Source organism: Drosophila hydei, unplaced genomic scaffold (genome assembly GCF_003285905.1).
Source record: "Drosophila hydei strain 15085-1641.00,03,60 unplaced genomic scaffold, DhydRS2 tig00008135-arrow-pilon, whole genome shotgun sequence".
NCBI lineage: Eukaryota > Metazoa > Arthropoda > Insecta > Diptera > Drosophilidae > Drosophila > Drosophila hydei.
The window spans coordinates 2,564,367-2,625,314 of NW_022045844.1; the positions used below are offsets into that span (position 1 = coordinate 2,564,367).

Sequence of the window (60,948 nt, forward strand, 5' to 3'; positions counted from 1 at the left end):
ACTTGGCTAGTAACGACTCCCTCGTTGCTATTGATACAAATATATAAATATATATATATAAGTTCTGTTTAAACAACGTTACATGCATTTGTGCAGCTGCAATATACCCGTATGTTCAACCAATCTCCTTTTATTATGTGAAAAAGTTCGAATGTGACATATGATTTTTGTTGTCGTTTGTCAAAAAACTGCATAAAAAGTGCGTTCGTGTGTGTGTGTTGATATATGGTTATTCGTTTGTTTGTGAGTGGCCATTTAATTGGTCAAAATGATTGCCAAATGAATGGCTTGTAATATTGGTAACATATTTGCCAAGCAAATTGCAAGTGAACGAGTGGGCAAGCAGCGGCACAGAGGAGAACATGGTCAACAGCCACAGCAAAAGCAAAGAGTGCAGCAACAATAAATTGTTCATTGATTGGCTGACATTTTGTCAGCAATATATATATAAATATATATATATATATATATGCATATATATGTGTGTGTGTTTGTGAGCCAGGTCAATAAGTAGTCATACGTAAACTACGTTCAAGTTTTGGCCTTTCCATTACGTTAATGCCGAACTAAAAGGACAAAGTTACATTTCGGGCCAAGTCAATAAAAAGCCACTCAAATGTCTGCGATTAGGGCCTACACATAAATTGATTTTATGCAAAACTTTTCTATCAACCAACTAAGAGCAGCCAACGAGCCAGCCAGCCAATCGCAGCATGTGGAGCGTGCGTTTGCACAAAGTTGAGATTAGTCGCATTGACAGGCCCAACAATGGCAACAAAATTTGTTTTAATTAATTGTCATTGTTGTTGGCAGCGAAAAATTGTCAAGGAATGCAAATCATATCAAAGTTTGCAGATCATCTTAAGAGCGCGCAAGTCACGACCCCAAAAACTTTCCACTTAGGCAGCCCAGGCAAAGCGGCAAAAAAAAGCATCAGCAAAGTTTCATTGAAAATCCGTAAAACCGTTAAGCCCAACGGTGGGTGTGGCGAATAGGCGGGGGACGCGTCGTTTGGTTTTGCAACATATGACAAGAAATGACTCGAACGCTTTATAAACAGCTTAACATGCCATGGCCAGCCAGGCAAGCGGCAAAAACAGCAGCAGGAGCAGCAGCAGACCAGGCTTAACTGCCATCCTGGCCATGTCCTGCTCGCCTCTCGCACACACATAAGGCGCTTACACTGTGGCAGATTGATTTGTGGTCGAGTTCATGCCAAATTTAACTTTAATAGTTTTTACTGGATTTACTTTTAATTAATTTTTGCGACAAGCTGGAACTGAGCGCTGAGCTACCAAGCAACAACCAGAGCAGAGCAGACCGGAGCGTAGCAGTTGGTTCATTTGTAGCCAACTGTGGCAGTGGCAGTGCCACTCGCTGCGTTTATCGTGGCGCGTAAAGCGCAATTAATTTCTTGTCTGCCTGTAGCAGGAGTAGCAGCAGAAGCTTTCTAGGACCAGCCACGCCTGATACCCAGCCGCCATTAATTATGAGATAAAGCACTAAAATGTATCAAGTTGTTGCGCAACTGTTTTGCGACAAAGTTGCTGCCACAATTTACTGCGAAATGCTTACACACACACACACACACACATATATATATATATATATATAGATATATATGAGCATATATTTTGTTTATTTGTTTTGTTTTATGATTTTTGTATTTCTTACTCTGGCTATCTTTGAATTAGTTTAATGTTCTTCTCAACATTGTTTGCTTGCAGAAAATCAACTTGGACGAGCCTTCGACACACATACATTGTGGTAAGTAGTTGGTTGCAGCTGCATAATGTTGCACAATCTAATTAAATGCGGAAATATTGCCCGGTGCAGCAGCAGCAGACAAAATCAAAATGTCGTTAACATGCTTTCCCTGAGTGTGTGTGTGTGTGTGTGTATGAGAGAGAGCTAGTGTGTGGGGTCTACACACAATCAAATAGACATTGGTGGCGCTCAATCGATGCAAGTTGCAACATTGAATTGCAGATTCTCTGCTTAAACTTCGACTATTTGAAATGCACTGCACAGAGTGGCAAAGCGTCTAGAGTTTTAAGCCGAACTGCCGAGCTGTAACAACAACAACTTCAACAAGCGCAACATGAACAACTGCTAAATCCGTAAGTCAGGCACAAAAGTATTCAAAAAGAAGTGCAGCTGAAAAAGTTCACATTTCAAGATGCCATTTTCTTGACTTTTGCAACTTGGCTTTCAGTTTGCACGGCCGTTGCCGCAAATGTATGCAACACCGCAGCCATCACCACCGCCGCCAACAACAGCTGCACCACCAGCAGCACAACATTATGTGTATCTGTGTGTGTGTGTGTGGGCGTGGCTGTGCAAATGAATCCTCTGCTGGCAAAGAAGCTTGTCGTATTTTTTGCAAGTCTTAAGATGTCTGCCAAAAAAAAAATAAATAAATATGAGAGCAATTAAACATGAGTACGAGCATAATCTTAAAAAATGGCAAATACAGAAATGAAGCTTTTGGATTTCTTACTTAAATAATTGTCTTTTATAATGCAGCAATGAAGTGGCGTGAGATTTTCTTTTTCAACTTCGGAGCTATGGCAACAAGGAGCTTTTAAAGCTTTGCTATAAAAGCAAGTTAAGCAACTGAGCTTTGCTTGCGTGAAAGTAACTTCATAAAGGAGCTTTGAAAGCTTCAGTTTTAAAACAAGTTGACTGACTAGCCTGCAAATGCTAATAAGGACTCAGTTCACTTTAAAAAGACGCCACTCTACTAAGAGCTTCAAAAGCACATTATAACTATGAAAGTTTTCAAGTTTGTGGAAATCACATGTCAGCTTAAAGTGCCTGAAAGTTCATTGAAAGTGCATGACAGCTTTAAAAAACTTTTAAGCAGACTTAATTACACTTGAAGCTTTTTAAGTGAAGCAACTGGCTCTAGAAAATTTCCTTTTTCATATGAGCTTAAGCCTAAGCTTAGTCAATGAAAAAATCACTTCCAAGTATCAGACCTCACAATGCTGAGTATCTTGAAGTCTGTCAGAGTTCGCCAGACTTGTTTATTTTTTTTTTTGCAAGTATGGCGCCAGCTGCAAAGACAACAACGCCGTCGAAGTGACTGGCAACGGCCGACCGAGAAACGTTGTCGGAGTTAAACAACTTACTTAGGCAATGTGCTGTTGACGGGCTGACGGGTCAGAGAACGGGGGGCAGTGCAGAGGCAACGACGGGTTAGAGTCTCCCTGGCTGGCAGTCAGGAAATTGTTGCATTTGGGCTTTTGTATGTTGTGCAAAAGTCAGCAGAAATCTACTTGACTTGACTTTTGCTTGCCACAGAAAAAGAAAAAAAAAAACAAAAAAAAAGCAGCGCAAAAAAGGCACAAAAATTGAGGCCAAAATGTAACGAGACGTTAGACGTCGACGACGCTCCACAACAGCAACAACGTAGACGACGAAGAGCTCCCATTCCGCTGCTGTGGCCACCAGCACGTATTTGTTTTAATAAAAGTTTTGCGCAAAAACTTAATAAAATGTTGCCAGCCAAAAAGGAAGCTGGGCATGTAGACATGTTCTGGATGTGTTGTGCCTATCCCTGCGCCTGTTTCTTTGCATATTTAGCCACAGCCCGAGACAAGCTGAAAGTTATGTTGCCTATGCACAAAAGGAAGTTGTTTTATATAACGCTTGAGCTGGTTAAAAGAATGTCTTTCAATTAAAATGATTCTCTCTGTGTGTGAGTGTGTGTGTGTGTGTGTGGGTCCGTTGTTATTCAGATATTAGTGCACACTTGCAACGTGTTTAACAGATTTAATACAACACTAATGAATGGATCCAATTGCCACTTTGGCAGCTTCAGTTTTCGGCTTCGACTTTGGCATTGGCTGTGGCTTTGGCTTTGGTTTTGGCTTTGGCTTTGGCTTTGGCAATTTGTGGCCAGCAACCAGAGGCAGCCTGTTAATTGGAAAGTTTCTATGCAATTATAAAACTTTTTTCATTATTTTGTGGCATTTTTCAGCTTGTGATGCTGATGCTGATGCTGCATCCGTTGATATATTTTGTAGCTCTGTGCGCTAGCAATTTTTCGGCAAAGGCAAATGTTTTTTGCCACAGGTAGCTCGAGCTAAGAGACAACAACTGTAACCGAGACGGACCCAACTCATGTGTGACCAAAGTTAAAATGGAAATGAGAATGGAAATGAAAATGCATAGCTAGAAATAACAGCAGCAACAAAAAATGACAATGTCACAACCAGAAATAACGTCAGGCAGGCCGGGGGCCCACATGTCGTATGAGTGCTTCTGTTGTTGTGGTGCTTGCCGGCAACGCAAAATTAATTTCATTTTGTGCAGTGCAACAAAAGGCAAGTGACAATTGCAAACTGCAAAAGCGTTTAACATGAATTTCATTAAATGCGTCGACCAATTGCCAGCAGCAACAATTAAAGCAGTAGTAGCAGCAGCAGCATTTAAAGAGAGACAGTCCCTTTGCTGCCCCTCTCTGTCTATGTCTCTGTGTCTTGTTCTCTGTGGCTGTCTCTAGGCGAGCAAAAGCCAAATGAATAGCTAAGAGGTCCCACTTGGCCATTTAGGTGCACAATTGATGTGGTTTGATTTTGTTATGGTCATGGCAACTACATAAACACAAATGCCAAGCATCGACGTCAACGCTGCTGCTGGCAATAACAACACTAAAAGCAATTCCCCAGTTGGCTGCCACAGGCTCAGCGCCGGCTCCAGTGCCAAATGAAACGAATGAATAAATGAAGGCGGGCCACTAACACACTCTCAGACACACACATACGAAGCGGCGCAGCTGTGGCAGCATGTGCACATAATAGCTGCTAAGCAACTGTCCGCTGTCTCTTGCTCGGGGTCGGGGTGCTTGGCGCTCTTCTGTCTGCCTGCCTGGCTTTTTGAACGTTTGAGTGCTTTGCCAATACCTGTCCCCAGTTGGCGGACAATTGTGTATGGCATGTGCCTTGATTTAAATGATACTGAAATTGATTTGATTTAAGCGCAAATTATAATATTCCAGTGCCTTTAGTGCCATTCAGCGGAACTTGTTTGGCCTGTCCGGCAAGACACTTGTGGCAAGTGCTCGAGTGCCATAGAGTGAGCGCAACTTTCAAATGGCAGTTCAATGGAGCGCAACGGAAGTCCGACGGCGCCCCATGCCAAGGCAAACATATATATATATATATAGAATAAAAGAAAATTGAGATCAATTTCGAACGGAAGCCTTTTTATTTGATAGACGTCGCTGCTAGCTCGTGGCAGCTTCTGTATTTATTTGCACTTTGGCAAATATAATAAATAACTTTTTTCCCCAGCTACTTTTCGTATTTGGACAGCGCTTTAAACTTTGCCTCCACTGCCAATTCGATGGCAGCTCAATAGAGAAATCAAATAGAGAAAAGTCTGCACGAAAAAGTGTTGCCTACTTTTTTGGGCACGGCAAGGGAGCCAGCTGGGCCACAATCAATTCAATTTGCGGCAAATGTCATGTCACAGCCACAATCTCATATGTCTGTAATTATAATTTATAAACATTTAATGCCGCCTTTGTCCCGAATCAATCGAATACATACATACGCACACCGACTATACACGTTTTTCTGTGTAACTTGTCAAGGCTCATCTATTGATAGATAATCTTTTTTGTGCAACGGCCATGGCATGCCATTAATTATGTGGAGCGACACACACACACACACACAGCCAAATCTTAACCGCCCCGCCCACACCAGAGTGTGGGTCTTTCGGTCACTTTTTTTTTTTGACACCGCATTTTCATTAAATGGATTTCAATTATAACGAAGGGCGCTGGCCAGAAATATATTACATTAAAATTTATGAAAGCGGTTGAAACGACAGCGCCTCGTACAGTAGCTACACGCTACACACAATACGTGCATAAATATGAAAAATGTTGTAGGGAATTTTGTGTTCAAAAAAGAGAAACTGAATTCATTAAAAGTAAAAATTCAGCAAGAGAGGAAAATCACTTGGCAAACAGGCCAGCAGCAGCAGCAGTAAAAACCCTTTGATATTTAATGCCATCATCGCTGGCAGCATCCCCCCATTACATCTTTCACCCCTTCTTAACCTCGCGTTGGCCCCTGTCGCAGTTTATTTGGCAACTTAATCGCCCGACTGGCCGCCATTTCATTGAAATTTTTGGCTGCTCGCGACGCGACGCGACGTTTTATTAAATTTCATCACAGCAGTTGCTTTCATTGTTGTACGCAGAGCGGGTGGCGGGGGTGGCTTTGTTTTTTTTTATTTCGCCCTATTTTAATGCCGCCATGGGCGATAATAATGCCAGAAATACGTCAAATATTAAGCGGGCTTTGGCTTATGCAGCGAATAGCAACCTTCACTTCAGATGACTTCAAGCTAAGCCTTGTTTTAGATCAGAACTTATTTCGCATTTTAATATTTAAATTCAGGTTTTTGTGTTTAGAGTAAAGTTTTATTTCAATGGGATCATAATTAGCGCAAGTTTAAGCGGTTTTTAAGCATCATTTTTCTTCTTTTTTTACAGCCATAAAATGTTTATTTAACATTTAAAAAGTATTCGCTGGTGGGCACGTTTATGGGCCGTTAAAAAAGGTCAACGCTGGCGCCGAGCTGAGTAAACAGACCAAACAAAGTGCCCCAAGTTTATTTAAAACAAGCAAGAATGTTTTTAAATGGGGAGTATGCGACCAGAAGATACCCAGAGGGGGCGGAAGAGCCCATGTAAATTTCAAATCTCTAGCAGGTCTCCCCACCAACTCAGTTCGTAACAATTACTGAGCATATATATTGATAGACTCGCCCCCGCTTGCCTGTTACATAAATGTCAACAGAAACATGATACCCGTTTTACCCATTCTCAATGCGGCCAGGGTATAAAAACTCATTTTTAACAGGCGACGTGACCCTTGGGTCTAAGCCCACATCAAACCCGGAAATGCGAGACGCAAAACGCCGGCTGAAGAACTCAACAAATGCTCAATTAAATTAATGAACATTTTGAGAGACGGTCAAATAAAAATGGCATAATTAATGGATGCGCTTGTAGTATATATATATATATACGTCTCGATACGAGTATAGCGCTGCACGATGCTGTTGCATGCAAAGCAATTTTCGTGACAAAACTTGCAAATAGCTAGTGTACATTGCCAAGCCACGCCCCTGCGTACGCTGACTGTTTAACTGAAAATTATTTTAATTTTTCACCAAAGCGAAAAGCGGAAATTCCAATTAAAACGCATCAGCCACTGAAAACGCATCCGCATCAGACAAGAGGCGATAGCCATAGAGATAACGATGCTGCTACTTTATATGTATATATAGAGAGAGAGAGAGACATATATACATTTTGTGACTGATTTTTCATTTATTTGCGCAAATTAAAACAAAAAAAAGGGGGAAGAGACGCGAAATGTCTGCACAGGCAGCGTAAAATAAATAAACTGTGAAATAAACTGAGCCCCAGCGAGCCCACCCAAAGGAATACAAAAAGTACAATAATGTGCATATGTAAATAACGTTGTCAATGTAATTGGATACGCGCACATATAGTGCGCCATAGCGAGTATTTACCGTAAACACAAACGTCTGCATGGGACCGGGGCTGGGGCAGTGGCTCAGCTCCAGCATATTTCTGATAAATTCGATAGCCAGTAGGAAAATGACATTACAATTTCTTATTATGCAGCTGTCACAGGCGTTTCATTTGCATCTCGAACAAACGCACAGATTTCAATTAAATGCCATTTAAATTGAATTATGAGAATACGTTATCAAAAGCTGACGTTGAACTTATCTTTCAATATGTATTTATAAATGCCACACACGCAAAGCCTGCGTAATTAATAAGCCAGCGAAGAGCTTGATTTGAAACTAACAAGAATGAAAACAGGAAAGAAATAAGGAGAGCTTAACTAGAGCAAGTCGAATTTACTGTACCCTTCCAGGAAAGTGAATTTTAAAGAATGGCTGCTAAGAATATGATATAAATATAAAATATAAAATTAATTATAATATGAAAATAAAATTTAATATGAATATAAAAATTAGAATTATAATATAGTAAGCTCTAGATAGCTGAAATCTTAAAGAAAACTTCAATTTCAAAATATTTCCCTCACTAAAACATAGTGAAATTAAATATTATTGTGAAAATGTCTATCAGAAGTCGAACAAAGTTTCATTAGAATACCATTCAAATCGAGTGAATATTTTACATATAAAGTCAACTCACTTTGAAATCAAGTAGACAATCGCACGTCTCTGCCGATGAATGATTCATTACCTGATGCAAGCTGTCATGCATAAATATATTTTAGTTATCAAATTTCAACCTTGTTACAGGCGCTTTCATTCAAACTATTGAGTTAATTCCTGTCGATGCGCTTGAATTTATGATGATTGGCAACAGTTGCAACATCTTTTTGATTCGCCAAACGTAATTATGAATGCTGCGCACGTGCCACACCATGGGGCAAGTCATTTGTGCTAGACAACAGAGCTGAGCTAGCACTCGAATAATAACTGCAATTATGATATGTATTGCTAAATGTGAATGTGATCCAAGTGCAATCCAAGTGAATGAAGCTCATGGCAGGCGAAATTTATATTTTGCTGATTTACCAAAGACAAATGTAATTCAATTACAGACAGCTGCAGCACGCAGAGCTTAGAGCTGGCTGTTAACTGGTTGCGAGGTAGAGGGACTACCCCTATTCAATCCGATTGCACACAGCAAAACGTGTTTCAAATTGCCAATTATTTGTTGTCTTTGCGAAATGAAGCTCGCAGCAAATAGGAAAAACAATAGCTGCAATAATAATACGATTTCAAGAGCATAAACAAACAAATTTTATTTTCATAAAATAAAAATAAATAAAACTTTGATTAAAACGTTGAATCAGATGGCAATCAAAACAGCTTTGATAAACCTATATCAATTGCAAATTTATGTAGATTTTCCCTATGATGAAATTTATATAAAAAAACGTTTGATGTATGCTTAAAACAACAATGTTGCCTTCATCTGTCTGTTATTTATCAGTTTATAATAATATTATGTGCTTTATAAATGCTTTTTATGTGTCGAGAGGGCAGACAGTCAGCAAATATGTTGATGTTTGTATGCCCTATAATTATAGAGTTGGCATAGCATATAATATTAAATATTCTATATCACATATATCAATTCAAATCGTATCATACAAATATATTATATCATATAAAATCATATATCATATCATATTATATTATATATGTCATATCATATCATATCATATATGTCACATAATATGATATCATATCATATATATTATTTCATATCATATCACATCCTATTCATGACATATCGTTTTCCAGGCAAAGTTTTCACTTTATTTAAGATATCCAGGTTATCTAGGATATGTGTTCCATCCTTATATATACTTAGTTCCTCTATCTCCTACATCCCATTTATGTGCCAAAAGAGCATTTTCCATTCGCCTTGCCATTTACAGCTTTTCTCCTGTTTGCCTCTCTTATTTTTTGTTTTTCCTAAAATAAACATTGATTTTTGTGCCTCTCAAAATGTTTAATCAGTTTGTGTTTGGCTGCCATAAAAAACTAATCTACAACGGCCTCAAAATAAAAGCCATAAATTTTAGCAAAACCAGAAAAGCGAACAGAATCGGTTGCTGCATAAAAAATGGCTTGAACAGGCATCCCCTGGCCCGGCTGTCCAGCTGGATTTGATGGCCGGCGGATATGATACAGATTTGTATGCAAAGAGCGGAAAATTTAGAATGGGCTGGAAAAAAAAAACAGATGAAACAAGGGCAGTTAGCTAAGGCAGGTGAAGCAGGTGGGTGCAAGCTACAGCCATGCTATTTTTAGTAATTGCTTTAGTACTCGAGGGAGTGAGCGAAATGGAGCTGGAGTTGGAGAACGAATTGCAAACTGCAATCAACATGCAAAAGCCAAATGCAGGCGATACACTACAAAAAATTAATGATATATTTGTTCTCGAATGGCCAAGTATTATATGATTTAGTGAGTTGTTGTTGTTATAGTTATTATAGTTGTTGTTGTTATTTTAACCGCTTGTCACACGTGTTAGCATTGATTCTATTTGCCATTGGCATTATATTTGATTTCTAATTAAAACGCATTGTGCAGCTGGCAAATGCAATATTATTTTTTATTTCGTTTTTTTTTTCCGGCACTTTCATTTAATTAAATGCAAATAACAAATGTGCAAAAATCACATAAATTCTAGTCCAAGGTGCGAGTAACAATTTATATTAAATAAATGAATGCCCAGGCAGTTGTACAACTGACGGTATGGGCGCTGTCAGTGGTGCGAGTGTGGGTGTGGGTGTGGGTGGGCGCTGGTGGTGCAGGTTCGCGGCCACTGTGACCATTATTTATGAACGCAATCATTCATATGATATTTTGCGGTTGCGCTTGCATTTATCAAAAAATGTTTTATAACACTTGCTTAACAGAGCAAGCCAAAAGTTTTCGCCAGTGTGTGTGTGTGTGTCTAAAAGTTTAAAGCCCTAGAGAGTTGTTACATTAATAATGTATATAAATAATCCTTTAAATTTGTAGTTCTGCATCTAATAAAAACTGAAACTTCGCACTTATATTTCTAGAAAAACGAATCGAATTTCCATCTCATATAAAATAGTCTTAGCCCTAGTCTACGCCTTAATTTGAACACATTTAATTTCAGTGATTAATGTTCTTCACTCATATTTATTATCGTTTTGACAGCTGTTCAAGCTGTCAGCTTTTAAATGCGTTCCAGGCGCGCGTTACCCAAAAAGAAAAGCCCCAAACATCAACAGCAAACTCATTAAAATCATAAAATGCATTTATGACAGTCTTGTTTGTGCACAGGCAATAAGGATATGTGGCTACATGTGTGTGTGTGTGTGTATGTGTGTGTGTGCTTGGGCGTTGCTTAAAAGTGTCAAAATCAAAACCAAAGGCGCAGACAAAGTTGGCAGGCTGTGCGCTCGAGTTGCTGCGTGTATCCCTGCTGCAGCCTGCCAGCCGAAGCTTGTCCTGCGGCCGCCGTCTTCGTGTTGTTACACAATTATGCATGCAACAGCTCAAGTTTTGCTGCTGCTACTGCTGCTGTTGTTGTAATTATACGAGCTGCCAACAACAGTAGCCTGACTATGGCACAACACGATTAATCTTGGCAATACAGCTGCGCCTATGTGTGTGAAAGTTTTAGACACTGGCAAGCAACGCGCTTAAAGCAGATTCCATTCCCTGTCCAATATATATATATATATAAATATATATACAATATATATACTGCGACTGGCACTTCAATCACGCTCATTCGTTATGCATTTGACAAATTGAAAATGCGCACAAAGTAAGTGCGAAGCAACCACCAAGCCGAAAGAACATGAACAGAAAGAGGAAAATGAGTACGAAAAGGACGTGCTGTTTGCTTGCCAAACAAGCGCCATCAGCGCATCCTTAAACACATAATTTCCAGTTGCCAATTCGTGGTACAGCACTATCTCTATACCTACTGATTTCTTTCTGCTGTTGCTGCTGCTGCTGCTGCGGTCTGCTGCAGCGTCTTTCCACGTCTTCTTACTTATTATTGCTTACACATTTTGCTGGCTGACCACGTTCTGAGCGCAGTACGCTGGCTACACCATTTATCATGCACTCGACAATTTTTCACTGCATAACTCAGGGCGCCACGTACGACGTGCGACGAAGGGTGCTTGCCACACAGCCTTAGCGACTGCATCTTCTTGTTCTCTACTTTATTAAAGCACAGAATAGAGCTGGACTTTATCCGCAATCAGTGGCGCCTGGACAGCTTCACACAAACACACATGGCCACTGTTTCGATAGCCTTTGATTAATGCAACAACAAGTGACCCGGGGCTTGGATAGACACTACTTGCAATTTCGATTTCGAGGTTGAACCTCTAACTGACCCTAGCAGCGCATAGTTGACTTTCATTTAGCTGAGGCAACGAGGCAACGACTAGAACGTTGATGCCATCTGACGTTGACTCGCAAATCAAACGGAATCGAAACGTGCGGGTCCCGCATTTCCATTCAAGTCCCAATTTTCAATGGCATTTTCCATTGCGATTTCCATTCCGATTACCATTTCGCATTCATTCTTCATCATTTGCTTAGCATGTCACTCAGCACATTTGGCATGCGCTCGTCTATTTAGCTGATTGTCTGCCAGGCAGGCAGGCAACCAGGCAGGCAGTTACTCCTGCCACTGCTGCCCGAGCTGCCAGCATCGCATGTCAAAGAAGTCCTTTAGCTGTTGCTGTCGCGCTCGTGTGTGCTCAGCATTTTTGTTGACATATTCATTGGCAAATGCAATAATGTTAGATTTAAATGCTTGACAGCGTTTAGTGCGTCTACGTGGCCTCGACGCGACGGTTGTCACACACCCAGCCAAACAGCCAGCCGCCCGCTTCGCCACGGAAATTGGAAAACCTCGCCACGCTTCCTTTAAAGCTAGTTCGATTTCGAAGCTCTGCTTTTTTTTATTGCTGCTCGCTCGATTTTTCAACGTCGTGAGTTGACAAAAGTTGTGTAAATTATTTTGCCAGCGCTGGCAGCGTGTCGCCTTCAGCTTTTGACACACTTTGATGTCAGTTGCATGCAACCAACTAATTTCCAAGCAGCCAATGCAAGCCTCAAGTCGCTCCTCAATTGATGAATGACAGGCGGCAGGAACTAGTCGAGTAATGCGGGCAAAGCGCTTCAAAATGCCTTAAGCTCAGTGCCCTTCGAGTGGCGCTGGATCTGCAGGAGTAGCATCGTCATCATCATCATCATTATCATCATCATTATCATTATCATTATCATCTTCATCCTGTTTGTTACGAGTATTACTATTATTATTATTTTCAGTTTAATGAAAAGTGCAATTTGTGCCCCGCACTAGCCCGCTCCTTAAACGTCGCTTCACTTCAATTCAAAAGCAAATGTGCAACTCTCTCTCTTCCTCTCGCCTTCGCTCTTCCTCTTTGCTGGCAAAGACGAAGACAGCTAAGGCGAGCGCCCCGCAACTGTTCACTGCAGCCACTTTACAATCTTATCGATTTTTGTTTGGCTTTTAGTGACCCGCCTCCAGTCTTTGGCTTTGGCTTTGGCTTTGCCTTTGCCTTTGAGTCGGGTCCTTTTTTTCATCGCCCAGCTTTATGCATTTGGTGGCAGCCACTTTGATGACATTATTGAGTGGCCGCCCAACCATTGCTCCGGCTTTATCCGTGTGCTGCATAATGGTATTACGCTTTTAGCTGGTCTCGCTTTCTTGCCCAGCTCTCGCAACTCCATCAATTTCAAACTGCTTTTTACAATAAATTAAATCAATCGATCAAGCCGCCACGCTGACCGAACAAAAACTGTGTCAATCAATTAGTTTTGCCTTGCACAGACACACACACACACACAGCCATATTGAAAGGACCTCTCACACTCTGGCAATAATTTTAATGAAATACAAATATAAATGAAGCAGCGGCCAAACAATGACAGCTCAAACGGCGCTCATCAATCGCCAGAAACTTTTATCAAATCAGCTGATCGAAATTATTTCCGGCACTCGCCTGATTAGCTGCCCCATCATCATTTTCCGAACATTTCCAGGACATCTTTGCGGCTGGCCACGTGCACGCCATCTCAAGTAGTTCAACAAAATCCATTGCAAATGCAAAATAAATAAGCCAGCGACATAGCTAAAGGGAACAGCTAGCAGCTACCCTATAGCCACTGCATATGCTACCGACACACTCTCTAGTCGCGCATACCCTATGGCTCCAGCAAAAAATATTATAAAATACACAAGCAGCCGCAAAAACGGAAGAAAAAATGTCTAAAACGAATGACAAATTTTAATGTCAATAGCCAAAGACGTGCGCTGGGCGTGTCCATAGATATACTAGATATAAGAGGCTAAGGCTGAGACTGATGCTGATGATGTCCTGGCCATTCGCTTCAGTATCTCTGCGCCGACTTTCATGTTCATTTTAATTTGTCTGAATGTCGTTGCAGAACGCACAAACGATTTGTTTTGCTCGGCATCGTGTATTGGTTTTTCGGCAGCTCTCGCTCAATGTGTGTGTGCGTGTGTGGTGAGGGTTTATTTGTATTAATGAAATAGACATTTTGGGGTCATGCTAAAGTGATTTTTCAACGTCCTGTCCGGGACAGCAGCAGCAGCAGCAGCCAGTCGAACCAGGCGCTTGGCTCTATCTTATGTCTCACGTTTCATGTTCCTTATCTGCGCCATTTCGCCTAGTTTTTTCTTTTTTTTTTTTGTTTTGTTTTATTTTGTTTGTCGCCGTGTTTATTTTGGCTTTGTCTTGGCTTTTGTCGCTTGTTTTCTGTTTTTCCTATTTTTCCAGTTTTTGCTGCTGCTGCTGCTGCTGCCAAACGAATCCTTTCCGTGCCGCAACAATGGCCAACTTTTTGTAGTGGATGCTGCTGCTGCAGCTTTCGTGGCCTTTCAGCGACACTCGCAGCAAAGTGAAACTAATGGCAGTTAGTTTTGTTAAGTCGATAAAACTGTCAGTGATATGGCAGATTGTGTGGCAGCTGGCGGGTCCTTTTTGCCGCAAGCGCGCTACAGCGCTTTTTGTCACCTACTGTGGGCGAAATGGATTTGCAGGCGTTCTACATTCCACTTTTTGAGTTGGGTTAAAAAAGTTAAATGAAGTTGCCACAGGCATTAAATTTCCGCCATTATCAGGCAGCCCAGGACAGCCAGCCAGCCAGCTAGCTCGAATGCAAATGAAGCTGGCTGCAAAAGTGTTGCATTTGTCGCTGCATGCCACCAAAGCGTTGCACATAGCACATAGTGCAGACGTGGGCGTGGGCGTGGCTGCTGGGCATACTTGGGCCAAAAGTGAGTGACATTTTATGTACATTTTCTTGGCTCGGGTGCCAAGCTGCAGCCGTGTTTTATGCTCTCAAATATGCACATTCGCACATTTCTCATAGGCCGGGGCAAAGGGTGTGTGTGTGTGTGAGTGTGTGTGCTAATGGGCGCCAGCTATAATGTTGACTTATTTCGCTGCACTTTTTCTCTACAAATGACTTGCCATGTCTTCATCAACATCATCAACGCCAGCAGCGGCAGCAACTCAGCTGAGCTTTCAGCTTATTACTTTGTGTGCAGCACTCGACGTTTGGATGAAGCGCATTCATTGTGTACATTGTACAAAAGCTCGACTAGTCCATATTTCACCAAGGTAGCTGAATTAATTATCACATATCACAGCTGGCTCACGTATCCTAAATCAAAGCATTTAACGCCCCTAATCCGCTTAATGCAAAGGGTTCTCTACTCCACACACACACACACTCACACAACAGTTTGTTGGGGTTTCTGTGCAAGTGCACTTGGAGAACAGGAGTTGGGCAGAGACAGAGCTGAAGGGCTGAGTGTGCAGCGTATTTAGCAAATTAAAATGAAAATCCTTGGCCCAAGCGACCGCAGCACAAAAAAAAAAAAAAGAAAAAGAAAGAAGAAATAAACACCTCACGTCACACACAGTGTAAAAGGGAGAGGGAGAGAATGAGAATGAGAGACAAAGACAGAGATGAGGGACAGCTCGTTTTAAGTCCCAGCGCGGATAACGAACTAGCGGAACGTAGCTAGCCCAGGACATGGCGGCAGGTCGCTGTGATTGGCAGCAGCCATCAAGCAAGTTAATTGCCCACAATTTAGAGAAGTGAACGTTGTGAAGTGGACACCCAGTGCCACCCACCACTCTGCATCAAACTATACACACACACACACACACCACTTGCCGTTCACTTCCGTCGCGCAAGCAAAGCTCATCAATCGAATTGAAGTCGGTCGCAACGTAGTGTCCCCTCGACGCTGCCAGTCGCCAGCTAAATCTCGACCATTTGTGACGCTATTAGTGAGACGGGTCAGTCCGAGGGTCGGTTCGCCTGCCAGCCAGCCTGCCTGCGACGCTTCTCTATTTGTATATGGCTATGTTTGAGGCCATTATCGTGTATGGTGCGTTATTAACTTTTGCTGCCTGTCAACATTGAAAATTATATGCTAGCCAACCGCAAACGAACCTCAGCCCACCCACAAACACACACACCCATTGTGTGTGTGTGTGTGCTATTTTTCATGCTTTGCTTGTGCCTCGCATTCATTACGTGAGTTGCGTTGGCGACGAGCACAAGGATTCACATCCTTGTGCCCCACCACTAGCCATTAGCGCAGCAGGCGAAACACATTTAATTTTGTTGTTGTTGCTGCTGCTGCTGCTCTCTTCTCTAAGCCTTACTCCTGCTCCACACGCTTTTGAGGCATATAAATCAAGTATTTTTTACAAATTGTTGTCATCATGTTGACATTTGCGACATCTTTATCGGCATCGAAATTCGGCCCAGATCCATGCAAAATAGACCCCAAAGATATGTGCGTGGGTCTTGTTAATGTAATTGGTGTGCGAAAGAGGGAGCAGCTACAAAGTTGAAGAGGGACAGCGACACTAAGCTTAAGTTGGATACTCCCAACTTCTCATTGCCAAAGAGCAACTGTAACTCTTGCTAAGTGGACGCGAATCAAATATATTGCAAAGAAATACCACCAAAGCGACCTAACCTCCGATTGCCGGTCAACAAATCTCAGACGTCGCTAACTTTTGTAAGAAATTCAAGACTTCCGGGCGGTGTTAGCGACTGTGACGGGGCTTTTAGCTTTTCCTGATGCCCAAATTAAAACCTGAACACGAAACAAAGCGAAACAGAAGAGAAAACAATAACAATAACAGCGTGAAACTAAAGCCAAAAAGGAAACGGGGCGAGCTGTAAATGAAAAATTACATTTTCTTTTTATTTATGTATTTGCATTTGCCATAAAACTCAACGCAGCAACATCATCAGCAGCGTTGAGTAGAAGAAACAACATCATGAACGTCGACGTTGCCCAAATGACTTCCGTTTCCGCTTAAGATGCAGCCACGCACACACACACACACACACATATATACACATACATATATATATGTATACAGAACATCAGCATGCAGTACGCGTCATTTGTTTGGCTGGCTTGTTGTTGCCCATTACCATCTGCGTCTACACATTTGCTGTCCATTTTGACAGCGAAAAATTGCATCGAGTATAATGTAAATCGTGTCATTTGTCAAGGCCAGCTGTTTCCCAGCTGCCAGCACCACAACAACAACAACAAAATAATAAAAACAAGCACAGCCTAATGACAATCGGCATGTCTTGACAATCATATGAAAGTGTGTGTCATGCACTGAGAGAAAAACAGGGAAGCTATTAATTTTAGTGTGAAATTCTTAAGTTGTAGAGCCAAAGGTTAAGTAAGGCAAACTAATTAAGACTAGAAATAATTTAATCAGCGAAAATATATGCATTAAGTTTTCTTTGGAAAAATACATGTTTAAGAATTACATTTTCCAACTGTATATAAATATAATTATAAAAAATGCACTTAACAAGTTGCCCAATTCAAGCAACAGCTGCCTCTTTTTGCTCAGTGTATGAACAGAGCTAAATATACGCTTAAGCACATTGCTCATAAGCCCATGCACTCGAGTAGATTTAATGAGTCTTTTGGCAAAAGTAATTTGAAAATATTCGGGCACTTCGCCTGTGACTAAGTCTGAGCCGGCGCGTGAATAATTCAATAAACTAACTTTCATGAAGATTAATTAAATATTTCTGTCTAATTTGACGCAATTTATGCAATGCGTCGGACAAGGAGCAGCAGCTCCTTCGCAGCACAGAAAAATGAACAAAGTTTGAGCTTTAGCTATCTGCAATTCTATGTGTGTGTCTTAGTGTCTGTGTGTGCCACGCTGAGCTGCTAAAACTTTTATTAATTACAAAAGATACACATAAATATTAGTTGCGCAGCAGTTGGGTAGCGAAAGTAGCTGCCACCGCACTCGTTTATTTGCGAGAAAGCCACTCGACGAGTTACTAACTTAGTTTCTTATGTTTCCTGCTTGGTTTTTCCAGTGTCCGGATAAAGTTGACGAGCTCTGGGGACCACAAACAACAGCAGCAACAAAAATCGCTGCAGATGGAGCCGAGCTACGATATTCGCTAGATGGTATACGGTTTGCGGTTTACAGCTTACGTTCTAAGGTAAGTTGGACGGACTGGGCAAAGAGACGGGAAATAATGCAAGTTAATGCGCTTGTGTACACGGACATAATGTATAATTAATTTGGCTCGACATGCACATTTGCCAGCGGCCACCTGTTGAGCCAGCTCTCACCTGTGCTGCCCCGCCTCGCACCGCCCCAGTTCAACCTAGCAACTCATTGAAAAGTGGCATAACGAGCACTCATGCAACGGCTTAAAAGTGCTTACAAATTGCTACATGGCAATGTCTGTGTTGCAGTCGAGATGTGCGTGTGTGTGGATTGGGTATGGGTTGGGTATGCAGCTGGGCTGCTGCTTTCATCAACACTTCAGCAGCAGCGGCAGCAGTTGAAAAAGAGCTGCAAACTGAAACTGCAATTGAAGCGCTTTTCACTACAGACAGACAACCTGGACACAAAGTACAAAAAACAGGTTAACAGGTATACCTATCAGCTATGCTCAACTAGAAGATACCCTGCAACTAGCTACAAGCTGGCATTACAAGTTAATTGTCTATTAGGAATGCATTTCCTTTTACTTTTGAGCTTAATATTATTGGAATAAAAAGAAAATCGATATTTATCGATATTTTAGAAATGTTCATGAAACAGAATTTATTTATAGTGCTTGTGTCTCTAGGTTTAAATATATATTATATATTTCAAAACTCTAGCTTATAAGGTTTAGAGTTAGTTAAAGAGTAGTGCAAAGTATATTTATTAAAAAACGATATTTATCGATGTTATAGAAATTTTCATGAAACAGAATTTATTTATAATGCTGGGTTCTCTAAGAGTAAATATATGTTATATATTTCAAGCCTGTAGCGTATATGGTTTAGAGTCAGGCAAACAGTAAATAAAATAAATAAATATTAAAAATCGATATTTATCGGTATTACGCAACTAGTAAAAGATATGTATAATAAGCTTTTACTGTAACAATATATTATATGTTTGCAAGTTTCCAGCTTTTATAGTTTATAGAGATTCATGAAGTGCAAAGTCTGACTGGAATCGAAGTTTATTACTTTGTGAGTGCGCACATGCTTCGCCTTTGTCTGTTACATACATTTGCATAATAACATGATACCCCTTTTAGTCATTTTCAATGGGCTCAGAAATGAAGCAAGTAGAAGAGCAAGGCTTTTTAATGAGTCAAGTGGCCAACACGTCGTACTCACTCGCCGTATACGCGCGTGTGTGTGTATGTGTCGACGTGTGTAATGACGCGCATTTGGTACGCTTTTATGCCAGCGTATTCGTACGAAATAAACCGTTTGCTTTTGAAGTTCGTTTCTGGGCGCCATGCCAACGTTTTTTCAGTTGCCAGTTTGCATTTGTTTTTATAATTGCATGCCGCTCTTAATGAGCCAAGCGCCATGCAATTTGTACAGCGCCCTCACACACACACAAGCACAGAGAGAGAGGGAGGGAGAGAGCGAGTGAACGACTCACTATAGCGCAAATCAGCCTTTCAAACAACTTTTGCCGCCACTTGAAGTTGAAGTTGAGGTTTGGGTTTTTGAGGTTGGTTAGTTTAGCCCCGTTTGCTGAAACAGCTGCCAAAAAGCGTTGCAGGAAAAGTTAAGCTATGGCCAAATGGATTTGCTCGTAAGCGAAAATAAAACCACGCAACGAAACGAAATGAGTAAATTGCGGTTTCAAGTTCTCGCAACTGTACATTGCCACACACAGTCGTGCCTCGTGCCACATCCGCCAGCCACACAGCCCCCGCCGACTGTTGCCCAGGCGATGCGTTACTCTTTACCAATTTTTTGCAATTTGCCCCCAAAAACCACTTTGGTTGTTAAAAATTTTTAACACATGCTGCATACTTTTAGGGGTAAAGCGGTTGTTGCTGCTGCTGCTGCTGCTGTTGCTGTTGCTATTGCTGTAGTCGTTTCTGCTTGGATACGTGGCTTAAACATTTGATTGACTTTTGCGCACGGACACAATAACAGCGCGCGAAAATCATTTTTGATTTTAATGCCAGAACCAACAGAAATGGCTGCCACACACAGACATAGCACATAGGCCACACACTCAACAACAATTTTGCAATTGCTTTAAAGCGCTTTGTATAAAATATTGCGCATACGCCCCGCTGTGCACACACACCGAGAGGAGGAGAGGAGCAGAAAGCCCTCGACACAAAACGTATAAATGTATAATTGAAAACAAATTTTACTGCATGTAATTGAGAGTGTTTGTGCGAGTGGGTGGGTGGGTGTTTGTGTCTGTGAGTGTGTGGGTCTGTCTTGATATCGATAACAAACGCCACAAATTGAATTTAAATCATATTACATACACATACGACTACAGCCAAGGCGCATACAAACAAGGCATTTGGCCTGCTTGTTTGTCGTTGCTTGGCTAAGGACTGTGCTGGGCTGGGCTGCCTTGGCTTGGCTTGGCTCGTTTGGGCGCCATGTTCGCTTGTTTTATTTATGGAGCCAGCAACAGCAACGGCAGCAACAACAATAATAATAACAACAGCCCCAGACGGCAAAGCAGTAGCAACAACAGCAACAAATCGAGCAACGCCTTCGCTTCTGCTCTACATGGCAAAAAGGGTTTCACTCATTTGTCAAAGCGAAGGAAATATCTTTAAATATGTTAATAAAGCTAATTTTAAATTGCAATTTTATTTACATTTAATTTGAATTTATTCCTAGTTGAATTAAATTCATTTACCAAAGAGTTTTAAATGCAATTTTCATCTTCAATCAAGAGTTTATATCGAGAGACAATCGAAATGAAAATATCTCTGATAAGTAAATTATTGTTATATATATTTTTTTTAAATATTCTTTTTATTACATTTTTTTTTAAATATTTCAAATAAAATGCAAAATAAATTCCAATTTAACAGAACTTCTGGGCCAACATTTAATGCTAATAAATAGTCAATTTTTTTCTGGTTTCGAGTTAATTTCCTCGAGTAGTGCATTCAACTAGTCTCCATAGGAATTGAGTGGCATTGCCGTTGCTTGAGCTGCCTTGTTTTGAGATTTCCGTTTTATGCATTCAGTGCACACGTTTGCCAGAGACAAGCGAGCCAATCTGTTGGCAGGCTGGCTATGCCTCCTGCCACAGCAGCAACAGCAGTGCCGCCTGCCACCCAGCTCTTAATTGTCTGTGCCGTGCTGTGGCATGCAATAAATTTATGCATTGCATTTGAATTTTGGTACTATTTGGAGGCTAGGCACTGCACTTGCCCGGGTCAGAGGCCTATCGGTAGCTGCTACTGCTCTCTGGCTATTAAAGTCATAAATAAATGTTTGATAAGCAGTCAAAATATGCTTTGTGCCATATATACATCTATTTTTTAATTTCATTCTACAGTAGAAAACGGGCATATTGGATTTATGCCAATGTCTATTTTGGTGATTTGTAATTCGGAATAAATTTGAGGCATGGGAATGGATTTTCTAAATATTTAGAGCATTATTCAGTCGGTTTGCTCGACTGATTTGCTTTTTCATATCATTTTCCAACAGAACTTGCATTAGCACTGGCATGGGCAAGTTTTAAACCCATTAAAGTATAAATCCTGGCTAATTAACAACAAGATAATTGCTTTTAAACTTCTGTCAAAGCATTGAAAACCAAATAATAATAGTAGCCCGTTGAAATTGGCTTTGGGCTTGAGAAATTAATATGAAAAATGTTCCATGAAAGCAAATACAAATATTTTTCATACGTTATCTGGAATCAATATATTTTTTTCGCAGAAAAATATCATCATAAATCTCCCTTATTAAAAGCTGCAGCTGCAGGGCAGTCAACAAAATCTTGATAACAGCCAGACGAATGGAATGAAACCCTAACAATATTTTCTTGTTTTTTCCACAATTTAAAATATCTTAAAGTCAGCATGCATAGTAAATAAAATAAGGAATGAAGGACTTCGAGAAGAGCACATACGAGAGGAGATAAGTAAAAAAGCGAAGAGGAGAGAAACAAAGAAAAGGGAGCAGCAGAGCAGCGAAGAGAAGAAAAATTTAAGGAAAATATGGGATGAAAAGAAGTACTAGGAAGCGTAGAGAAGAGCATAGAGATGAGAAGAAGAGTGAAGATAAGCGAAAAGAGAAGACATATATATTAAACGAACTCATGTTCTTTGAAGCGAAATATTTTTTTCTATGAAAAAACTTATTTTCGCTTTGAAGCTATATTCACAATTTCTGCAATATATATCTTATATACTATAAAATCATTATCATCACTATTTTATGATTCGTCTTCCACGAATTTATATTCGCATTCAAGCACGGCTCGCTACGTTCAAGAGAGCATAAAAGCCTTGGCATAGTTACCCTATCCTTTCTACTGCACACTAAACTACTTTTAGTTACATATTTGCCCCTAAAGACATTTTGTTAAATATGCAGAAGATATATTTGTTTTTTACACACACATACGCACACACACATAACGAAAGTTCGCTTTTCTGGGCACTCAATAAATGAAATTCAAGTTATGCTGAACTCTGTCTCAAAATGAAATTGACAGGCCCCAGAAATCCATTTGGTGTATAAATAAGCATCGAAAAACTTATGGCTAAAGCCGATTCGGACGCAGCCTGGCAAAAGACCTTTCCGGCAGCTGCAGTGTGTGTGTGTGTGTGAGTGAGTGTGTCTATGAGTATCCTGCTCTATGTTCTGGCAGCCGCTACGTGTTGGACGCAACTGGAACGTGAACGTGTCGAACGTGCGTGCACGGCCAGGACACAGACTTGAAGGTCTTAGTCTCGGACTTGCATTTGATATTGACGTTAAAAATGCTACTGCTGCAGAGCTGCAAAAATGGTACGACAAATAAGAAGATTGTAACGGCAATCGTAAGCAATGAAGCGAGTTATTTCTCACATAGACTGTTGGAGGCGGGCGTATGGGGCGTGGCACACCTACTACATCATGTCTGGAGCATTGTTGCTGTTGCTGCTGCTGCTGCTGTTGTACGCGCAGCACGATTTTGCAAATAAATACAAATAACTTTGATTTTCCAACAGTTGCCCCAGTGGGAACAGAGGGAAGGCAGCCAACAAACTGCATACACATACACACACCTATACATGCATACATACATACAAAGAGAAGGCGGCATGTGACGTTCAGCAGAAGAAGCATTCAAATTAAACTTTATTTTCCTGCCTGACATTTTCCGTTGCATACCTTAGGGCGTCACGGGCTGAAATTGCAGATTGCAGGCTTGATCACATTGAGGCTTGCAAATGAACACGATTCTGGGCAAAAAGAGGGTGCTGTATATATAGGCAAACCAGACAAACACACGAACGTGCTGTGCATGCAATAAAGCAGCTTTTTTGTGGGATTTCTTGCTCTGATAGCAGCAACTAACGTCACACAATATGCTACAACAATTTGAGCATGGCCAACAACCATTGGGCTGAGTCAATACCAAGGACCAATGCACAATACAGTTTACACTTGTACACCATGTCGCCCTCAAGGATTTAAAGGCAGCAACAACGGCCAACAGCCAACAGCAGCAACAACTACAAATTATATACATTTTGCAGTTTCAACCACAAGACAGACAACGGCGTCGGCTTTAAGCATGCGCACAACAGATCCATCAAAAACTTATCTTTCATTACAGGGTATATTCACGGGCAAGTGTTTATTGCTGTTTGCCTTCAGCTTTGCTTGTAATGTGAAAATAATCCAGGCGCACAAAATCAAAGTATTAGCGAAAAGTTGAGCAACAGTAGCTGCTCGCACTTCCTGCTCAGGCAACCGCACAACCAAGCCAACTTTGCACGTGTGTATGCGTGTGTGTGTGTGAGGGTGTGTGGCTTTATTCATGCCCAACTATTTGCACTAAAGTTGCGAGTCCTTTGTAGGGTTGTTTCTGGGGAGTTCGAATTGTATTTTTATGAGCAACCAGGGAAAAAATATCGACTGAGGGCGGCATGAATTAAGTTACGCCACTTAATGATGTTGCTTAGCAAATTGAAGCAACTAAACGCAAACATAATTGAAACAATTTTCTCATTATAATGATGATGATGATGAAGGCGAAACCAAAGGCAGTGGCAAAGGCAAAGGCAAAGGCAAAGGCCATAAACGTAACCAGGTAGTAGCTAGAAAAGTTGGGCGTTCAGCAGGTGCGCCTGACGCAAATTGTTTGGCTTTGTCTGAGACCCTGACAAGGCAGCGGGTAAACAATGCCGGCTGTTGCCACACCCATGCTCTTGTCAAGCAAATATGCGTCTCTCTCTCTCTCTCCCACTTTCTTTGTGTGTGCGAATAAGATGAAGTGCCTGGGCCACGGGCCGCACCGACGGAAGTCAGCGCCAAAGTTAAGCGCGCGCGCGTTTCTTTGCGAATATTGCAAATAAAATGCACGAAATGAAAAAGTCAGAGAGTGAAGCTTAGCAAATTCTAGATGCAGCCCACTAAGGTGACTGGGCGTGGCTCTGCGGACCGTTCACAGGAAGCGCACTCAGGCTGGCTGGCAGGCAGGTTACGTAGGCGGCGCGGAAGTTGTAACAAGTTAATGGCAGTTTTCAACAAGCAGCCGACAACTGTCAGCCTCTCAAGTGCGCCAGGTGCAGCCGCCGCAGCAGCAGCAGCAGCGCCAACAGCAACAACAACTTCATTTTGCTACCGCCTAAAGTGTATTGAAGTTGACACTCAAGTAGCTGGCCAAGTAGCTGTTAACGTGGCCTAATAAAGTTGCTCTCTCAGATTAAATTTACCAAGCAGCGACACTACACGCGGCGTATGCGTGTTGTCTATGAGAAACCCAACGGCTGCTGTCGTTTTTTTCTTTGGGGCGGGGTGGGCGCTACGCCTTTTGTCTTGGCAAACAGACAACGGCAACGATAATGTCAAGAACAACAAAGGCTTCTTTTGTACATATATATACTCCTAGATATATATATATATATATATAGATATTGTTATTGTATTTATGCTGTGGGCTCCCATTAGCAGCTCAATTTACACAGTCAAGTCGACACTTTGGCCAGCTTTTGCGTGGCAATACACAATATTTGCCATTTGTTTTTGGCTTATAGCTAGAGCTCCCTTCTCTATAAATATATATATATATATATCCGTTGCTAAAAGCTGCCCGAGTTCAAGTGGTTCGCCTAATGGACCAACAACTGCAATTCGATATGCTCCCAACTGAATGCGAGAAGGGGACTTCCTCTGCACACGCTTCACACATTTGTCCGAGAGAAAGGAAAACAAAACACAAAAGGCAAAAACCACCGAAAAACCAAATCAAAATTGCTTTCGACGATCTCTGATTATCCGATATATCGCCGGATATAGCGCGCAAATGAGAAACAAGTTTGCGTTTTGCAAATTAATAACAACAGCTGAGTACAGACAATATCCTTTGTAGCTAGAGCTGCCAGCTAGAGAGATGCCCAGACACAACATAAATGAGTGGGTGTGCGTGTGTGGCTGTTAGGCTAATGCCTGCAGGTTGACGTACGTGCTGCGGCATTTTTATTAGGCTCGAGCCTTTTTTACGAGCAGACGCCTTTCAATGTTGTTGCTAGAAAACGAGCAACTGGCTCTTTATGATCTGGCTTCCTGGCAGAGTGAGACTCCTGCGTCGCAAAGTTTGCTTTCATTGGCCATAAAAATAACAGCGCAAGTTACATTTTTAATACTCTTTAAGAGGAGCAAAGGGGTGCACAGGTTTATTGACTTCAAACGAATGCAAATGCAAATGTGTGCGTAACTCTGTCTGTTTAGCTTTGATAAAGAATTTAATTAGAACTTTTGCAAATTGAATGAACATCCAATAGAACATATGCATGGGTCTATTCTATCAAAATCATATTAGTTGTGAGCGATATATAGGAAAATTTTAGACTTGCTTTCACTAGATGAATCGTATAGTAAAAAAATTTTAATACATATAATTTAATATAATTAATACATGTAATTATAAATATTAAATTATATATGAATATAATATTAAATATTCATTTACAACTCTTTAAATAATATACCTATTTGAAAAAAAATAATACAAATACTTATATATATATATGTATAAAAATCCTTAATCGTGTTTCGTGTTTGTGTCACGTCGCTTTCATCTAGTAATTAAATAAAATCAACCAGCTCAAGCTCTCACTCAACTCCAACTCCCACGCACACAGGCAACTCGAGCTTAAACTAATGCCATGTCACATGTGATTTCTTTGCCTAACCCATTTAAAAATCTAAAAAAAAGTCAAACAAACAATTTTCTTGTTGAGTCTTTCATTTCAAAATAAACATCTGCCCACGTTCCACTCACGTTCTGCACATCCTGTCAGCGAGGATTACCTTTTGTTTTATTTAATTAGTGTGGAATTCAATGGGACTCGCTTCGCAGTTGCTTTCCAAACTCCATCCACACACACTCACACACGCACGTATTATTGTTATTAGTGTGTAGAGGCGTTTTATTGGCCGCTCCGTGACTGAAAAATGTCGCTCAATTAAAATGGAAACACTTAAAATTCAACACTTAATTCCGTGCGTAAAATTAATGCCGAGCACCTAATTAAATTATGTTAATTACTTTTGCAAGTCTATTAACAACGGGCAAGCAGAAGGTGTGGGAAACGCAGAGTGATAGGCACGTAGAGCCTCGATACTCCCTTGACAGAGCCTTTGTTGTTGCTGTTGTTCCCGTGGGGTTTTGGTTTTGGCTTTGAATTCGGCTTGAAATGGCAAACATCAAATAACTTTCAATCAATTCCAATTAACCAACGTCCATAAAAGCAGCTCCCAAACAGATCCACAAAATGCACATAAGAATGTCAGGACAATTTAAATTAAAATTTAATGGCAAAGCGGGACAGCAGAGCAGACAGACACACAGGATACGGCAAAAGCACGAAACCCAAGTTTGATGTTCTTATCAAAAGGCAACCCTTGCCAAAGGATGGGGTGTGGGGTTGGAGAGCTGAAAACGAGTCGAAGGAGCGCTGCTGAACAGCTAAGGATATATTGTAATAACAGTAGCCTGACACGCAACGGACAACGACACGGGCCATGGACACACGCACATCAACACACACAGAGAGAGAGAGAGAGAGAGAGAGAGGAGCATCGTCAAGTCGTGCTTGGCTGGAATGCAGTTTTACAGTTAGCAACAATGGGCAGCGCAACGTTTTGCAGCCACAATAAAAGACACAAGACACAGGCCACAGGACAGACAGCGCAAGCGAAATAAAAACCGCAGACACGCCAACTCCGAGTCCTGCCAGGATACAAGTGTCCATTCAGCGCACCCACACTACCATAACATCCCTCCCTTGTTGTGGCAAGGACATATGCGCTGGCAAGTTCATTTTGCACTTGCAGTGCAAAAATTTAATCAAGAAGTGCAGCGCGAGAGGCGACTGCGGCCCCACCATTCAAAACCACCAAACCACGAAGCCACCGCCCACCCACTATCACAATCAACCAAGCGCCACCATCCTCCACCCGCCAAGTCCCTAAAGTTGTCTTGGCCAGCCCCTTGCGTGTAATGCGAGATTCGTTCAACATTTACAATGATTTTGTGATTCTTCCGACACTTTATGGCCAGCCAAGCTGACAGCCAGCGGCGCGAACTCCCGCCTGACCCCCTGACCCGCGACCCTCAAGGATCTTCTATACTTCTACACGCGCTGGTAAGTTGTGTTTTCTATTTTTTTTTGTTTTTTTTTATGCGATCCAAGCATAATGGACTGAAAGACTTTAAGCAAGCAGCTGACTGAATGGGGGACAAGCCAGGACGAACCTCAATGGTGTATTAAGTTCCAGCGTAAAGGGGTTTTCCTTTTGATTTTGCTTTCCTTTTCATTTTTTTTTTTTGGGAAATGTTGAAAATGTTACAGCTGACGCCATGTGATATGGCCAAAACAAATCGAGCAGCTGGCCAGGTTTCCCAGCGACTAAAAGCTTTTAAGTGTATATACAAATATTTTTGGTTAATTCGATTTTTAGCTATGATTGTCCAAACGCAATTCTTGTTGATTTTTTAAATACTCAAGGGTTGCATCTGGGCATCGCGGCTCGAAATGAGAATCCAACACAAAACCAAAGAAAAAGTCACCCCGTGTAGCCAATTAAATATGCCGGCTAATTATAAATTATTTCAATTTTGGCTTATTAAATTCCGCTAATTAACAATTATTGTGCAGCTCTCAAGTTGCTTTAAATAAACAAAAGTCCATTAATTGAATGCCTAACAGCTTGTTGTACATTTTTAAATAGATTTTCATCAAAGCAGCAGCAGCAGCAGCAGCATAATTTATAAATTTACAAGCAAAAGTGTGAGCTCCATAATTGGCTGATGTTTCCTAACTGTATAATACTCTATTATCTAGTTATTCTTTAGAAAAGTCAACTTCTCAAAATGTGTGAGAGACAAGCAATTAAATTATGATAAATATGGATTTAAACCCTTTTTATGATTAAGGGAAAATTATGAACATTTCAAGCTGACGAATGAATGAAGAGTTATGAATCGACTCAGCTATGAATTGTGATTGGAAATATATAGAAAATTTAACATATAATATATATACGTTCTTCTGTCTGTTACATATACTTCAACAAAAACAAGATGCCCTCTCTTAAAAAATGCAGGGCATAAAAACTCATTGCCTAGACAACCATCATTCTTCAGTCTGCTTCGCTATCTTACTCAAAGTTTTATACAAATGAATTCAGGAAATATGTATTTAAATGGAAACAGATTTGCTGATAGAATTTAAATAATAATTTGTATAAAATAAAGTGTAAAAATAAAATGGAAATGGATAATGTGATAAAAGTTAATAATAAACTAAGTTATTTGTTTAAGTAATATTAATATTTAATAATTAAGACAATTTAAGATGTAAATAATTAAAATATGATTTAAATTTTCAATGTAAAGCAGAAATCTGAGACTCCACAAAGTAGATTTATAAAAGATCAACTGGGAATTTATATATCATAATAAGAATAGCTGTGGAACAACAATGTATATGCATAATAAGTACCTCGAAGTTAATCGTAAATAGAAAACTCTAAGCTAAAGAGTAGAAAAGGTAGTTTGTAAATGAATTTAAATCGAATAGTTGTTCAAGATATCAACTTAGAATGCTTATATATATATAATATATATATATACTGAAAATTATAAATATACATTAAGTAAAATATTTAAAACGAAAAACATTTGAATACTCAATTTTGTGTACTAAAATTTACCTAAAAATTCAATAAATTATTTTCAACTGCATTTCACTTTTCACTTATTTAAGAGTTGCAAAAAGCAAAAAAAAACACGATAATAATTAATTTTGTACTGAATTCCGAAAGCAGGTGCATAATTGAGTGTAAAGCAGGTGCTAATTAGCAAGTGGTAAGTAATATCTATTATAGAGTAAAAGTTCGCCTTGACTAGGGTTTGGGGGACGGGCGCAGCTTCTGTTCTGTTGTGTTATGCCCCAAGGGATTGCGCAGAGCTCGAACAGCTCTTGAAGTAAGAAACTTTTAGTTTGGCTTTTAAGAAGCGAAAACAAAAACAAATGTTTACAATATTTCACATGTACTTAGTTGTGCGCAACTTAAGAATGGGCAAAGTTAAATGTATTATTTGATTATGCGAGTTTATGTATAAAACAATAGCAGCAAATGGAAAACTTTTTGCATAGAAAAGCTATTTTGCAGCAAATATTTGCCTGAGCATATTTATTCGCCAACCACTTTTGCCGAATTATGACTGCCCTCAAAAAGCCACCTTGCAGCTGACTGTGCGTGTCTGTGTGTGCCTGTGTGTGTGTATGTGTATATGTTTTTATTTTCTCACAAACTATGGCTGTAAGTTGCCATGACAGCCATGCCACATTATACAACAAGTGCTCGAAATAATAAAGTTAACAGCACTTTAATAGTTAGCTCAGAACGCTCCAGACCCGGTGGCAAGTGGGAGTCGCCCACAAAAGATTGGACTTGGGATACGAATCGAAATTATAGAGTGGAGTATGAGTGCTATAAGAGAGACAGAGAAACAGGCAGCGGCAACAGCAACGGCAACGGCAAGGGCAACGGCAACGGCAACATGTTGCCCGGCAACGGACATAAATGAGAGGGGCTTATCCTATCGAGCAGCAAAACTTGAGCAATAAAATTGCTTTTATACTTGGCTATACGAGTCTCTCTCTCAAATATTCCTGGCATGCTCAATGGCAAAGCCAACCAGCAACAGCAACAGCAGCAACAGCGTCGAGAGTCAGATAAATTTCTCCACTTTGATTTTGCGCTTAATAAAAGTCAAATTTAAATTCGGCTGACTACGCACAGCCTCTTACTCCTGCCGCCAGCATGTGTGGAGCTTCTGCTGCTCCTGCTGCTGTAACAATGGTCGAAGCAGCAGGAGCAATTTTTATTGCTAGCCGATGACACGACTTCGTAGCTAGGAACACAGCTTAGGAATGTAATAAACTCGGTACGGACTTTTATGGCGTATACATAAAAGGAAATCAGAGAAGATGTAAGCAGCCAGCTACTCCAGCTATTCCAGCTGCCAAGTCAAAGAGTGGCCGCTGCACTCAAACAGGATTGAGGCGGGTAGTCCAAGTTAACGAGCCCTCTAGTGAGGCTAGTAGGGCGTATGCTTAATATCAGCACGAGTTGGCGCAAAAAGCAACCTCAAAGCGCTTATATAAATATTGTCGGGGGTCGAGCGGAGCTCGGGGCCGGACGCCCGCTCGCCAAGAGCACCAAGCGGAAAGTTGTGCATAATTCAATTAACTAGAAACATGCAAATGAAAACTTTGCAGGCGACAAGGCCGCGGGCAGCAAAAGTGCAACCAAAATCCAAAGAGAGTGGCGGGAGGAGAGAAGCAAAGGAGAGCAGAGAGGAGGGCAGAGTTCTCAGTTCTGCTGCTGCTGCTTTTAATGCTGCGTACAAATTGGACAACTCTCCAATGGAATTGCGTAAAAATATTTCTAATTATTTCAGAGCAGCGCAAAGCGCCTGGCAACGAGCTCCTTGCTCCTGCTTCCGCTGTTGCTCCCAGCTGGCTGCGCCCAGCCACTTCTGTGTCAGGTCTTCGTGCTGCTCTGCTCTACTCCTCGTCGGTCTCCTTCTCTGCGATACTGCTTAGTCAACTATGCGTGTATATCAGAAATATGAAATGCAATAACGTAATGAGTAATTGCGCAAAAAGTAATAAAAGGACACGGCGCACAGTTACGCAAAAAGCAGCATGCAATCTGTTACGGATAACAAGGATACACGGCGCCGCCAGCAGCAATTATGGATGCGGTGGATGCGGGCGAAACAAAAGTTGTCAACGACAGGCAAACAGGCAAACTGGCAACCGGCAACGGCAACAACTTAAACAAAGGCCAGCCTGGGGGTCAGCGCGGGCGTACGTGCAACGTGGTCACAAAAAAAAAAGAAGTAAAGTTGAAGCTCAGCTCACGAGTTACTGCCGCGTGACTCCAATTGAGCGTCGCTGCGCTCTGCCGCAGCTAGTTGGCTTGGACAAGCCAGGCCACTGGACCCTGGGCTGGGTGGCCCATTCAAGAGGACATTTGGTGATGTGTGTGCGCCGCGTGCCTTGCTACCAAAAACGATATTAATTTCCCAAAGGTGCCGTTCACAGCCAGCGAAAATCTCGCAGCTTCAGCAGCAGCAACAACAAGAACAACAAATAATAAAAATACGCTCACACAGAAATTAAAAACTTTCAATAGCAACAATTTTCATTTAAAAATTCAACGCCAGGCGCTGGGACCGCGACAATGCGGCCCCCAAAACGGAGGGCGAGCTTTGGGCGTGGCGCACTGTTGCTGTTGCTGATGGCCATTGAAGCGGCAAACAAAAGTGACAAACAGATTTATTAAAACTGTAAATCCGCATTGTTCGAGTAGTTTGTCTAACAGCAAACAACAAAATGCAATAAAAACACTTTGAAAACAATTTGTAAGCGACTGTTAGTTGCCCTGTAATAGTACGTAAGCTGAAAACCGTGTGCTTACCTTTTAATTTGAGTAAAATTCTTATTTTTAGCACTTCACTATTTTATGATATCACTTGTTGCTGTAGCGCAGCCAACTTCATGCTGATCGCAGCGTTGCCAAACAGAAATAATAGTCTTCCTAATATCAAATTGGATTTATGGCAACATGTACTATGCTGCTGTATATTTATTTTCTAATAAGAATTGAAACTAGTCTTTGGCTAAGCTAAGCACATTTCTTGCAACTGATCGCCGTATCACCAACTTGACGAACAATTTTCTAATTTATTTTCTTCACTTAAAAAATGAGAAGTTAACTTCCAAGCACTTGTTGCAGTTGCGTTGCCAACTTCAAGCTGATCGCAGCGTTGACAGGATTAAAAAAGTTAAGGTATTCCTAATTTCATTTAATGGCAGCTATAATTAATTTCATTTAATACTTGTCAAAATAAATACATTGTGCTTAAAAAATCAATAGCCTCTGTAGTGTCCACGCTGGACGAGGTATGTTCCAAAAGTTGTTAGCCGCTTTAGGGGGCGTGTTGCAATTAAAACTATTTTGACTAAAACAATATCGAAGCTGTTGCTATCGCTATCGTAGTTTTAGTTGTTGTTGGCAGTGCTGCTACATGTTGATGGCTGCCAACATTTCATTAGAGCGCCAACGGGGTTTTGTGCCCCGAGGTCAAACCACAGCATGCAACGCCAACTGGGGCAGACAGGCAAGAGAGACAAGGCAAAAGCTGATTACTTGCAGCATTGGCTGACAGGACATGGCAGGCGGAAGGCCAGGACTTGGACTTGGGCGCTGTTTCGCGCTTGATTCGCTGGCATGGTTGCCATTTGCCGTTTGCCGTTTGTTGTTTATTTTGCGAGCGTTGCGAAATTGCAAAGCATGTCCTTTTGCTAGTAGGAGGGACAGCGGCACAAACACACACACACACACACACAGAGAGATACGACTATGCAATAAGGACGAGGTTAGCTGCACAGCAACAGCTGCTGGCAGCAGGAGCTTTCAGCAAAAAGCTTGCACTTTAATATTTCGCTGTTGCTGCTGCTGCTGCTACTACTGCTGTTGTTGGTCATAAGAAATGCAAATTTATTGCTTAACTGAACGAAAATCAGTACTGGAAACTCTCTTAACATGGCTTCAATTTAGAATACAACTCCTGCATGCCATAGCCCGCGGGCGTTGGTTCCATTAACAAACTAGTCAGCCCGGATCTAGGCTCACTGGCAAAACGATCCCGGCACTGACTTGCTGGCGGCATTTTGCCCAACTTCAACTCAGACAATAGCTTCTCTGTCTCAAGCACATCCAGATCCTCATAGAGATCATCATTGACAGCTATTACGGGCTCATTAACACAGGCACCCATGCCTGAGGAAGCGTTCAAGGAGAACTGCATGTCATCCGAAGTCTCGTCGTCCTTTAGTTTCAACATGTTCTCACAGGTGAGCATTATCTCCTCACAGCCACGCAGTCGACAGGGCGTAGTCAGGCAAATCTTCAAGCTTAACTTGCCAGTGGGACGCAGATTGAACATGGTATAGAAATTGGCTACCTCCCACACGATAAACGGCTCCAGCTTGAGCATCTCGGCCACGGTCTGTATTGCAGTGATGGGCAGCCAGCCATGTTGCCGCTGAGCCAAGTCGAGCAGGGGCAGCAGAGCTGCACGCCTCTCCGCCTCCGGGTAGGAGCACATCAAAAATTCTGCCTGTTTTTTGTTCTCCTCATCGAACTCAAATTTAAGCTTCTCGTAGATATTGCAAGCATCCAGCTTGAAACGCGGCTCCGAGGCGCACAAAGCGCGGCTTGGCAACGCCTGCAGCACAAGGCGCGGCAGCTGATACAAGCGCAACAAATTGGCAAACATCTTGAGCTAGTTATGAATGTATATATTGTCTATATATATATATATCTCTCTCTCTCTCTGGCACTCTCTATCTCTCTCCCGCTATTTATATATAAGTATATTTATGTATGTGTGCTTGCTAGGTATTTATGGATTGTCAACTGGGGAGAAGAAGGCAAGCCAACTGCCTGACTGTAAGAGCACACAAGCTGCAGCGCCTGCCTAGCCTCTAGTTTTGTATTTCAATTTGATATTGAAATTGTCGGCGTCCCTATTATGTTCATCGCCTTAGCGCGCGCGCTCGCTCGCTTGTGTGAGGTTGCAATCAAATTAGCAATAGAATATGTGAGTGGCATGCACTGTCATGGCAACAATCGTCATTTGATGCGTCTGACGGCAATAACTAACTCAAACAATATGTCAATCAGTGCCCGATCGGGTGCCCCAACGTGCTGAAAATTGCTTAAATTGTTCAAATTGCATGCCCCGCCTAATTGGCAATATAGAGAGCGAGTCCCAAACAAGTGATGGAGCACACAGGAGCCGCAGCCTCCTTCGACAGGCAGCGGGAGCGCCCGTTGTCGAGCAGTCAATCACTTTGATGGGCCGCCATTGTTATCAACACCTGTCCGGGCTCTTACACCTGAACCATTTGCCACATTCCTGCATTTTTAGAGCTATTAAGAGGCGACTTTGCCTCTGCTACCACTTCGTTCATCTCCCCCTCTCCCCCTCTTTACAATGTCTCGTAAAATGTGTAATTCAGCAAAGTGTCTAATAAAAGTTTGCCATAAGCGATAATCAATAATGGCCGCTCAAAATGCCATTGATTACAGATCACATGCTCTCGAAACGCTATTAACCGAAAACAATTGAAAACATCCCACGCACAGCCCATTGAACAGAGTCTGCCAATTAACTTTACGCAAGTGTTTCTAGTTTCAGTTACAATTACAGAATATCAGAGATGCAGCTATATATGATATATATATATATATATAAATATGTATAGATGGATTCGTATTATTATTAAATGAGCTTACATAAGCCTATAATATATATTTTATAATAAAACACGCCGATTTGATATGACTTTTATAGCTAGGCTTTCTTATATAAGAGCTGAAAGTATGGCGAATGCGTGTTACGTTGATGAGGTTTTTGATTATTGATATTTTGTGGCGCCGTGTCCTTATGCCAATATATCAAAAAAAAAAAAAATGCAGCAAGGAATCTGTACCATAAATAGAAGCAGCTTATGAAAGGACAAAGATACGCAATGATTGAGGAGATAAAGATGGCAGCTATGAAGGAACTGAACTAAATGAGAAGATTGCTCGCAGTAATATCTGATGTAATCTAATGATTGCAATATGAAATCAGCTAAATTTTAATAAAATACAATTTATAGTAATTAAGTCTAAACTGGCTTACGAGCCCACTCACTAGCTCAGAGCTGACACCTGAATTAAAGCCATGCTATATGATGTAGAGCCGTACTCAACAGATGAAAAATAAATGAATTTGCATTTTTTATTCAAATATTATTATAAAAAATTACGTGAAATTAGTCGCAAATTGCTTGTAATACCTGACTCAAGGTGTTTACAGCTGCAGCATTTTTTATTCGCAAACAAAGTACATAAATACCTGCGGCTTTATTTTATAGGCTCTCAGACATTTTACTTTACGTGTTATAAATTTCACAAGCAAAAGGAATTTTTAACGCCAATGTCACGGCTTTGCTTTGAAGTTATTTTTGTAGAGAAATTTAAATTTACGAGCCAAATAACATTTGGAGATATTGAAAAAATCAACAGACGCAGCCTGAGCTCGTTGAAATATTATTTTAACAGCTTTTAGGAATCGACACTGACAATTAAACATTTTAATTCCTGGCATATTTATAGCACTCAGAGACTAATCTCTTGATTTATTGAGAGGCTGGATGAAAACTTTTACATGCTCGAACTCAAACATAACTGAAAACTAAAGCTAAGAGTAAAACCCCTTATGCTTATGTGTGGCAGAGGGTTAGATATAGAATGGACTAGGCGTGGCGGTTGGAGCTACTCGAACTGCTCCCAAAATTGTGCTGACCTCGTAGGCAGCCAACTGCAACTACAATTGCCCACTAAGCACTTTCCAAAGACTTTTTTGCATGTCGCCCTCGGAGCACCAAATTCGCTTTCGCCTTGCCACCAAATGTTGTAAGTTCTCGCTGTTGTTGTTGTTGCTGCAAACAAGTTAGACAGCAATTTGGTGTGCTCAAAACATAATTAAGTGCTACACAAGTTGTTAAATGCAGCAAGTACGTAAATTTGTCATAACAGAAGCCGTTGATGATGTACTAAGCGGCCATAAATTTTACTTTTATAAGAAAACTGCGAAACAGAACAAACGAAGCAAGAAAACTGAAAACGAGGCAAAAACACACAAAAAAAAAAAAACATTTTATGTAAAGAACAAACTAGAAATCAAGAGCAAGTGAAATGAAATGAAATGAAATGTTGAACCAACAAGCTCAACAAGTAGCCAAAAGCTGACTGATTGACTGACTGACGGATGGACTCGGCTGACTCGAGTCGACTAGCTGGGCCAACCGAGCCGTTGATGTGGCCAGTGGCCAAAGCGAAATGTCAGTGGAAGTTCGCAAGTCGAGCGCAAAAGTTGGAAATTAAATCAAACATAAAACTGAGCACAAGAAAATATTCGTTCGTGCCACGTTCTGGCGTCCTGGTGTCCTCATGTCCTGCTGGTGGTCGAAAATGAGAGAACGACATGCCGCAAGTGTTGCAAAACTTTCTTATATACTATTTGTTGATTTTACAAAACTGCGTTGGGGCACGCACCCAGCCAGAGATCGACAGGCGTGATGGATTAGCAAAGTTTCAGTTTAACGGCGAACAGCAGCCAGCAAAGGTCGCCGACAATGGCAGCAGTGGCCCAGTCCCAGCCCCAGATACCCTGCATGTTTTTAATTTTGCAAAAATCTATGAAACTTTATACGCGCAACTGATGCAGCCAGCAGCTGAGCAGCAGGAGGAGAAGCCCGAAGTGCAGTTGCGTCAGGGTCGTGGGCTGCGGCGAACACAAGCGCAGCTGTTATGGATGCCAGAGAGCCAGGCAACATCTACGACACCGAAGCCCTTTCACGTGCTGCAGCAACTGCAGCTGGAGCTGGATGAGCAGCTCAAGCACAGCACCACAGCGAAGCCATTTAGCGTGCTGGAGCAGTTGACGCTGGAGCAGCTGAAGCTCTTGCAACAGAAACGGCCAAATAGCAGTTTTAGCATATTGCAGCAGCTGCAACTGGAGCAGGAGAAGCAGCTGAACAAAACCAGCACAGTGCAGCCATTCAATGTGTTCGAGCAGCTGGACCAGGACCTGCAGGAGCATGAGAAGCACGAGCACACGGAGCCGGTCAGTTCCTTTGAGATCGTTCAGCTCTCCACGCCAGAGCCGCTGGAGCAGCACAAGAGCAGCGATAAGGCGCCAGTGGAGTCATCTCGCGCCGGGGATAGCCAAAAGCGGAAACGCAAACGAATTCGGCGTCGTCGCAAGCGAATTCGCCGTCGACGCAAGCGGAAGCGTCGTCGTGGCAAGAAGAAGCGCAAGAAGAAGCGCAACAAGAAGAAAAAGAAGAAGAATAAGAAGGAAAAGAAGAAGAAGAGGCGCAACAAGAAGAAACCCACTTACGAACATCAACCGCTGGGCCAGCCGGCGCATCTCGTCTATGCAAATCCCACCAAGCAGCCGTACCACTCCCATCACCACGATCCCTACCCACATGGGCAACAGCCACAGCCGGCAGTTGGGTCAACCACCATACTGCAAGTGGTCACCACCAAACGTCCGGCGACGACTAAAGCGCCCTTTAGCAAAATCAAATATCTGCTGCGCCACAATACCTTGTTCAAGAGGAAGAAGAAGGAGTGGTTCAGCCATGTGGGTCACGTTCTGTATCCGTTCATCAAATTCGTGGCATTCTTCACCGTTCTGAATCCTTTTACACTGGGCGTCTTTCTCTTCACCTTGATCTCACCTTTCGTCTTCGGCTTCTTGGGCTTTCTTCTACTGAGTGTCCTGGTGAAGCCGTTCCTGCACATCGTCTTTGGCATCAAGGCCAATGTGGAAAGCATCGATCGTAAGCGCTATCTGGCCAACAAGCGCGCTGAGCAGCTCAAGCTCAATCTGCGTCCAGTCACCATACATAAGCACTACTACCAGCAGAAGCCGCTACACTCGACACCGCCGCGTCACCATCCGCCGCTCGTGAATTGGCGACGTCAAGGCCCACAGCCCGAGCAGCGTCATCGGAATCCTCTACAATCTGCCGAGCGTCGCTACAATCCCTTGCTACCCTCGGTACGCGCAGCTCTGGCTCGCGATGATCTGCATTTTTAGTTCGTAAGCACGATTTGTAAATAAACTTTTATAACCTAGCAAATCCCCAATTTTCATATTTCTGGCCGATGTAAGCAGCTCAAGCTTCATCAGTCAAAATTACAGTTTCCGAAGGCGATGATTGTCGTGTCATCGAAGTTGGAAAAATGTTAGCAATCGTGCAACATCTTCTAGAAATGCTGCGCATCCACTACAATGCGCTGGGTGCCAGCTGCTTGATCTGCATGTCTCTGGTTGGGGTTCTGGACTACAGTCACGGTGTGCATGGCTGCGATCTGTACTGTTGGCAGCAGCAGCTGGATCGAGTGGAGGATAAGCCCATGGCGCTTATGCTTCTCATTGCAGGCTTTAAGCTGAGTCTGATTCTGGCTTTGACGCTCTTCAGCTACACACAAACTCGACCTGCGCTGGAGCAGTCGATTGGGTATGTGAAGCGACGCTATCGTCGCTTCATTGTGATGCGGCTGCTGGCTGCCCATCATCAGTTCGTGCACGGCGACGATCAGCTTCAGAGCCGGCACTCGGAGCTGATGCTCGCCATTCAGCTGTTTCGCTCCGATGCACGCAAGCTCTACGAGCGCACAGCGGAACATCTCCGACAGAGCGTACACCAGATGCTCCACGTGGAGGAGCAGCTGGAACAGGAGCTGTTGCAGAAGGGCTACGACAAATACACATGCGTTAATCAGTTACGGGACGTAGATATCTATCGGTTGGTATTGGCTCTGCCATTTTCAAAGCTGTAAGTCAATAAAGTGTGGTACTAACGGGATTCGAGACCGAAGGAGTGCGTGGGTGCGGCTGTTGGGGCAGGGCGTCGAGTGTGCTAACCACAACAACAACAAACAGGCAACAAAATTGTTTAGCTCGCCAATTTAGGCAACTTTTTAATTAGGTTTTGCTTGTTGCCAATACCCTGTAAAGTGTTGTGGTTAATGCGGTATATTGACGGGCTGAGTAATCTGTGCTAAACAATGGAGAATTTACTGCGCAAGAGCTAGCGAAGAGGCCTAAAAATACTAACAGAAGTACTAAATGCCGAAGTAGTGCTTACTTTTGCATTGAGCACACTTCGTAGCCTTTACCATTTAAGCTGTACATTGATCATCAATCTGTCAATCAATCATCAATCAGCGTGGTAATCCATAAAACACATACATTACCTAAATGTGAAGTCAGTTAGTGAGTTAATCAGTCAAAATTATATAGTCAGTCAGTCAGTCACCCAATCAATCAGTAACACAGTCAGAGAGTCAATCAATTTGCCAGTCTGAGTCTATGAGTCACTCAAAATTAGTCTAAGTTAATCTGCCAATCAGTTAGTCTAATATTCAGTCAAAGTCAATCAGTCAGTAAGGGGAAGGCAGTCGGAGAGTAAGTCAATCAGGCAGTCGAAGTCTGCTAGCCAGCTCCTATCAGTTTGACAGAATCTGTATGTAAGTCAGTCTGTCAGTCAATCAGAGTCTAACAATCTGGCAATCACAGAGTCAGACAATCTGTCAACTAGAGTCAGAATCAGTGAGTCAGAGTCAATCAGTCAGTCGGAGTCATTTAGTCACAGTCTATCAGTCAGTTAAAATTGTTCTGTAAGTCAGCCAATCAGTTAGAGTGTAATATTCAGTCAGAGTCAATCAGAGTGTCAGTCAATCTGCCAGCTAGAGTCAGAGCAAGTGAGTCAAACGGCCAAATCAATTCAAGTCAGTTACAGTGTCAACCAGTTCGTCAGTCAGTCTCAGCTCTATCAGTAAATCAAAGTATAATATTCAGTCAAAGTCAATCAAGCAATCAATCAGGGCAACCCTTCATACTACATATTCAAATTACATACAACTTCTTAGCCAACCAGCAGCACTTGTCAGCAATTATTACAGGGTATCTCATTGGAATGTCTTTGCTATTGAAGTTGTTGTGGTTGCTGCTCGCATGGCTCGTGTTAATTTTAACCATTTTTGGTTTCATGTAAATTTTAAAGCCTCGCACAGCAACCTCTAACAGCTGCCACATAATTTCGGCCAGCGCAGCCAACAAGTTTTTAGCCACGTCTAGAAGAGAAGAGGACGCGCCTCGGGTGCTGGCCAATTAAGTTGTTCGCTGAAAATCATTTCAATTTACGCCCGATCATTGTTGCTGCTTTTCCACTTCTGTTGCTGGGTGCGAGCCAATATCAATTGAGCCTTGCAATTTGCTGGCGGATTGTTGGCCATAATGGAATTGCCTTGGGAACTCGCTCGAAAACAAGTCGCATGCCATAGAAATACGAGAGCGAAAGAAATGCCGAGCTGAGCGAGTAATAATAAATAAAATTGTAGTCAATTCATAAGGATTTTGCCCACGTCGGGGCGTGGCAAGGAGGCAAAGAGGCAAAGAGGCGCAGAGCAAGGAGTCTGGCGACAGGCAAAATGCAAACAACATTCATTCATATTTGCCAAAGAGACGAGCAGCCAGCTTCACACCGACGCCCATTGCCACACCCACTGCAACAGCAAAAGGGCAGAAGGAGCTGGAGGAGCAGCGCTCACAATGTGCGTATAAATAACGGATTTCCTGTTATAAAATATTTGTAACGACATTTTATGTATATGCCGATTTATCCATACCATTGTGCAGCAGTCATAAGTGTATCATAAAACACCCACCCGGCCAGACTCTCTGCTCGCTGTGGTGTCACACTCCATCATCTGTATGTAGAGCAGAGTAGTGGGGTATATGTCTAGTCTATGGATACATATCGATGTCGATGTCGATGCCGATGCCGATGCCGATGCCGATGCTGTTGCAAACGTCTTTTGCATTTGCAGCTGTCAACGTAGCAACAAATTTCATTCGGTTTAATGTGTAAAACTCTGCGTAGAATCGGTTCACATTGATGCGCCATGCGAGCTGCACTGTCAATTTCATAAATCACACAGACATACAAGATTATACAATATATATATATATATATATATATGGAGTGTCTATAGAGTGTTAATCTCTAGCAACTGCAACCTGACACTCAAATTGTTGCACGATGCATAAATGCCTTAAATGCCATAAAAACTGAGCAAAGCTTAGCGTTGCACTCACTACACTGGCTCATAGCATCAAAGAGGGCATATTGGTTTTGTTTTTATACACAGGTCAGCTAAGTTAAACAGAGTATGTTGATTTTTAATAATCTCTCTCTCTCTAGTCTGCAGGTGTGTAAAGCCTAAAATATTTGGCTTGTGATTATTTTAAGCAATGGGCTTAGGACAAGCGGCCCAAACTATATGCTATGCACACACACATACACACTCACATATCCATACACACACAAACAGACAGACAGACACACAGACAGACAGACGGAGACATTGCATATCAAAGAACATAAAGGCGTTGAAGCACAGCAAATTCAATTCAACTACTGTTGCTTAGCCTTTGTTGCTGTTGTTGTTGTTTGATAAAAGGTCGAAAAGAGGCGTGGCTGAAGTGTAGTGAACTGAAGTGGCATGGGCCGACAGCAAAGCGGGGCCCAAAAACCCAAATAATATTAATATGCAAATTGAGTTTTTTAGTTGAGTGATCTAAGCGGATAACTGTGGCCCAACAAGACAAGGCAGACAGGACGGGAGCTTGGGGCTGAGGTATAGGGGACAGCAATGAGCCTTGAATGGACACGTAACCCCTAGAGATCGAGTCAGCTCAGCGCAGCTCAGCTCAGCAGCCCGTCCAAGCACTTTACTTTATTGATTGCCCCGCCAAAGGATGAGCCTGGACAGCAGCAGGAGCAGGAGCAGGAGCAGCTATAGCTGGAGTAGGAGCTCTGTCAATGGCAGCGAATAATGCGAGCATATCGCATATTTCGATTCGAAATGCGACTTGTGAATCAATTGAAATCATATTTTATTAAACGTTTACGGGGCCATTTCCCACAGCCGCCACGGGGCAAACAATGCCGGCAAATACATATACTTCAGCCTCGGGGGCCACTGAGGCACAAATCAATGTTTCTAGCTACGTGTGTGTACATATATATAACATAAATCGGATCAAAATCAAGCAGCGAGCAGCGAGCAGAGGGCAGAGGGAGCGGCTACTAGCCGCCAGGCGGGACACCATACAAAAATATTTACAAGAAGAAGTTTGCGCTGCATAAAATGTAAACCAGCTCGAGGCAGAGCATAAACACATAAAAAGAAGAAGAAGAACTTGTAGAATTGTCAGAGGGTAGGCAGGGTGCGTGGGGTCTCGTTCAAGTTATGAAATTTGCTTTTCTGCATGAAATAAATTTCCAAAGAAATTGAAAATGAAAAGCGCAGCGCGCAGATTGAAAGCAAACTCCGGCGACGAGGCTGAGGGACAAAGAGTCGTGCGAAATGTGTAGAAATGGCACGATTCAAATTTCACAGCCGGAACCCGGCGCAGCCAGCGGGGGGGAGGCGTGGCACAGTCTATACGAGTTGGCAAAAAAACAAGCGGCAAGAATTTGCCTCAGATGTCACGCAACTACTGTAAGTTGTCGCCGAGGCTTTAGCTATTGCCTGACATCGGAGCCGAGTTTTTCGACAACGATTGCAAAAGCTGTCGCAGTTCAAAGCAAACACCGCCAGCAATTGATTTATAATTACGAACCGGGTACGGAAGTGAGCCGCTGCCAAAGCCATTTTACGATTTGCTCAATTAGCTCTGACATGAAACTGAAACCCAGCAGCGTTTTAGCAAAGCCGCATGACAGTTGGCTCTCTCTCTCCCTCTCTCTGTAATCTAGCTCTCTTTCTTACTCTTTCTGCTCTACTCGCTGCTCAATTTCCGCTTGACATGCTGTTCGCTGGGCAATTTCTTTGCATTTCGTTCTGTTTTTTATGTTTTCTTTCAAGTTTGCCTTCCACCTGTGGCGCACAACGTTGCGTATGCGTAACTTGCCTTTGTCGCAGCATAATTTGCTGGTCTCCATCGCCTCACACCACTATCTCGCTTTCTTAATGCCACGCCCACAGAAAAAGCACAGAAAACAAAAAACTTTGGCGTGTGTTTTGCTAAACATATGCAAATTAGAATATTTGCATGTGGCAGGATAACAGAGCCGCCGGCTGCGTACCACAGATTCCACTCACTGGACGTGGCACACGTATGCGGCATAACAAATCGTATGCCCATAATGTGAATATGTATTTGTGTGTGTGAGTGTGTGTATGTGTGTGTGTGTGTGTGTGTGTGTGCATGAAAACATTTTCAGGCACTGTCTGTCTAGACAATATTTGAAGCCAATTTGTAGTTGCATTTAGATGGAGTCTAAGCCAAAAGACTTTAAATGTTTATATAACAATAATTTTGAATAATATTAAGGAAAAGCATAACGAATTTCATTAAATGTTATTAAAGTTAACACGTTAAACTGTTAGGAAATATATTTGAAATATTATTAAGGACGAAATTTTATTAGTGAATAAAATATATTTTGAAATAATTTTAAGCAAAAAATTTAGTTGTATGTAAATATATATATATATATATATATATAAATGAATATTACTTAAAATAATATGTTATCTTATTATTTTAGAGCATTTAAAAAAAGAAAAGAGAATCTATTAAAAAAAATATGCCTAAATATTTTATTTTTTAAAATTTAGAAAAATATGATTATATATTTTTTTAAGAAAGAATTTTATAAAAGCAAAAATAAAAATGAAGCAAAACTTTAATTGTATATAAAAAAATATAAAGCAATATTTCTAATGAAGGCTATAACTTTAGTTTTAAATTTTTTAATAAACAACATATACCAAATATTATTAAATATAATTAAAGCCAAGAAACTGACGCATCAATATGAGCCATAAAATATACAATAATATATATAGAACTATAGTAAAAGTTTTTTATGTTTATTTTATTAGTTTAGGCGCATTAATGGCTTCTTTAATTATAAACTTTAGTTGAGAATAGTTTGTATCGGAAGCAGCATTTCCTAAGGCAGCTGCTTTTATGTCGAAACTTTGTTTTCTTTCTTTAAAAGCAAAGAGGGCGCGATTGTAGTTGAAGGGCTAAGCTTTAAGCTGCTGAATAATTAATTTCCTTGGCTCAGACAACAACAGACGCGAGCTCTTATCGAAGAGGCATTGAAAGGGAATCGAATAGTCTTGCACATGTTACTCTAATCCTGATGTCAGCTCCCCGGCTACGTGCACCTTGAAGACCCACTCGTAGGCGGTTCGCCTTGAGCATGTCCGTTATTTTGTTTACAAGAAAACATAAATCTCGACGAATTGAATGGACTGGAATGGGCGGAAGCATCCTGTTCAACGGTATGGGCATGTCTGTGTGCGGTCGAAAGGATTGCCAAACGGTTGCCGTGTGAAATGAAACATATCATCACTTTCGAGAGCCCACACCAAACGTGTGCGGGATACCGGATGCCCTATGCCTATGCCCGACCGAGGAGCACGTCCCTCACTCTCTCTATGTATATATATTTACAAAAAAAGGACTACATGGAGCTACTTTTTTGGGGGGAATTGAGAGTGTGGGGCGGCAGCTTTGGTTTGTACGCGTCAACTGTGAAATCCTTTTTGACATGCCACGGGCCAGCAAAAGGGGCTTTGACTACGTCTGTCCTCTGCAAAGTGGCCATAAAAAATGGGGCAGCTGGAGTATGAGCTGGCTGGCCTTTAGATGGAGCAATCCAATTATAAAGAATTTTAAACTATGTACCATGAAGAGGACACTTAAAGCGCACACAAGAACCAGGTTATTAGCGCATTAGTATGTGTGTGAGTGGGTGTCTGTAGGTATGTGTGTGTGTCTCTCTGTGTGTTGGAGCAAGTTATTAAAAAGGAGCAAAGTTGTGAAGGGTCACATCAGTCAAGGGCTAACACAGCTGGGCGCTGTGTATTATTCGCTTCGTTTTTTGCGGGTCGAAAGTTGAAGAAAAAATATATAGCAACAATCCATAAAGTAAATGTTGCATTTAAACAAACAAAACAGACGGAGAGATAGAGACAGAGACAGAGACAGATAATGGGAGAAACTGACTGACAGTCGGAGCTGTGACAAACACTGACAGTGACAACTGGCGCTGGCCTGGAATGGAAGCGATCGGAACGAGTAGCAGCAGCTCGTTGATGATGATGCTGCTGCTGCTGCTGACGCCCTTCTCCCAGCTGCTGCCAGCGAAAAAAAAAAATTGACATAAGCGGATATGTTACACAGCGCCTTTGCCACTGTCGTGTGGCAGTGGAGTAGTGGGAGGCGTGGCATGTTATAGGCAGGCTCTGCTGCAAGCAACGACAGAGCAGATAAATTAATGCGATTTTTCATGCTACATGTTTGAGTTTGATTTATGCAATTATAGCTCGCACTCACTCTCGCCCTCTCTTGCTTCCTCTTTATCTCTCACTCCCTGCCTACTCTGTGGCCTGATATACAACTTTTGTCAAACATGTCTAAGAGCAGTCATTTTTTATATTTTGATATAAAACGGAAATGCTTACCATGTTTCCGGTTTGTTACCTACGCGCACACACGCACACACACAATTATAGTAAACCCAGCTATTTGGCTGTTCAGCTTGAAATACTCTACCCCAAAACACAAAGAGCCGCTGCTGCGCGACATGCAGTTGCGACTGCAATGCGAGCATTTGTAAAAGTCAACTGAAAATGTTAAAAAAAATTATAAAAAATATTTATCACAAGGAATTATATTATAGAATATATATATGAAATTAACTTAGCTATAATACTTCACTTTCAAAGCAAAGTGCAAGCACGCAGAAGTAAAAGAGCTATAGTTAATGAAGCAACAGAAGCTTATTACAGTTAAAATATAAAATCTGATTTAAAGTAAATTTATATAATATATAGTAAAATAGAAAATAGTTTATACACTCATAAAGATAGTTTTAAAACTAATGAAAATAAATATATTTAAGTATGAATGTAGTTAAAAACAAGTTGACAAAGCATGAAGCGAAAAAGTAAGATTATGAAATTTAAGTTTACATTTTGATAAAGTTATATAAATTTTTATTGTATATAAAGATCTAGGGAATAACAATGTTTGTACGTCGAAATTGTTTCACTGTTGACCTGAAACTCGACTGAAATTTTAATCCTTTTTAGAAACACTTTTCAAACTATTTTTCAAATAAACTTTGTCGATAATAAATAAAAGTTTGAGGATATAAAATTATGAGTAAAAGGCAAATGCATATTTAAGTTAATAATTTTGGCTTAAAACTGACTATTGTATCTCAATAAAGTCAAGTTAACTAAATGATGAGTCCATCTCAAGAATGAACTGTGAAGAAAATGCTGCTGATCTCTCAAACTCAGCTCAGCAGTTGATGAAATACTTATAAAAGCTGTGAAGTCATTAGAATTATGAAGATGTATGTTAATTCATGTATACATATATATATAAAGCAATATATAAATCAATATATATGTATATTTATAAAAAGAAAAACTAGAATAATTAAAACAGCAGTTAGTGTTAGTTTTCGAGCTTATTTCTAGACAGTTTCCATTAGTTTAGAATTTTGCTACTCGCATCATGGCCACTTGAGATCGACAAGTCAAACTCTTCAGCAGAATATCAAGCTTTAGATTTTAATTGCCTTTTTGCTGTGGCAACAGAGCCACAGAGTTTAGTTGCCCCTAGCGAAGAGTAGTAAATGCCCAGCAGCTGGCACAGCAGCAACAAGAGGATCAATATGGAGCGGTAAGACTCAACTTGAATTGGCAGCCACGTTAATTTGTCATGGCATTTGGCTGTGGTCAACACACTCACACATATACACACATATACAGACACACATAGCATATTACACAACAAGTGATTTTCTTTTTTGCTCGGCCAGTGCGCAAATCAGAGTCGTTGTATGCGTGCTCGTACCTGTAATCTGGACAACAAATCCGATTAAATGCAAATGCTGCTATAGGGGCCACACACTCTCTCTGTGTCTGTGTGTGTGCGGCAGCAAGTGGCATGCAGCTTAGTTGCGTAAGTTATCAGCAACGGTATTGAAGACCAACGCAGCAACATCAGCAGCAGCAGCAGCATCGGCGGTTGCTTTGCAGCATCTAATTTGAAGACGACACCTGGACAGGTGTGTGGCAACTGCAGCAATGCGCATTTGGCGGCTTCTAATTATTATTTCAATAGCTAAGCTTCAGGCACTTTGCATTTGCATAGGGTTTTGCCTGGCACTCATATGCTCGAGCGGCAATAGATAAGCTGCATGGCTTGAATTCGCTGCCCGAATAGTTGCCATAAAAACCCATTTTAGCCATTAACGAAATGGACAGTAACAAGCGTGCAATTGGCGCGCCGTCGAAACCCCGTCGAAAATTAAAATAGAAGCGAAAGACGAGATGAGTAAAACGAATTTGAAATACTCTACTAATTATAGTTGTTAAGTGTTGTTTAGTATTGTAGTAGTAGTGGTAATAGTAGTAATATTTAGTAGTAGTAGTAAGTGTAATAGTAGTAGAAATTGTAGTAGTACTAATAGTATGAGTAGTCGTAGCAATAGTATTAATAGATTGAGTAGTAGAATTTGTAGTAATATAAATTGACTATTTAGTTAAGTATGGCAATGCTAATACTTACGCACAGATTGCTTGGGATAGCTTAAAGATATGTGGAGTTTTTGGTAGTTAAGTTGTCATACAGTCAAATAGATAGCTTGGGTATCAACCTAAGACTTGGCTATTCAATAGAAAATCGCGAAAATAAAAATAAATTGTCTAAAAATTAATTTTTCTTACGACTCTATTTTTATGCTTATGCTTAAAGTTATATCATATAGCTAAAAATATTTCAATATATATTTATTTAAATACACGAAGATGTTTCCTATTGGCCTGCATAAACGGACATTTGACATGGCCAGAAAGCTTAAACGCAACTTTGCATATGCATCCATATTAGATATTACTATATATAATATTTAAGCATTAAACATTTTCCAATGTTATGGAATAGCCTCTAGAAGGATATGTAAAAATCCAAGGAAATTACAGCTATATTTTCTATGCCAATGAAGTTTCTGAGAAAACGCACAGATGGAAAGCGGCTATATCCATATATGTATATATATACATATACACTATATACACTACACAAGACTATGACTTTTTAAAGCTCTCTGGGTCTGCACTACACAAATTGCTTGTTTAAAAAATAAGATGAGAATGGAAAAAAATGAAACTGCGGCAAATATTTGTTCAACATTTAAGCATCGACATTATCATCATTGTCGCAAGTTTGTTTGGCTTCGCATCAGAGTTTTATGGAGCGCACAAATATGAGACAGGATCAAGAACGAGCAGAGCACAGGGAACGGGCACTAGACTATGCTGGTAAAAATAAAAATGCCACTTCCGTTTTATTTGCGCAAAATTAAATAAACCGAAATATGGGCAACCATATTGGCGCATAATAGGAAAAATATTTTGTTCATTAATGTGGCACCCCCCAAACGAGCTGTGGATGGAAAACAAGTAAAGAAAGAGGACACAAAAGAGAAGAAAACTTGTGCGCGACTCGCAGTTGCGCTGCAAGTGCTGGAATTAAGTTTCTCCTGAAAGTGTGCTTTAGGTAAAGGTGAGAGAATTCATATGTAATATTGTACTTGAATTGTATATTGTAATATATTATCCTATACTATTATTTCTTATAGTATACTAAGCGACCCTCTACTGTCCAAGCTGTACTCTACAGTCTTATACTATCATATACTCTAGAAGGGCTTAGTTTAGTTATTCTGTATTCTTGCTGTAAAGAGAATTTTAAAAACTTTTAAGATACTCATGCTTATACTATTATATAGCACCAACAATTCTCTTAAGTTTCCATCCTGTACACATTTTCACATTTTTATTCCATGCCATTCCATTCATTCTAATCATATAGTTCTATCCAACACTCCGTCAGCTAGCTTTTCATATACCCTTCTCAGGCACGACTCACAGGGCATACAAAAGTAAAAATAAATAAGCAGCCAAAAAAAAAAAACAAGAAGGGAAAGAGGCAAAAATATAGAAAAAAAGGAAAGCCGAAAAGTAAAAGCTTTACCACTAGCCAGTTTATTGTGTACAAACATTTTGCGACAGGACAAGAGCGTGCAGAGTTTTTCTTTTTGTGGAGTGACTGGCAGAATAATATTAGATCGAAGTTTTGTGTAAGCCGATTGAATATAACAAGCAATTCGAATCTCGTTTCAGTTCTTTTAAAGTGTTTTTTTTTTTATCAGGCTTTAGATAAAGATAGAGCGAGAGAGCAGCCAGAAGGTGAAATCCATCTGCTGCCTATGGGAAGCCAGCGAGCCGCACTAATCAACACAATTACGGTGCAGCCGAAGGAAAACTTTTCTAATTGGATATGAAGACGCGCACATGCGTTTCTTTAAAAGAAAAAATTTGTTAACCTTCTCGTGGGGTCCAACACACAATTTGGCGGAGAAAATGGCAGCGGGCGAGTGGGAGAGCGATAGAGAGAGACATATCCAAGCGCACCCAATCCCCTGTACGCTGAAATGCTTTGACAAATTATTTTTAAGCCAATTTACAAGTTGAGAAAAAGTATCAAGAAAACATATCACCCAAGCAGAGGGGGGTGTGTGTGGTATGTGTGTGTGTATGTGTAGGTAAAGCAAACATAATGCGAGGGATAAAAGTGTAAAGTTGACAACCCAAGCACATTACTCACCCGAGGTGCCAGCTACAACGACGACGGCATTAAAATAACCAACCAAGCGATTCAACGTCAAATGAACAAAGAGCTTGAAACAGAAACAGGCTAACCGAAGCGTCGTTGCTTGCCTCTAAAATGAGCATGGCCAAGAAAAATGGCCATGCAGGAGGAGCACAAGCCACGAGAAGGCAAACGCAGAGCAAGGCAGTCAACTGCCGAGAGCCAATGCCAGCCACACAGCGTTAAGTGTATGCAGCCGTAGGTAGTCAAGAGTTCATGTCAGTTGCTTCTTTTACTCGTTCTCAGCTTTCTACTGCTGCTCACGGCTAACACCAGCACATGATGCCTGTGTTGGCCAGCAAGGCAGCATTTTCTGCAAGCGCTTTTCTTAAGCTTAACAAAATGACGACACTCATTGCCGGAAGCCATTAATTTTGTCACTCTCTTCGAACGGTGCTGTGTTGGCGCTGCCACATGGGAGTTATAGTGTAGCGTATCCTTCTGTTTGGGCCATTGACCAGCCACCAACACACACAGTTTATATGTATATATTGAAAATCATGAAAAAGCAATTAAAGTTCTGCACCTGTGCCCAACCACGGCTTGACAGTCATTGTGCTTGAGCTAACTGACTTGGGTGAGGTCCAAGGCATAAGTTAATTGTTGGCAAAGCGCAGACCGCAATGACCGCAAGGATAACAGCAACAACAATAACGGATGGTGCCCGCTCAAAAGTTCACATGACACTTTGATGATGATGCATTGTGGCCAGCAGCAAGCAGCGCGGTGCAGCGACTCCTGTGACCGCAAAAACCGCGCACATGTTTACAGTTGCATGTGCCTGGGTATGTTGTTGTCGTCTTGGCAATTGACTTAATAATTACAATGCATAATTTAATAGTTCAATATGCTGTGCCATGGCGTGTCCAGCCTGTATAACAATAAATATACAAATATATATATATATTTAAATTTAAAGATGAGTTTGTCGGCCATTCCAATTAACTGGCCAAGTCCAAAAGTTCAAATGTCTCTATCTAGCTAGTTGTTCAGTCGTCGATTACGCACATTATATTGATGCCGCTCCTGCCCAAATTGACGCCTTCCAGCGCCGATTCCTGATGGGTGCGCATATAAATCAGAAATTGTATGATAACATAAAACAAATTGTTGCGATCATTGGCGCAATTGTGCAGTTCCTTCTCGCTGATGAAATTAAACTTTGGCTTCAGCTGATTGTTCGTCACGAGTATGGCGCAATGGGCTTTGTTATTAACAGCATTTATAATCTCTTTGGTGGAGCGTTTCTCTTCGCGTATGAGTACATAGCGTGAATGGAAGGGCCGGCCGCCACCCTGCGGCAGCGGCATCAATTGACTGTCAAAGTAAACGCAGAACAAATGAAAGAGTATCTGTAAGGACGAATAAGAACAGTATTAAATCATAGCAGGACATATCTTTGGCGCTCACTCACTGCTGCATCTGTGGGCAAATGGTCGCCCCATAATTTGCCATTGTGTGAATTGCCCGAGTTCCAGCGATATTCCCCGATGCAAGAGCCCTGCGCCAGATCCCTAATGCGCTGCACCAAATACTCCTGATTGTTGAAGGTGTCCAGAAATGGAAGCAGCAGCGGCAACATGGGCGCACAGCTCTGCACGAATTGTTGATTCTCTGCCATCTTGCGCAAACGCTCCAGGCCTACGGCGCCAATCTTAAAATCGCTAAGGCCACGCTGACGAAAGATTTCGTTCGTATGATCGATCTGCTTGACAAGGCGCTGCAATATGGTCGTAGAGATCCACTGAAAGTGAAGAGGGCTTAGAAATTGAAAGCTAATACTTTAGCAAGTATTCTTACATATCTTAGATTGCTTAAATACTGTGACAGCTTAACTGTTGAAATGCGCTTGATGACTTCCGAGTTGCTATCCTTGAATTGAACAATGCCAAAATCTTCAATGGACGAGGGCACGTTCTCTGTTGAGGGCACAGGTGCTGGTGCCAATTGATAGATGGTGCGCTTTAGCATATATGCAGCATTATTGCAATAGTTCCAAAATGAATTAGCAGAATCTACGTTCTGCATCGTTGATGCATCAGCCATTTCGGCATAGCTACGTTCCCTCTCCCGTTCTGCCCTTCGCATCAATGCGGGCAGCTTTCGCACATCAGTGGGAAAATCCTCGCGACAAACTTCCGCATAGGGCGACATGTAGACAGATTCATTGCTCACATTGCTGGCATTAAGTGAGTTATTAGCGCCTAAGGAGCGATTGTAGGACTGATTGTTGAACTGTTGCTGCTGCTGTTGCTGTTGTTGAAGCGGGCTGCGCACTGGACTTGGACTGCGACGTGGTGATTGCGAGTTCCAACGGGAATCTTCAAAGGAAGAGTGCCAATTGATAATGGGCCCCGACATTTCGTCATACTCCGGCTCATAAGCGAGCGGCTTCGAAAGATTCTTTACACTTTGAAAGGTGTTATCTAAATAACTTAAAATATTAGTATATTGTATGAGATTACGGCAAGTTTCCTGACCATTTCCTTCATCCAGTAGACACCGCTGCACTTCCGTTACACACAGTGGTGCGCTGTCAAGCAAGAGCCACCAGAAGTATTTTCCGACACAGGCGGCGGCGCTGAGGCTGATGCAAATGGCAACTGAAAATTCCGTTTGATACCACAAGCTATTTCTCATTGAGAGGCACGTTTGCCACAGGTCGAAAGAGATCAATGTAAGTAGAATTATATTTATAAAACCCCATTTCAAATAGTTTCTAGCCTCTACACGCTTTTGACGGTGCTCCAAACTTTCCTGCACATTGAAACGAGCCAGTTGCCGGCTTTGTCGTGGGTGTGCAACGGGACTGCGAAAACTTGGCGAACTGCAAATAATAAAAGGTCTATATGAAATGTGTTTATTGCAATAAATACACAATATTTTACCATTTATTGCCAGAGAAATTCATGTTATGCACAATATAGCTGCGAACAATATGTGTTTCCTAAATATAATGCTGCAAATTGGCGGCCTCAACCAGTGTGTGCACATAAAATATAGAATTAATTAGTTATCGTTCGGCATCCAGAGTCGATAAATGTTCCTATGGTCACTCTAGAAAAGCAGCTTACGTTGAAAAGCTGACTGCTATAAAACTAGACAGGGCGCCAATTTGAGAGTTTGAATTATTTAGCGCATTGAAGTTAGAAAAGTAAAGTAAGAGAATGCGCCTTGTATTATCTGCAATAAGTAGATAACTATAATAATTATTATGATTGCAATGGAAATTACCTTAAGCACAGCTACTAAAGTGACACGAAAGTACTTTAAGCCTGTTAGGCAAAATGGTCGTGAATTTATTTCGATAGCCAATGTGATGAGCTTCATAAGTTGGACATTTTCCGGTGCATTGCTTGACTTGTAGACGATATGCTCCCAGTCACAAGTGTAATACATAAGGCTCAGCCCATCCGTCTTAAAATTGAAAATATTAGGTAAAGATTTGAAATTTGATAAGATTAAAAAACGAACTGTTGCATAGAGGATCGAGCCAAGCATGCCCAAAGCCAAGAGCTCACACAACTTTGCTGCAAACCAAACGATGTAGACAATATTTCCAGCTGGATTCTGCGGAAAAGCAAGAGCATACTTGAGTATATAATAAGTCTTAAATGTTTCTCTGTCATCTATACCGTATAAGCCTTAAACCCCATGGCGCACAGCAGAGCAGCACTAAAAGCAAACAATACGAAAATACGAAAACTAAATTCCAATTCCATTTCTTGGCCAAATTGATTCAAAGCAGCATTGCGACGAAGTATATGGATGACTGCTCTTCTATATTTCGCAGCAATCTCTGCAGGGTGTGCACTCTCCAGCAACTGCTTGGCCATCCCGTTCAGATCCCGTCTCAGCAGTTCATAGCGCGCATTTAGATGTGTCATCAGCTCTCCGAGCACATTCAGCTCGCCAAAGAGCATCGACGTTATGATAATGCCCACCCAGTAGTTGGCGCATATCAAGGGTATGAAGAAATACAGCTTCGTATTATCGAATAAATAAATTTGCTGATAGAGCATATCCCGTCGATGGTAAATAATATTCTGCACCGGCACCAGAGAGAAGTTCAGTAAAGCCAATAGATAAGCCGCCGAGTTGAGACGTGTGGCCAGCATCTGCCTTTGAATGCGAGCAAAGATCGCAGGCTCCGCTTCCTGAGTAACATAGATGTCCGCATAGTATTTCTGTAGCAGGCGCTTGAACGCGTCCTTCTTCACAGCCAGCTGAAAGCCGCGTATCTGCAGCTCGAACAGCACAAGGTAAGTGGGCATGCCCGTGAGCATCTTATCGATATCCTTTCTATAGGCCAAGCAATAATGCATATCCACTTCGTTGTGCAGGCAAAATACCAGAAATCCCACAAAGATGACGAAGCGCTCTAGCAGCACTGCTCGACGACTGACGCCATCCTCCAGAGGCCAGGCGATGTGATTGAGCCGACGATACATCGCCAAAGGCCAAGGCATTGGAGCAGCTTTTCCATCTCTGAGCCGTGGCAAATACCTCATAGCTAGGCTTGACTCGATGAACTATTAGCCGTAGCAATATGAACGAACTATTTATACTTCTAATTTATATCAAACTAATTGCTGCTAAGCCTGCGTTAATTATTTACAGTTCATATTTTATGAGTTCCGTGCCAGAATCAAGTAAACAAATAAACAAATTTAAATTCGATTTTTAAATTGTTAAACTCATATTAATTAATAAATTATTAAAAATTTGTATTTAAATGATTAAGAAAAATATTCTATTTACAGCAAGCTCAACGGAACGAAATGGAATGGAACGCAGCGTAAAAACACTGATGAAGCCTCGAAGCACAAATAGATTCAATTAATATTTTACTATGCTGACAAAGAAATGAGAGCCAAGGTACTGTCCTTGACTGTAATGACTGTAAATAGTTTTAAGATATTCACTTTAGGTATAGAAACTCTTAAGACCCAAGTCATAAACCCAAAATGAAAATCTTGAAACTATTTGCAGTCTATTGGTACTACTTGGTACTCTTTCTCATTGTAAGCTCTTTCCCCTTTTCAAGTCTTCAAGACTTTCTCTCTTACAGTATCTTGTGTAACTTCTATCAAAAGCTAAACGTAAAGATCTTAGTTAAAACGCAAATAAAATGAATAACAAACTCTGACAATTTATATTGATGGATTTTCGTTAATTTATTTTTAGATAATTTGATTTATTTATATATATTCATATATATATATACACATATATGTATATAGTAATTGCCATGTTTTTTGTTTTTGGTATGTATACGTATTTAAAAAATATGCACAATTCGATTAACTAAGTTAAGTTTTTCTTTGTTTCTAGAAACTAGTGCCATGTTCCGAGTTTCAATATAGTTTATGTGTGTGTTTGTGTGTGTTTTGATTATATATTTGGATTATAATACTGGCTTCAGCTACCAAAGAGACAAATATATATATATATATGTATGTATGTATGTCTATATATATGTATTACTTAGGCAAATTACAAATACTTTTTTGATTCTTCTTCTTCTTCATCGTCTTCTTGTTGTTGTTGTTTTTGTGGCGAGCGCTTTCATACATTTTCGGAATCTGATCTACATCCTTGTTGTTGTTGGCTTAGTTGTTGCTAGAAAATCGAGAGACTCTACTGGGGAAATAGGTTATCTAAGATTTCGTATATTTGTATACACAGATATTTATATATATATATAGTAAAGTGTTGCATCCATTGGTATTTTGTGGCTTATTGGGTGAGCGAGTTTAGTTGTTCAGGGAGCGCTTGCCCCAGCCTGCGTGCAGCTTTTGCCATTGATCACGCTTGCCCCACATGCCCTTCAGGTTGTTCCAGGTGGGCTCACGCTTGCCCCAGGCTCCTCGAAACTTGTTCCAGCCCTGTGCCTGACGCCGCTTGCCCCAGGCTACATTCATGTTCTTCCAGGCGCGTTTCTCCATGGCATTATCAGAATTCAGCTCATCAGAGTCTTCAATAGAATTCGATGGCTGTTGCTGCTGCTGCTGCTGGAGCTGCTGTTGCTGCTCCTGATTGTTGCTGGCCCAGCGCTCGAAGGTGTTCCAGTCGATGGTGTTGGTGCCATCGGTGATGACCAGCGGCACAAAGTGTCCCGTCATATAGATCGAATCATCCATTTCCAGGGCGGCCGGATCGTTCGAGGAGCGTTTGCCCCAAGAGCTTTGCAGCGACTGCCAAGCGCGTTTGTTGTTGTTGTAGAGCTCATTATCGCCAAGTTGGTCAACCACCTGGTCAGTGAGTCCCGTGGCCGCCAGCTCATTGTTGTTGCCATTCGGGCCATTTGCCATGCCAGCTGCACGGCTGCTGTGCAGAAAGAGCAGCAGCAGCAATAGCCCAAAGCTTTCCGTCGCACAATTCGAGCTGCTTCCCGACTGAGCCATGTTCCTGCAAGGCAAATGAATAAATATGAAAAAAATGAACAAGTGAAAAATTGAAACATTGTGGCCAACAACAAGGCCAACAAGGGCAAGAGAAGTGCGTGGATCAATTAAGTTAAAGCGCCGTGTTGCCGTTTTCCCTGGGGCACGCAGTGGGTGCCTTTTCTTTTGCCCTGCCGCTGCCGCTGCTGTTGCTGCTGCTGCTCCTGCTGCTGCTGTTGTTGTTGCTGTTGCTGGCAATCATTTCCGCCTACGCCTCAAATTACAGCAACAAGCATAACGATTTAGCTAAATAACCACTCTAATTGAAAGCGGTGGGGCGGCCGGCCGACCAGGCTGCCAGCCTGTCCAACCACTCAACTCCCGATGGCTTCCCAAGTTCCACTGCCAAATGCCAACCGCTGCGTTAAAAGCCAACAACGCATAACAGTTACAATTTATGGCCTATTAATGGTCTATTGCAGCTCAGCTCAGCAAATGAGCCAGAGGTAGAGGTAGCTCGCGGTAGGCGGCAACAGCGAGCGCCAAAGCAGGCATTATAATGATAATACGCATACGCCGCGTTGTACCACACGGATTTTCAGCGCCAGCCAAAAATGAATGGGTGTGCTTTAAAAGCGATACTGTATAATGCTAGTAAAGCTTATGGATATGTTTGCTGTTGTACTTAAGTGGCTGCGAATTGCACTTGCAACCCAATGCACGAGCCACACAGCGAGTGGGAGGGAGAGAGCAAGAGGGGGCGAGATAGGGTCTATGTGAAGCAGCTTGGCACTGTTTGCACATGATGCTTAAGAGGTTCAACTTATGCGCTGTCAGGGCTCTGAAACAGGCAATCACATGCGTATACACTGGCTAAGTGGGGTTGCTCGGGTGTATGCGATAAACCTATATTTCTTTTGTGATCTCTTCTTTGACATATGTTGGGCTTATCAACGTTTTAATAAGCATTTTATAAATACATAACTGTAAAATTTAAGTGATAAATATTTGAGTCAAGGAATGCATAAAGAAAGAAGAGGACTATGAGCTGAGAAATTCATAATTTATAACTCATGCTCGAAAGTTTTGGCTTAGATGCAGGCAGCATTCAGCGAGCAAAAGCAGTTTCTAAATATATATTTTTTCGAAAACTTTTAAGATGTGCCTAAACAATTTATGAAATTTCAAATCATATAATTATATTCAGTTAACAATATAGGTAATAGAGCAGCAGCTGCCATGAAAATTTGTATATCATCAAGCGAAATGCCTTTTTGAGCCAATTAGCCGCATTACACACTGCAAGCCACTAATAAGATAAATATAGTAAAGGGTTTTTGCCAGGCTCCCGAAGGGAAGCTATTACCACATACATCAATGGCAGTTAACAGTTCAGACCAACAGCCATGTGGCGTATGTGATGTGGCGGCAGAGCAGGCGACGGAGCAGGAGGTGTGACCTTATCGCTATCTAATCTAAGCGGGCGCCGATTAAACGATGCTTTGACTTTGTTGCTTTATGGCAAATGTGGCTGGGATTGGAAAGTTAATTGGTAGTCGACAGGCGGCTGGCGGCTGGCGGCTGGCGGCTGCAGTTGGTCGTGCTGCCCGGATCTTGACTCTTGACTGATTGTCGACGGGGTTTTGGCTTTGGTTTTATGTTGTCTTAGTTTGCATTTAATTTGTGCGCTTGTCGTTGATTGATTGACGCCCAGGACGAAAGTTTTAGCGGCTTTGCGTTAAATTATAATAGATAGCAACGTCGTTTCGATAGCGCACGCATCAAATTTTATGACCCCACACACACACACAGACACACGCTGACCCGTTGAGGGCAAAGGGCAATCGTTCAGCTGAGAGCGAGAGTCAGCACGTTCTGTAATTGAAATTAACTGAAAATATATTTATGGCTATGTTAAGGGCTGACATGCCAGTGAATTGTGTTAGCTGAACCTCAAGTTCTTAGCCAGCTCGCATTCGCCTGTATTATTCAGCAGCTGCTGTCCAGGCATTATTCACGCTCGTGTCGCCCGTTGACAAGTACAGGTACTTCTTCAACATCTTCGACTACTGCTGCGCATCCTTTACAGCAGGAGCTGCTTGAAATAAATGTGCCCAATATACGTATGTACATATATATAACGCATTTCACTTGCGCTCTCCCTGTGTGTGTGGGCGATGGTGTTCTCAAGAGGCGTGTCTCTGCCTGAGTACGCCTAGTCAGTGCGCCCTTCTTCAAGCAGGCAACGCCAATATTTGCCAAAGGATGGCATTCGCCTCTAAGTATTTTGTTTAAATAGGTACGCAGGCATTGGGCCCACGTTTCTACGACATTTCATTTGAATAAAAATCATCGCGCCTCGAACACGCAGCTACGAAAACTCGTGAACAAACAGAATATCCACAGAAGTGTAAATAAATTTACTAAAGAACCCAGCTACTGGGGCTTAGGAGCTTTTTTTATTTCTTCACTTTTTTCTAGTATTTCGAGGTTTTGGGGCTTTGAGCCGTTTCGTCACTCTCACTGCTACTGCTAGGCATTCAATTTGCTGCTAATGTCTTCATTTTGACTGCCTAATAATTCAATTTTATAATGCCAACAAATTCGTCTCTCGTGTATTTATTGTAAACATATTTAAGCTGCGTCATTCTGCCCGCAAATATGTCAAATGAGCTTCGGCTAATATCTAAGTAAATGTAGTTCAAGCAATTTAATTTATATATTGGGAAATACATTTTAAAAATCAAGCATTTTAAAATTAAGTTTTAATAAAATATTCTAAAAATATTTTATGAATTCTTATATCATCAAGATGATATTGAAAAATTACTAGTTGTTAAGGAAAATATACAATAAAAATTTGTCAACCATTTTTAAATATATTTTAAAGAATTCTCAATTGTTTATCTTTTTATATTTATATAATATAATTTTAATTTTAATTTTAACACTTTTTTAAATTTCTTCAAACTGTAATTTTCACATGCTTTCTATTTTAAGATTTTAGTAAGATTTTTACTTTGATTCTGCTGGACACATTATAAGTTATTAATTATATTGTAAGCCCATATATAAACGACGAAAGTTTTTTAAATACATTTTAAATATGCATACATATATTAAATTAATGTTATTTTAAAACTTTTCACTACGTCGGTCTTTTATGATTTAGTCCCAACTAATAAGAACTTGAATAAAATCTATTTTTTGCAATTATTTTAATTTTTGTTTGGAATGTTTAAAATGTATATATTTCATATATAAATATAAGCTAAATATGTTTTGCTATCACTTTTTAAAAACTTTTATAGCTCATTTGATAACTAGTTTTCCTGTTTCTCTCTAACTTTTTACATCAATTTAATTTTAGTTCAATTTATCACTTAAGAATCAAATTTATATTTTTAAATTAAATTAAATTAAAAATAAATAAAATTTGATTCACATTTAGTAACATTTCTTTCACTATTATTGATTATTTCTATTAAAACACTGCTTAAAAGTTATGTTTTATAAATTTCGATTATTTTTTGGTAATCAATTTTAAACTTTGCTCAAATTTTAGCCAATCATAAATATAAATTTTAAATAATCAACTCACCTGTGTGCTGTTATTTGATTGTATTTGAAATGCCGGAAATGTAGCGTGGGCTTCCGTTTTCTGTGGTCTATGCGCCGAGTATAGGCGGACTCTGCACACGCACGCGTTCTATTAGAATATAAATTTAGTTAAGCACGTGAAATGACTTTTATAACTGAATTTGTGGCAGCTGCAATTCAATTACAACTGCTGTGGATTATCTGCCTAGCTGCGTTTGCTGCGTTTGGATGTCTGCGCAAACCTGTTGATCAACTGTTAATGATACGCAGCTTGGTCGCGGCACCCGTTTATAAATCAAAACGGAAGCGAATCGCGACACGATTACGGCGTACGAACATGCCACACGAAGCGCTCACACACACACAGAGTAAGAGAGACATGCACACAATAGCGAGCTTTGTGTCGGGCAGTTGGCGACTGCAGCGACGGAAGTGGTCCAAAAAGTGTTGCCTACTTAGTGGGGCAGTCAACAAAGCGTCGTTGTCGCCCGCTTCTGCTCATACTTCTGCTGGTCTTCCTGTTCGTACCCCTTGGCCTGCTCCTACTTTTAGCTCCTCCTCGTTCTGCTTATTGTGCCGTTTGACGAAACGAACGCATTGCGCGCTGAAGTTGATGGCACACATGCGCGCCTTTGCAATGTTTATTTGCCATCCCCTGGGAGACGCTCACGCACATGCACACACACGCACACGCATATATATATATATATATATATATGTGACCACGCGTAGGCTCATTCGAATTCATGTGCATGCTCCATTTGGTTAAACTCTGCCCCGCCCCCAGCTCCACCCCCTACTTAGGCTTAGCCAACGCCCATGCTGACCTTTAATATTAAATGTACTTG

At 41.3% G+C, this 60,948-nt stretch overlaps 6 protein-coding genes across 6 annotated transcripts; 2 read left to right on the forward strand and 4 right to left on the reverse strand.

Moving 5' to 3' along the window:
- Positions 1–33,263: 33,263 nt before the first annotated feature.
- LOC111605186 (NADH-quinone oxidoreductase subunit E) lies at positions 33,264–34,004 on the reverse strand. Its single transcript, XM_023323583.2, has one exon. The coding sequence runs from the start codon at positions 34,002–34,004 to the stop codon at positions 33,264–33,266; it is 741 nt and encodes a 246-aa protein (XP_023179351.2).
- A 2,668-nt stretch (positions 34,005–36,672) lies between these two features.
- On the forward strand, positions 36,673–38,423 carry LOC111605179. The gene has a single exon (XM_023323575.2). It carries the CDS (start codon positions 36,765–36,767, stop codon positions 38,388–38,390), a length of 1,626 nt encoding a protein of 541 aa, XP_023179343.2. The 5' UTR covers positions 36,673–36,764; the 3' UTR covers positions 38,391–38,423.
- Positions 38,424–38,492: 69 nt separating this feature from the next.
- LOC111605182 lies at positions 38,493–39,249 on the forward strand. Its single transcript, XM_023323579.2, has one exon. It carries the CDS (start codon positions 38,537–38,539, stop codon positions 39,134–39,136), a length of 600 nt encoding a protein of 199 aa, XP_023179347.2. The 5' UTR covers positions 38,493–38,536; the 3' UTR covers positions 39,137–39,249.
- An 11,673-nt stretch (positions 39,250–50,922) lies between these two features.
- On the reverse strand, positions 50,923–53,126 carry LOC111605171 (transmembrane protein 209). Its single transcript, XM_023323559.2, has 5 exons — positions 53,003–53,126; positions 52,595–52,941; positions 51,915–52,540; positions 51,529–51,858; positions 50,923–51,466 (listed from the first exon to the last, which is right to left on the reverse strand). Exons 1-5 carry the CDS (start codon positions 53,023–53,025, stop codon positions 51,104–51,106), a joined length of 1,689 nt encoding a protein of 562 aa, XP_023179327.2. The 5' UTR covers positions 53,026–53,126; the 3' UTR covers positions 50,923–51,103.
- A 120-nt stretch (positions 53,127–53,246) lies between these two features.
- On the reverse strand, positions 53,247–54,625 carry LOC111605187 (odorant receptor 74a). Its single transcript, XM_023323585.2, has 4 exons — positions 53,750–54,625; positions 53,589–53,684; positions 53,349–53,531; positions 53,247–53,297 (listed from the first exon to the last, which is right to left on the reverse strand). Exons 1-4 carry the CDS (start codon positions 54,623–54,625, stop codon positions 53,247–53,249), a joined length of 1,206 nt encoding a protein of 401 aa, XP_023179353.2.
- Positions 54,626–55,609: 984 nt separating this feature from the next.
- On the reverse strand, positions 55,610–60,364 carry LOC111605173 (allatostatins MIP). The gene is made up of 2 exons (XM_023323562.2): positions 60,102–60,364; positions 55,610–56,525 (listed from the first exon to the last, which is right to left on the reverse strand). Exon 2 carries the CDS (start codon positions 56,519–56,521, stop codon positions 55,871–55,873), a length of 651 nt encoding a protein of 216 aa, XP_023179330.2. The 5' UTR covers positions 56,522–56,525; positions 60,102–60,364; the 3' UTR covers positions 55,610–55,870.
- Between the last annotated feature and the right edge of the window lie 584 nt (positions 60,365–60,948).

Coding starts and splice junctions, on each gene's coding strand:
- LOC111605182 (XM_023323579.2), top strand. CDS start 38,537: ATGTTAGCAATCGTGCAACATCTTCTAGAAATGCTGCGCATCCACTAC.
- LOC111605171 (XM_023323559.2), bottom strand. CDS start 53,025: ATGAATTTCTCTGGCAATAAATG. Junction 52,942..53,002: donor AATTTCTCTGGCAATAAATG/GTAAAATATTGT, acceptor TATTATTTGCAG/TTCGCCAAGTTTTCGCAGTC. Junction 52,541..52,594: donor TCTACTGGATGAAGGAAATG/GTCAGGAAACTT, acceptor TAAGTTATTTAG/ATAACACCTTTCAAAGTGTA.
- LOC111605187 (XM_023323585.2), bottom strand. CDS start 54,625: ATGAGGTATTTGCCACGGCTCAGAGATGGAAAAGCTGCTCCAATGCCT. Junction 53,685..53,749: donor TGGGGTTTAAGGCTTATACG/GTATAGATGACA, acceptor GCTTTTCCGCAG/AATCCAGCTGGAAATATTGT. Junction 53,298..53,348: donor CTTTAGTAGCTGTGCTTAAG/GTAATTTCCATT, acceptor TACTTATTGCAG/ATAATACAAGGCGCATTCTC.
- LOC111605186 (XM_023323583.2), bottom strand. CDS start 34,004: ATGTTTGCCAATTTGTTGCGCTTGTATCAGCTGCCGCGCCTTGTGCTG.
- LOC111605173 (XM_023323562.2), bottom strand. CDS start 56,521: ATGGCTCAGTCGGGAAGCAGCTCGAATTGTGCGACGGAAAGCTTTGGG.
- LOC111605179 (XM_023323575.2), top strand. CDS start 36,765: ATGCCGCAAGTGTTGCAAAACTTTCTTATATACTATTTGTTGATTTTA.